The following is a 72,089-nucleotide window of genomic DNA, read 5'->3' on the forward strand; positions in this document are numbered from 1 at the left end:
CCCGTATATAAGGATTCTAGTATCTCCATATCTTCATTAAGACTGCCTTTCATTTTGACTACAATTATTGTAGTGCAGATGAAATGGTATTTCATTGATTTGTTTTCCTGATGGACAATTTCAGATTTCATATTTTGTCCACAATGTTATCTCATATATATATGCCATTTGGACTTCCAAAATCAAAGTTGAATATTTTTTCTTCTAAAATATTTTCTCTACCATGAAAGTCTTAGTTCACTTCATATAATTTACATTTCATAGTTATGTCTTTCACCTGGATTTGTCATGTGGCAATTAAATTATAGTATGTTGCCTTGTTAGTCAAATGAGCAATGTATCATTTTTCTCCCAAAAGACAGTAACTCATAAGGGATAACATCTATGCATCTTGTTTACTCTGAGAGCATATCAAGATCAAATAAAAGGTGGTCACGTGATTTGGGTTCAATAAGAATTTTATTATTGACTGGTTCAGTTAATTTCTGATTTTTACTGGGCAGACTGAAATTAAAAATTAAAAATTAAATAATGACTAATATCTACAAAAAATAAACTTTATTAAATATATTAATAATTGGATTTTACCTAATTAATTTTAATTCTTACATGAACAGATTAAGTAAAATAACATCCCTAAAGCAAGGGAGTGGCAATCACCTGTGGGGTGGTAGGAGCCCTGTGCTGCTGTTTCATGGAGTCACATGGAGAATTCTTCTCATCTCTATAAAAGAATAAATAGATTAATAACCACAGATGTTGCTGGGGATATTTGGAGGCTTACCAAGGAGTATGCGAGCAAAGGTAGTTTAAAGGAAATTAGCTTTTGTTTCACTTTCATTTGTACTCTTTACCCAAATTAATTTGCCTCTGTTTGTGGTTTTCCTTTCCTATCTTTCCTTTCAGAATTGCACCTTTCCCAATTTATGCTAAAGAAATGCAGACGCATCCTGACCCACCACTCTTGCTATAAAAAACCTCCAGAGAAGGAAGTACAAAAAATGGGGGACGTCAAAATCCTGGAGGCAGCTCATTTTCTTCAGCCAAGGCACCATAAACACTATTCCTCTGTCCAATATATTTTAATTTTATGTTTAGTAATTATCCACTAAAATTTGCAAAATATTCATATTTTCTTGATTGATTATGTACCATTATTTTTTCAGATTTATTTTTAATTGACAAATAAAATCTACTACGAATACTTTTAATAGTAATCTCTATTATTTATTATTATACACTCCTAATATTGCAATAATACCTCACTTCAGAAGGGAACCTCTGATTCTTACATGTTTAAGACCACAGGCAATAAAAATTATTTTATAGCCAGGTGTAGTGGTGCACACCTGTAATCCCAGCAGCTTGGGAGACTGAAGCAGGAGGATCACAAGGTCAAAGCCAGCCTCAGCAACTTAATGAGGCCCTAAGCAGCTCAGCCAGATCCTGTCTCAAAAATAAAGAGGGCTGGGGATGTACGTCAGAGGTTAAGCACCCCTGGGTTCAGTTCCTGATAGAAAAAAGAAAGAAGGAAGGAAGGAAGGAAGGAAGGAAGGAAGGAAGGAAGGAAGGAAGGAAGGAAGGAAGGAAGGAAGGAAATAAAGAAATAAAGAAAAAAAAAGAAAAAAATGCAGCGATAACAACATAAAACCAAAAAAACATTTTTTTTCTGAACTCTTTCTGGGTGTATTAAGGGAAAAAAAAAAAAGGGAGGAGGATAATGCGCAAGAGGGAGAGGGAGTAGAAGATTGCTATAGGGTACTTTCCAGCCCCTCAGGCTTCCTGGTCTTCTTTTTCTGTAATTTAGTTTCCTCTCTTATGCTATCCATGGTATTAAATTTGGATTGGATTTTACATGAAAATTTTGCTGGGGAACATTAGGGAGCCGCTAGAACCTGCCGCTGCTCCTAGACTCTGAACACATTATCTTCTGGAAGTCATCCAGGGAGATGCTTCTTGAAGATTCCAGTGAGACATAAACCAAGTCTGCTTTTCAAGATCTTCTTTGAAAGCTCTCGACCTCTTCCAGTGCTACTTTGCTCATTTCTTAATAATGTTTTTGGTCAATATATTAAAAGCATCTTAATAACTTATTTTCAAGTTAAAAGAAAAAAATTATGTCTAAGTTGGAGCAAGTATATTTTCAGAAACGTGGCTGACATTTAGACATTGTGTGTGTTGCAAGTTGGTAAGCATATTGTAATGTTTGTTTTGGCAGCTGAGAAGCAAGCTTAAACTGTGGGTAGGATTTTCATCTTTTCAAGCCAAATATGGTCAGTTTTTAACTCTTAACAATGGCCATCCATATATAGGTTTCTACTTATAGTGCAACTTGAATTTATCACTTGTATAAGTCACTCTACCATGGGACAGAGTCGGGTTTTCTTGCCCTTGACCCTTTCTTGGGCTCAGCGCTTGTCCCTCCCTCTCTGAGACCAGCTCATAACCAGTTAGGCTAATGGATAGGGATCTTTAGTAAGATGGAGAAAGGAGACAGGAAATCTGTGCTCCCAGGGGCCCGGTGGTGTCATTGAGGAGAGTATACCAAGCTACTATTTTCCAGGGTGTGAGATGGGTGAGGGGAAGCACCCACCATAGTGGGGCCATCACTGTCCACAGGCCTGAAGTACAGGGGAAGGGCTGGTGACCAGAACCCAGAAGCTGCCTGACTCTGTCCAGCTACTGTAAGGCCCTGGGAGAATAAAGCCAAGATTCCTTCTCTTTCCATGGACTGATCTAAGGGTGCCTCCAAATGCCAAAGCTATCTAGAAGATGAAGGACAGGGATACCCTAGATGCAGTGAATAATGCCAGCTCTCCGAGGCAAAGAACAGGGTAGGGAAAGATAGAGAATATATTTGAAACACTGCTAGAGAATGCCCAACAGGGTGACTCTTTTGGTTAACTTTTTTGCCATTGTGACCAAAATATCAGAGAAGAACAATTTTAGAGAAGGAAAAGTTTATTTGGTGATCACAGTTCCAGAGTTCTCAGTCCACAGATGGCTGGCTCTATTGTTCTGGGCCCCAGGCGACACAGAACATCAAGGCAGAAGAGCGTGACAGAGCAAAGTCGCTCAGGACGGGAAAATCAGGAAGCAGAGAGAGCATCCTGCACCAGGGACAAAAGGTATACCCCCAAAGCACAGCCCCAGGGATCCACCTTCTCGAGCCACGCCCTACTTATCTACAGTTCCTTCTCAGTTAATCCATTCAAGCGCTTTCAAAACCCTAATCAGTTCACCTCTGTAACTTTCTTGCCTAGCTTTAACTATTAGGCTGTTGGTGGAAGAAGTTATTTTGTTTAAAGCAAAGCTCTCACATGTGAGCTTCTGGGGTCACCTCATATCTAAACATATCTAACAGTGATGACAGCAATACTTATAAGCCATTAAGTATCAAAGAAAATTGTTCTCTTGTTCCTGAATTGTTCTTAAGTTTCTAAGGAGATTAGGGTGTATTTTGGAGTGAATACTTTTATCTCCTCCACATCAGTATATTGAGGCTCCTACCTCCCCTACAATGGCATTAGGAGATGGGGACTTTGGGAGGTAATTAGATTTAGATGAGGTCCTGAGGGTAGAGACCCATGATGGACTAGTCCTCTTCTAAAAATAGGAAGGGACACCAAGAATGTCCTTTCTCTTTGCATACGAAGATGCAGGAGGAAGGTGACCGCATGGAGGACCCACAGGAGGGTCTTCACCAAGAGCCTGAATATGACGAAACACGGATCTTGACTTGCATCCTCTGGAATTGTGAGAAAATGCTCAAGCCCCCTGGTCTGGGGCATCTTGTTGTGGCAGCCTGAACAGATGGAGACAAGGATTTTGGAAGTCTTACGGTAATCTCTGTCTGAGAGCCAGGGCCCTGGGGAAGTTGAAGGGGCAAAAAGAACTTTGAGACAGACAGTGTGGTTTGATGAGGGAACTGACAGAAAAAGAAGTGAACGCTTCATTTTCTCAGGACTCTGCTTCATCACCCAATTCTATCTCATAATGGAATCTTCCTCCCCATCTTTCTAAATAGTACAGGTGTAGCTATAACACACACACACACACACACACACACACACACACACACAAATGCGTTTTCTGAGTATTGATCATTAACTTTATTGAATTTTCACCTACAAGACAAGCTATACTTCAAAGTGTTTAGAAACCGTTCCTCCATCCATATCACTTTGAAGTCTTATGCCATGGTGTCAAGACTATATAATTCAAGACTCCATTTAATTTTTTTGATTCTATTCATGTAATTCTTCAGGTTAAAATTTAATACTGTTTCTTGCAGTGTATGTATTTACAAATAGATGATTTTAGAAGAAATGACAAGCAAGGACATATGATTTCTTGAATAAATACATGACCCTTTATAATGTTTTTCTAGAGAAAAACAGGTTTAATAGAAATGGAATAGAGAAGAAGGGAGAAAGGCATATTTGTGAGGATGTACAAGCAGGACCTCTTGTGCAGTGGAAGGATGTGACTCCGAGGCCAGAGATAGTGGAGTATCAGGAGCTTTGACTATTAGGCTGTTGGTGGAAGAAGTTATTTTGTTTAAAACAAAGTATCTGGAAATTTTCATTCAGGAGAAGAAACGTGTATATATTTGGGGAATAACTATTCAGTTTTATTTTAAACTCATAAAAAACACAGGTGCAAAACCTGGAAGCAGTGGGAGCCGTAAATGCACGTTCTGGAATCATGAAAGCAAAGCCATTGTTTGCTTGGAAAGTATATTACAAGACGGAGAAGCTACATAATGATGAACTGACGAGAAACAGCAAGATGCAAATCATGTTGAAGTGTGAGAGAGAAGCAACCTAAATAAAGAATGTCTCCTGCACATTGAACAATGAGATTAAGCTCACATGGCTGCATTAAAGGAAATAAAAAGAAGGTAACCAAAGACAATGAAAAAAGTGCTAAAAAGACTAGAGGTGAAAGCAAAATGAAACTTGAGAAAATAGGGACAGAATTTTAAAAACAGCAAAGAGCAAGAGTGGTTTAAAGCTGATTTTGGTGCAAGATGATCAAAGAAAGTGAAATCATCTGGTATTTTGATTGGAGAATGGTAGCAAGATAGCCAATGCTAAGAGGAAGCTGACCTGTCAGGTCATATCTGTCAGGGAAGAAAAAAATATGAGGCGATTTAAGCCCTTGACATATGAAGAGGAAGTATAGGGATGAGAGCTAGTGTTTAAAAAACGATTTAGTTTTTGAGCTATAATCACACATAGTAAAGTACACAGATCTCAAGTATAGAGTTTAGTGGATCCCAACTAGGTCTAATCAAGATACAGAACATTGACATTATTCTAGGTTTCCTGTGCCCCTTTCCCATCTCCATACATTCTCCACTGCTAAGGAAATGATGGTTTGCATGGTGACTCTTATCACACACATTAGGTTGGCTGATTCTTGAACCTTGTACGAATGAAATCCTATGGCACATGCTCTTTTTGTCTGGCTTCTTTTGCTTCACACATTTTTGGGAGGTGTGCCTGTGTTGTTTTAAGAAGAGCTGTGTTTGAGTCCCAGCTCAAATACTTAGGTTGTGTGACTGCCACGAAGAATTCAAACTGGCAGGGATTTTTATCTGTTTTGTTCAGTGTCCCTAATTGCCATTCCTAATTGCCTAACTAGAACCTGATACAAAGTAGGTGCTAATTTCTCAATTACAAAATTAAAATAAAAGGAATAATTTATGTACATGCTCAAAGGAATCAGTGAGGCACAAATAAGGGGAACTATCAGGAATGGGGTGTGGATTCAGAGAACAATAGCCAAGTCCCCCTGACCACGTAGGAAATATGAGTAGTGCATTTTCATGGTTGCCCCAGTCCCTTTAGAAGCAGTACTCCAAACTGCATTGCCAACAGGATGAGAAAAACCTAATTTAACCTAGCAGCTGGTCCCAAGAAGTGAGGTAGATGAACAGCGAATCCTAAGGAAGAATGGTAATCTGGATGTGTGGGTTGAGGAGAAGCCAGTCTTCTCGGGTTAAAATAGGGAAATAGGAAATGGCTGGATGAGACTTATGTATGCTTCATATGCTTTGCACTCAGTGAAGCTAATTGAACACTGAATATGCTTAATTATATTGAATTTGAATCTTTTTTTTTTTTTTTTTACAATGTGGCAAAATAACCATACACTTAAAAATGCTTGAATGTGCTGTACTAGAATCTGGAGAAAAGGTGTCAAAGAGAATTAAAAGAAAGAAGATCACAGATCCATTTTAGTGGTGTGAAAAAAGTGCTCCATAGAACCTTGTTGAATAAGAATCCTTAAACATGTAAGGGAACTATTTGTCATTGTCCTCTCTTTTCCTGGTTTTTTTTTTTGTTGTTGTTGTTGTTGTTTAAGTTCTACAGGCATTCACTTATACCCACCTAGCTGCATTTTCATGAAGATTGGTTTATATTTTATGTGTTTTGTTGACATGTTTGTTAACCCCCAAAGAATATGTTGAAACTATCTGCAAATATATATTTGATCATGTACTTTTGGGGGTTATATTTATATACTTTAGGATTGTGATAAATGATCTTACAAGGCAAAGTCACCTGATCATGCCCAGGAACAGAGGGTTTCTTACTATGCTCTTGAACTCCCATTCCTGGGTGAACTTAGAGTGCTTGTGGTGACCATGTTTTTCTTGTCAATTATTTTGGTTTTTAGTATGCTTGTACTATGCTTACTCACATTTGGTGTGGGAGGGAGGCTGCATATGATCAAGTATGATACATGCAAGTATGGAAAAGTCACAGTGAAATTCATTAATCTATGCAATTAAGATGCATTAATTATAATAAAATAAATATAAAGAAACATCATAAATGTCTACTTTATTAAATCCTATGATTTTGATTAAGTCATTTACTTGAAAAAAATGACTGCAGTTGTTTTTTAAAAGGGGCAGTTTCTATTTACCATATCATGAACTGGGCATAGTTGGGACATTCCTGTAATCCTAGCTACTTAAGCTGAGGCAGGTAGATCACAAAAACAAAAACAAAAACAAAAAAAAGTCAAGACTCTCATTAATAGAAGTGTTATTTAAAAAGATTGTTATGGGACCTGCAAGCAGCCTCTGGGATCAGGGCAGGGCAGCCAGAGACCTCTCCAGGCGGCCCTGCCCCCTCCGGCTGCAGGCTCTTTCCACAGGGCGATCCAAGATGGCAGACTAGAGGGTGACTGCATCTCCAGTCACTCCAGAACCCAGGATTCAAGAAGGGGAGGCATTGAGAGACTCGGACTAAAATAGAGCCACAGGGTGAGTCTCCCCCACCTGGTGAAGCTCGGCCTGGGGGCAGGCCCAGATAGGGGGTGCTTATCAGAGTAGGCCAGGGCAGCTACAGTCTTCCCCAGCTACTGAAGGCTGGGAGGTGATACACTGGAAATCTACTATAAGCCAATAGAGGAAATCTGCAATATCTCAGAGTCCCACTGATATCTGACCAATATGAGAAAACAAGGGAAGAAAATGTCCCAAGCAAATCTAGATACTATATCAATAAAACCCAATGACAGCACAGCAGAAGAAATGTCAGAAAGGGAGTTCAGAATGTACATAATTAAAACAATCAGGGAAGAAAACGAGGAGATGAAAGAGCAAATGCAGGCATTGAAGGAGGAGATGAAAGAGCAAATGCAAGCATTAAATGATCACACCAATCAACAGTTAAAAGAGCAAATACGGGAAGCAAGAGATCATTTCAAAAAAGAGTTAGAGATACTGAAAAAAAAAACAAACAAACAGAAATCCTTGAAATGAAGGAAACAATAAACCAAGTTAAAAACTCCATAGAAAACATAACCAATAGGATAGAATACCTGGAAGATAGAATCTCAGACATTGAAGACAAAATATTTAATCTTGAAAACAAGGTTGACCAAACAGAGAAGATGGTAAGAAATCATGAACAGAATCTACAAGAATTATGGGATATCATGAAAAGGCCAAATTTAAGAATTATTGGGACTGAGGAAGGCTTAGAGAAACAAACCAAAGGAATGAACAATCTATTCAATGAAATAATATCAGAAAATTTCCCAAATCTGAAGAATGAAATGGAAAACCAAGTACAAGAGGCTTAAAGGACTCCAAATATACAAAATTACAACAGACCCACACCAAGGCACATTATAATGAAAATACCTAACATACAAAATAGAGACAGAATTTTAAAGGCTACGAGAGAAAAGAATCAAATTACATTCAGGGGGAAACCAATAAGAATATCAGCAGATTTTTCAATCCAGACCCTAAAAGCTAGAAGGGCCTGGAACAACATTTACCAAGCCCTGAAAGAAAACGGATGCCAACCAAGAATCTTAAACCCAGCAAAAGTTACTTTCAGATTTGACGATGAAATAAGATCCTTCCATGATAAACAAAAGCTACAGGAATTTACAAAAAGAAAGCTGGCATTACAGAACATTCTCAGCAAAATATTCCATGAGGAAGAGATGAAAAACAACGATGCAAATCAGTAATGGGAGGAACTAGCCTAAAGGAATAGCCAAATAAAGGAGAAACCAAATCATGTCAAAAAAACAAAAATGAGTCAAATGACTGGGAATACAAATCATATCACAATAATAATCCTGAATGTTAATGGCCTCAACTCATCAATCAAAAGACATAGACTGGCAGATTGGATTAAAAAGAAAAATACAATATGCTGCCTGCAAGAGACTCATCTCATAGAAAGAGATAACCATAGACTAAAGGTGAAAGGATGGGAAAAACCATACCATGCACATGGACACAGCAAAAAAGCTGGAGTATCCATCCTCATTTCAGATAATGTGGACTTCAAGCCAAAACTAGTCAGAAGGGATAAAGAAGGACATTACATACTGCTTAAGGGAAGCATAAATCAGCAAGACATAACAATCATAATCATAAATATCTATGCCCGGAACATTGGCTCATCCATGTACATCAAACAAATCCTTCTCAATTCCAGAAATCAAATAGACCACAACACAATAATACTAGGTGATTTTAACACACCTCTCTCACCTCTGGATAGATTGTCCAAATAAAAATTGAATAAAGAAACCATAGATCTCAATAACACAACAATTTAGACTTAACCGACTTATATAGAATATACCATCCAACAAGAACGAATACACTTTCTTCTCAGCAGCACACGGATCCTTCTCTAAAATACACCATGTCTTATGCCACAAAGCTACTGTTAGCAAATACTAGAAGATAGAGATACTACCTTGTACTCTATCAGATCATAATGGATTGAAATTAGAAATAAATGACAGAATAAAAAACAGAAACTTCTCCAATACCTGGAGATTAAATAATACACTATTATATGATGAATGGATAACAGAAGACATCAGGAGGGAAATTAAAAAATTCTTAGAAGTAAACAAGAACAAAGACACATCATATCAAAATCTCTGGGACACTATGAAAGCAGTACTTAGAGGAAGATATATTTCATGGGGCACATTCAACAAAAAAAGTAGAAATCAACAAATAAACGACTTAACATTACACCTCAAAGCCCTAGAAAAAGAAGAGCAGACCAACACCAAAAGTAGTAGAAGACAGGAAATAGTTAAAATCAGAGCCAAAATCAATGAAATTGAAACAAAAGAAACAATCAGAAAGATTAACAAAATAAATAGCTGGTTCTTTGAAAAATAAACAAAATTGATAAACCCTTAGCCACACTAACAAAGAGAAAGAGGGAGAAAACTCAAATTACTAAAATTCGGAATGAACAAGGAAATATCACAACAGACACGAGTGAAATACAAAACATAATTAGAAGCTATATTGAAAATCTATACTCCAACAAAACAGAAAACCTCGAAGACATCAACAAGTTTCTAGAGACATATGAATTACCTAAACTGAACGAGGAGGACATACACAACTTAAATAAATCAATTTCAAGCAATGAAATAGAAGAGGTCATCAAAAGCCTACCAACAAAGAAAAGTTCGGGACCAGATGGGTTCTCAGCCGAGTTCTACAAAACCTTTAAAGAAGAGTTCATTCCAATACTAGTCAAAGTATTCCATGAAATAGAAGAGGAGGGAACCCTCCCGAACTCATTCTATGAAGCCAATATCACCCTGATACCTAAACCAGACAGAGACACATCGAGGAAAGAAAGTTTCAGACCAATATCCTTAAGGAACATCGACACAAAAATTCTCAACAAAATTTTAGCAAATCACATACAAAAATATATTAAAAAATAGTGTACCACCATCAAGTGGGATTTATCCCAGGGATGCAAGGTTGGTTCAACATCCAGAAATCAATAAATGTCATTCACCATATCAACAGACTGAAAAGTTAAGAATCACAAGATTATTTCAATAGATGTGGAAAAAGCATTTGATAAAATACAGCATCCCTTCATGCTCAAAACACTAGAATAAATTGGGGTAGTGGGAACATTCCTTAACATTGTAAAGGCCATCTACGCTAAGCCCATGGCCAATATCATTCTTAATGGTGAAAAACTGAAAGCATTCCCCCTAAAAACTGGAACAAGGCAGGGATGCCCTCTTTCACCACTTCTATTGAACATCGTCCTTGAGACTCTAGCCAGAGCAATTAGACAAACCAAAGAAATTAAAGGGATACGAATTGGAAAAGAAGAACTCAAACTATCCCTGTTCGCTGATGACATGATTATATAGTTAGAAGAACCTGGAAATGCCACCAGAAAACTCTTAGAACTCATAAGTGAATTTAGTAAAGTAGTAGGTTACAAGATCAATGCTCATAAATCCAATGCATTTTTATACATAAGTGGTGAATCTTCAGAAAGAGAAATTAGGAAAACTACCCCATTCACAATAGCATCGAAAAAATAAAATACTTAGGAATCAATCTCACAAAAGAGGTGAAAGACCTCTACAATGAGAACTACAGAACACTAAAGAAAGAAATTAAGGAAAACCTTAGAAGATGGAAAGATCTCCCATGTTCTTGGATAGGCAGAATTAATATTGTCAAAAGGGCCATACTACCTAAAGTGCTATACAGATTCAATGCAATTCCAATTAAAATCCCAATGATGTACCTTACAGAAATAGAGCAAGCAATTATGAAATTCATCTGGAAAAATAAGAAACCCAGAATAGCTAAAGCAATCCTCAGTAGAAAGAGCGAAGGAGGGGGTATCGCAATACCAGATCTTCAACTCTATTACAAAGCAATAGTAACAAAAATGGCATGGTATTGGTACCAAAATAGACAGGTAGATCAATAGTACAGAATAGAGGACATGGACACAAACCCAAATAAATATAATTTTCTCATACTAGACAAAGGGCCAAAAATATGCAATGGAGAAAAGATAGCCTCTTCAACAAATGGTGCTGGGAAAACTGGAAAACCATATGCAACAGAATGAAATTAAACCCCTATCTCTCACCCTGCACAAAACTGAACTCAGAATGGATCAAGGACCTTGGAATCAGACCAGAGACCCTGCACCTTATAGAAGAAAAAGTAGGTCCAAACCTTCAACTTGTTGGCTTAGGATCAGACTTCCTTAACAGGCCTCCCATAGCCCAAGAAATAAAAGCAAGAATCAACAACTGGGATAGATTCAAACTAAAAAGCTTTCTCTCAGCAAAGGAAACTATCAGTAATGTGAAGAGAGCCTACAGAGTGGGAGAATATCTTTGCCACTCATACTTCAGATAGAGCGCTAATTTCCAGAATCTATAAAGAACTCAAAAAACTCTACACCAAGAATACGAATAATCCAATCAACAAATGGGCTAAGGAAATGAACAGACACTTCACAGAAGAAGATGTACAAGCAATCAACAGATATATGAAAAAATGTTCAACATCTCTAGTAATAAGAGAAATGCAAATCAAAACTACCCTAAGATTTCATCTCACCCCAATTAGAATGGCGATTATTAAGAACACAAGCAACAATAAGTGTTGGCAAGGATGTGGGGAAAAAGGTACACTCCTACATTGCTGGTGGCGTTGCAAATTAGTGCAGCCACTCTGGAAAGCAGTATGGAGATTCCTCAGAAAGCTTGGAATGGAACCACCATTTGACCCAGCTATCCCACTCCTTGGCCTATACCCAAAGGACTTAATATCAGCATAGTACAGAGATTCAGCCACATCAATGTTCATACCTGCTCAATTTACCATAGCCAGATTGTGGAACCAACCTAGATGCCCTACAGTTGATGAATGGATAAAGAAACTGTGGCATATATATATACACAATGGAATATTACTCTGCCACGAAGAATGATAAAATTATGGCATTTGCAGGCAAATGGATGAAATTGGAGAATATCATGCTAAGTGAGATAAGCCAATCTCAAAAAACTAATGGACGAATGATCTCGCTGATAAACGGATGAGGACATATAATGGGGGGTAGGAGGGGTTAGCGTTAGGGTTAGGGTTAGGTTTAGGTTTAGGGATAAGGAGGGTGGTAAGAATGGAGGAAGGAAGGACTGTATAGAGGGAAAAGAGGAGTGGGAGGGGTTGGGGGGAAGGGAAAACAATAACAGAATGAATCAAACAACATTGCCCTATGTAAATTTATGAATACACAAATGATATGCCTTGACTCCATGTATAAATAGAGAAACAACATGTATCTCATTTGTTTAAATTAAAAAAAAAAGATTGTTATGAATTGTAAATATTCTGCAAGTTGTGTAAATGCTTTGCAAAATTGATGTTAAATATTCTTCATTTCTTAATATCATGGTAGAGAATTGTGTTTAGCTGCCTTTATTCCTGGAATTGTAGAATTTATTATATGGTTCTCTATATTTTTTTTGATACATTTTGTTTGATATGTTTTCCACCATTACTTTTTTGCCTTCTAACTTGTGTATGCTATAACCAATTACAATTGCTTACTTAAAAATAACATCTTACTAAGTATATGAACTGCTTACATTAAGTATCTTAAAATGGCAATCATTTTAGGATATTTTAGAATCTGGGGATTTTGAAAATATAAAACAGATTTAAAAGAGAAAAATAGATTAATTATTATGTTATGTGAATGCACAGATATTATTTTGATGGCCTCTGAAATTTCAATGAGTATTTAGTGCCTTATTAAAGGATATTTTTTTCACCATCTGGATTTGGATGTAGGTATTTCTGGAATATGAAACATTCATAACCCTCCTCCCAACTCCTCTTCAAAATATAGAAGTACACACCCACACACACACACCCACACACACACTCACATACACACTTATTCAAGCTTGAGTACACACAAACATTTGCTGGTATGCATGAAGCTTCTGTTTGCTATCAAATTCTGAGTTTCATTGAGGGTAATGTCACAGGAAATGGGCCAAGAAGGAGGATGGAATAGGTGGCATGGCACATTTTCCAATCCAGATTTTTGGATTGGAATTAAGCCTTTAGAGTTGGAAGGGAAAAACTAGATGTTGGAAGGACTGCTTATATGAAAGTCTTTGAAAAGTTGTGGATATGTTGGAGCAAAGCTGTGTCCTATTCTCCAAGCCTCTTCATGGAATCTAGTCCTGCTTTAACATACTGAAATTTGATGGCTTCAAGAGCTTCAGGCTTCGGTATGTATGGAACAGATTTTGGGTTCCCCATCAGTGAGGGCAGTTGCCAGATTATTCAGTAAGGCTCAATGAAATGGGGACAGTGGATGTTGGATGCTATCAGGCAACGATAGCTTATGGATCTTGGCCAAATGGAAACATTGGGAGTATTAGCATTCTCAATAGAGCCAACACAATTTGGATATGTGTCTATGTATGTATACACACTGGTGAAACAAAGTGACAATTTGGTTGTACTATAATATGTTTATGTGCAAGTATGTAATCTAAAAATTGTGAATTTCTTTGGATTAAGACAATTATTGTAAAAAAAGACTTTCAAATTAACTAAATTAATTCCAGATTGTTTCATGTTTGTTGTCTATGGTGTATGAAACTATTGAGCTTGATGTAGTCACAGATGACTGTCTACAACCAATTATAACATGACAGTAAATGCCTGTTGAAAAATTCAAGTTGTAATTACAAACATTGCTTCAGGTAGCAATTTCTGAAAGAAGCTGCCATATAAGCCCCACCTAGTCTAAATCTATACTTAGTATATCGTCCCACTCAGGAGTAAATCCTGTGCCAGAGCTGTGAAAACAAGGTGTCAGAGACCAGCTCTCACCTCCCATAATAAGAAATTAGACAAATGAACAAAATAATAATGTGGTAACAGCTTTCCTGGAACAAAGACGAGTGACCCACTCAGCACCCATGTGAGCATGTGTAACTCTGTCGCAACTCTATAGTACAGAACACCCAATCAGAATTCATGCTACCATATAGGGGAGACAAAGAGGCTAACACATAAAAGGGAAACTAACAAAGGGTATATAAGTCAGTGCCCTGCTGTGCTTGGGGCTCAGCCTTTGGGTGTACATCTGCTGGGTTAGTGCTGGCACTAACACTTCCTAGCTGAAACCCTGATGTCCCATTTCTCTGTGCAAGAATCTGGCATTATTTCTTGGGGGCTCATGTCTGGGATTTGGAGACAGTGATTTCACCTCCCTTGTTGCCAGGGTGTGAGCCCTGGGATGCTGGCAGAGGTAAATTTGTCTGGTGCCAGTGGACCAATTGATCCATAGGGAAATAGCCCTCTTGTTGTGCTGGGGCAAGGACCCCGGGAGCACAGAATCTGGTGGGACCTAGGAACCAGCACATTCCTCACAAAGTACAAATTGGGATCCAGCGGCACCTGGAGAAACTTCTAAAGTATGGAATCCTCTGACCTTGCCACTTGTCCTGGAACACTCCTCTCTTGCCAGTTCGGAAGACAGAAATAGATGATTATTGACTGGTCCAGGATCCATGAGCAGTAAACCAGGCCACCATTACCCTACACCCAGTTGTCCCTAACCTCTCCACGCTCCTGGGTCTCACTCCCCTGAAGCTGCCTTCTTCACATGTTCGAAGCTCAAAGATGCCTTCTGTACTTGCCTGTCCCCTTGGAGTCAACCAATCTTCGCCTTCCAGTGGGAAAATTCTGAGAAAAGAGACACAGTCCAGCTGACACGAGCTAGATTGCCTCAAGGATTTAAGAATTCTCCATTTTCATCACCGCATTAGCTTCTGATTTAAAAACCTTCCCAGGGGACCAACATAGCTGTACGCTGATTCAATATGTGAATGACTTACTGCTGGCTGGACAGACACAGGAGGATTGTATGGAAGGGACATGGCAAATCCTCACCCTCCTATGGGAAGTTGGCTACAAGGCTTCAAGGAAAAATGTCCAAATCTGTCAAGAAAAAGTAAAATACCTCAGTTTTCACCTATCCCAAGGACCACATCAACTCAGTCTGTCTCTTTAATTATGATTCTGTCTTCCTGGTGCCAGTTTGGAAAGTTCCTTGGGGCCATGGGTTTCTGTAGAATCTGAATATGTAACTTGGAAAAACCCCTTTATGAGTCTACAGAAGGGGGAAAGTGAGAACCTTTGTTATGGGATGAGTCCAACAAAAAGCCTTTGAGGGGATTAAGCAGGCCCTCACCAACACATTAGGCTTAGAACTCCCAGACTTGTTGAAGCCTTTCTTCTCGCATGTACAGGAACGTAATGGTGTTGCAGTGGGTCCTGACACAAATTCTGGGGTCACGGCATTGCCCAGTGGCAACCTCTCTAAACAACTTAACCCTGTTGCCAGAGGTTGACCACCTTGCCTATGAGCACACGTAGCCAAGGCCCTTTTAGTGTCAGAGGCTGCCAAACTAAGGCTATGGGCTGACAAACTGACTGGAATGAAGAGTCCAAGTGCCACACTTAGTGCTGACATTAATGGAGTATAAGGGACAATACTGGCTGATGAATGCCTGGATGATCAGATATCAGAGAATGCTGGGTGAAAACCCACGCATCCACCTGGAAATAGTATGACCCTTAAATCCTATGCTCCCATGGCCCGGTCAACCAGATCATGACTGCGTCCAAGTCATGAACCAGGTATTTTCCAACCAACCAGATTTCATAGACCAGCCTCTCAAGGATTCCAATGCTGAGTACTTCGCTGATGGTGGAAGTTTTGTGGAGAGGGAGAACGCCTTGTGGGCTACTCTTTGGTCATGCTAAATTCCACTATGGATGTGAAGGCTGACCTGAGGCCTTCAACTTGGCAGCAGGGATACTTGTCAATATAGACAGAGAATCTAAATATGCCTTCACTACCCCCCATGTGCATGGAGCTTTGTATAAAGAAAAGGGCCTAATCAATTCAGGAGGAAAAGACATAAAATATGGCAAAGAAATCCTTGAACTCTTAGATACTATATGGTCTCCTGAAAAGGTGGCCGTCATGCATTGTCAGGACATCAAAGGGAGAATGCCAAGGTCACTTGGGGAAACCATAAAGTAGATTCAAAGGCAAAGCTTTTGGCCTCCAAGGTTGCAACAGAACCCACAGGTCTGGCTGCTACCCTATTCCATAGCACATTGGCAGAACGGGACCCCAATTACTCACGATGTGAGAATACCTGGTTTAAAACTGAAAATGGGAGATACCTCCCAGGCAGATGGTGGAGATTTGAAGATGGCTGAATAGCAATTCCAGAGGCCCTAGTCCCAGCCATTGTCAAGCAGTTCCATCAGAAGACTCACACTGGCTGGATGGTGCTTGAGGCCACATAGGGTCAACATTTCTACATTCTCCAGCTCTCCAGCTTAGCCTGAGTGGTGTAAGAACAGTGTGAAACATATGTCTGAAATAACCAGCATAAGGGACTTAAGCTCTCCCCTGGGGTGCACAGTGTTGGAGGGGTCCATTTGAAAATATAGCTGTGGATTCACTGAGCTCTGGTGGGTCTGAGGTCATAAGTATTACTAGTCTTTGTGTGTACTTTCTCAGGCTGGATAGAAGCTTTTCCTACTCACTCAGAGAAGGCACATGAAGTAGTCCCATCTCTCCTAAAGGAAATCATTACTCAGTTTGGAATCCCAATCACCATGGGATTGAATAATGGGCTGGCATCTATGGCCAAGGTGGTGCAATTGATGGCAAAGGGGCTGAAGATTATCTGGAAGTTACACACTGCATAATGTCCCCAGAGCTCTGAGAAGGCGAAGCAAATGAACAGAACTTTAAAGTTACAACTAAGTAAACTGTGTCAGGAAACCCACCTACACTGGGACCAGGCATTGCCAATTGCTTTTTTGAGGATTAGGTCTAGCCTTAGTAAACAGGATTCTCCCTTTATGAGATTCTTTATGGATGCCTTCCTTCAATTATAAGGGATATGTAAGATCTCAAAGAATTAGGCAACGTTACACTGAGGCAGCAGATGCAGGCTCTTGCCTCAACTCTGATCATTATACACCATTAGGTTAGGGGACAACTACCTGTGACCAAAAGATGTCCACCTCTTTAAACTAGAAGATGCTGTATGGATAAAAGAATGGATTGTCTAAGCCCCAAAGCCTCTTTGGAGGGGTCCATTCACTGTCATTTTATCCATCCCTACTGCAGTGAAGGTGGCCAAGGTGGTCCCCTGAATTCATCACAGCAAAGTAAAAACAGCTTCTCATGATGGAGTGCATTCCTGAGCCAACTGTACCATGTAAGTTGACCATCTGAAACAAGCGAGCCACCCCTAAGAGACCCCCGAGAACAGTGGCCCTGCTGTAGTCACCCCGGAAGCTGACTAATCTATGCATAGCAGAAGCTTGGGAAATCAACTACCTGTCAGGATCAACAGACTATTCTTGTTTCTGATGTTTGTCTCTACACTGTAGTGCTTTGCCACTGTCAATCCTCACCCTCTCTGTTGCTGCCATTTTAGCTTTAGTTTTCACTGTAGGATTAGCAGAGGCTGCTCTGGCTGACGTGCACTGGTTTGAAAAGTTTCTTATTTTACCTCTTTTTGATAGGATGTTTCATTGCTATTGTCTGTGTCTAACCTGGATCCTATTTATAGACTTAAGTCCTTCATCCTGTGACTCATGCCTTTGTGTGACCCAAAGCATCACCACAACCCTACTTTATCATACCATTTCTCCTGATAAGGAGCAGTTTCAGGGACCTGTAAACATAATAGAACTACCTGTTCTATCTGCCAATAGGGAAATCAATACACACGTTTTGACTCACGGTACTCCGCAAGTGAGGAATGGCTTACAGGTCTGAAGCAGCATCTAGGTTTATTGTTTTTTAGTACTGTGTTTACCCATGGTGTCTCATGCCCAGCATGGCTCAGAGATGGAGCTTATCCATTCATCTGTTGAAGGGCATCTCAGTTGGTACCACAATCTAGCTATTGTGAATTGAGCTGCTATAAACATTGATGTGACTGCATCACTGTGGTATGCTAATTTTAAGTCCTTCGTGTATAAACCGAGGAGTGGGATAACTGGGTCAAAAGGTGGGTCCATTCCAAGTTTTCTGAGGATTCTCTACACTGTTTTCCAGAGGGGCTGCACCAATTTTCAACTCCACCAGCAATGTAAAAGTGTGCCTTTTCCCCCACATCCACGCCAACATCTATTACTGTTTGTGTTCTTGATAATAGCCATTCTAAATGGAGTAAGATGAAATCTCAGAGTTGTTGTTTTAATTTGCATTTCTCTAATTACTGGAGATGTTGAACACTGTTTCATATATTTATTGATCACCTATATGTCTTCTGTAATGTGTCAGTCCAATTCCTTGGCCCATTTATTGATTGAGTTCTTTGTATTTTTGGTGTAAAGTTTTGTAAGTTCTTTTGAAGAATGGAGGAACTTTAGATTATGTAAAGGGAAATGAGAGGGAGGGGGGTATAAAACATGGTGGAATGAGACAGACATTATTACCCTACATACATGTATAATTACATGAATGGTATGAATCTACATCCTGCACAACCATAGAAATGAAAATATGTACCCCATTTGTGTACAATGAATCAAAATGTAGTCTGTAAAAATTTTTAAAAATTAAAAAAAATTAAAATAAAAAAAGATGGAGATTAATAAATGTGAACCAAGTTCGTGCCAAGACTAAAAATATGAGACTAGACATAGAGTTATTATAAACATGATCATTGTAGAATGACAGATTTGGAACCTCTGGAAGGTTATGAGAGCTTCTCTTCTCAAATCCAGAATCTCATGGATCAAATATACATCACTATTAGAACTGCAAATACAAGGACAAAAATTCATCTTTCTGAGAGTGCGTTATTGAGACTTTGGCATTTATTTATATTTAAGCAATTTTTTACTGAGGTTTTACTGCATTATGCTCATGTCCTAGACAAAAAGTCAAACATGTCTTTTGATTTTTCAGTCACTTTAGATCATAGATACTTGATTTTGGTATATTAGTATTTTGTAATGTTCCCTCTCATTGCTTAATTTTGATGAGAGAAAATAGTTTGCTTTTTCTTATTTTTCATTTTGTCTAACAATAACTGTATGAAGTAAATTAAATTGAGTTTTTTCATATGGGCAGAGAAAAATTTTAATGAGCAATTTTAAATATGTTTTGCATGTGGCCAACATATTTAAAATCCTCATTTGCTTTTTACTTTAATCTTGGATGCAAGAAAGACATCATAGAAACAGAATCTTAACAGATGAATGGTCTTCACATGTGGCTTATGAGCACAGATCACTAATACCAACTTGTTTATTATTTCCATCTGTTATGGAAACTTTGATGAATAAAATTAGAACATGAGACAAATGAAGCTTTCCCCCAAATAAGCAATTTATGTTATGGTACAAAAACTAAACATGCAAATATATTTGGGGCATATCACTGTATTGGTCTGGTCTTGAACTCTTTTTTCTACCTACATCAAAATCCTCTGATTAATTCAATTGCTAAAACTAGTGAAATGGAACTTCTAGAAGGTGTTATTTAGATATTTAATCCTGGTAGAATCATGAAAATTAGATAGGCTTTTTATTCAATACCAGTATGAAACTACAAGTTTTAACTAGTAAATTTAGAAAACGGTAATAATTGAAAATTTTTAATTTTGTATTTTTGTTCTGAATGTATTTATTAATTAAAGAATCTTGGACAAGTTCCACATTGTCTATGAGTTTGAATTTTTGCTTGTGAAATGTAAAAATGTCTGTGAAACATAAAAGCATCTTCCATCTTAACCAATCCAGTTATTGTCTCCTTTGTTCTAGGCATTTGGTTGCATAATGGAAGAGAACTGTATCTTCTGAATCACATTATTTCCCTTTTTACCTAATGACATTTGTATTCTCTTCTGTAATAATTGATATCTTTCTAATATGGGGTAAATTAACTCTCTCAGTTTCAGAGTGCTATCCAGGATCCTGACAAGCTATTGACATTTATGTTGCCTTAGGGATTATTATTTCCTTTTGGGACCAAACTGAATAGTGCATAGGGTTATTTGTGTGTGTGTTGGGGGGGGGGCGTGTTTTCTTGATTAACTCAAATTGAAAACAATTGGTCATACAACTCTATGAATCATTGGAACTTTTCTAAATTTTTGGATCTATGAAAACTATTTTTTCTTAAATTAGTAAATACTATTTTTTGAGTCTATCATGTTCTGGAAAATCAAGCTATTTCTGCTGCTTGTAGTTCCAAAAACATGTCCAAGGCAAACTACTCATCATAGAATCATAAAATTATCCAGAGCCTTCCTGTGCAGTAATACTCTGTACCTGGAGGCCTGAAGGGAAGGATTTTAGAGGCCATGTTGAAGTCCACTGCCATCATTTCTACTGCCCAAAGAAAGGAAGAAAGTGAAATAGAATTGCCAGTGGAGACTCACTATATAGTCTTGTCCACACATCTGTTATGAAAAACAATTCATTCTTCCATTACAGACCTTTTAACAGGTTAACCGTTGACCTCCTGCCAGACTTCATTGGACAGAATAGAATCAGACATCACTGTGTCACAATAGTCCTCAACAGGGGCTCTGCTTTACCCTCTCAGGCAGTGTTTTAGAGGTTCTGGACTTCAGGTGAATCTGCCTTACTTCTTCACCTTGAATAGCAAGCTCAAATTGATAACACTGAGCATACAGAGATAGCTGAAGCCTTATATTTTTCTCAGATGCACTTAAAATTCTAATAAACACAGTACATTCCCATGTTCAAAAACACAAACAGAAGAGTTGATAAAATAATCAACACTTTGCCTCCTTTATTTGTATATGTAATTCTGTTCCTCTGGGGCAACAGTTTTTTTTTTTTTTTTTTCTCTTTTAATTTTTCCATCTTAAACTTCTTTGCTAGTTAGTGTGGTCCACCTACATGCTATGTCTAACATGTCACTCTTTCTGATTTTCCACTGAGATGTTATTTACTGACTCTGGTATAATAGTCAAGATTTGGCTGGATCACCCCCTGCAAGCCCTTTCAACCCCCCCTCCACCTGCCAGGTTTGTGACAGCTCTAATTATGACTTCATTGGGTATTTAGTTATTTACTTATTATAGATGGGTTCTCTAGTCTGCTCAGTCCATAAAAGTGCATTATTGTCCCTACTCTTGCTTTAAGTGCTCTTTCCTGTTTCCATCTCCCAAATTACATCATTAACTTCTCAATTATACTTGTCAAGGTTAAAAGCATTTGCATTCTGTTCTGTTCCTGTAATTAACACCTTCCTGATATATTTAGATAGGTGGATTATCTAAATGAACATCTGGCCTGTGACAATTTTTCTGGCCAATTTCACTAATTATCCCACCTCATTCCACTTTTTGTCTCCTGAAAATTTCGTTGAAAACTGTTTCGTTGAAACCTTTGGTTTCTTTTGTTTTTGTGACTTTTTGTTTTCTTCATTTCTTTACTTTTAGCAAGGTCTAGAAGAAGTAAGAGGATAAACGAATGACCTATATCTACGCTCTTGCTCAAGAAGTTTCTTTCTAACTTACATTTTCTTTTGTGGTGCATGTGCAATAAAAGTATTGTATGAGCAATAATTTAGCTAGATCTCTGTGTTTCAAGGAATGTACTATGGGAACCATATTTTACACATATAGTATTGTCTTTCTATTTCCATAGTTAACATTTTTATTACTGCTTTAAATTTAGGCAGGACAACGTTCTAATCCAAAACAGAAACAGCAAATTGGAAAGGCAAACATATAAGTTTAAAGAAGCACATAAAAACTGACCACTGATTTTAATTCAATCTTTCTACCCTGAAACACTTTAAAAATATTGAAACAAAACCATTTTCTCTTAAAGTATTGTCATGATATCTTGATTCTTTAGTCTCCTTTTCCATTACAGTTTATGATACTCCTGGCAGGCAATTGTGGGTTTGATATCTTCATCTGCCTGCAGGATAAGATATTAACATGCTTTCCTCTTGCTTCTGCCTTCTGTAAAGCTTGGTTTGCAGTTTTAATAACTCCTTGGAACAAGTTACTATACAACATAAACATATATTCCTGTTTATTCAGAGTGGCAGATTTGTTATTGTTGTATTATAAAAACAATTGTGATTCTAGATAAAATACATTCATAAATTAAGACTAAGGGGTCAACTTAGCTATAATGTAAGGCCCCAAGAATTGTGCTTATTACAAAATTTATCTAGCCTAAAACAGTTGTCTATAATAAAAGCAACATCAGCTCAATTACCTTTTATAAGTATGTAAAATTATACCTCCCCCTTTTCTTTCTGAACCCTAACAGTACAAATTTCTTGAGTATTCTCATTATAGATTTGGGAGGCCTAAGTCATCCCTCCATGCATCCTCATGCCGTCATGCCACCTGCCTGGGATTGGACTGAAGGTGACCTTCTGAAAAGCTGGTTCCAAAATAAGAGAGGTAGTGCATTTCAGTGTGAAGGAATCTGTCTTGGAGGTGAGGCAAAGAGAGCCAGTCCTGGCTTAGTCCCTCACTGGTTGGGTGAACATTGACCTTGAACACTTGACTTACCTTCTCAAAGTCTGAAATGGGAATAACAAGACAACCAACTTCACAGAGCTGCCAAGAGGCTAAAATAAATCAATGCACACAAAACTGCAAAACACTCACCCTTGTTAAGCATACATTAAGTGTTATTTATTTTTATTCTTACTGACTTGACTTGTTAATGATTCAAAAACCTTAATCCTGTCTAAGCACACAGGAATAATTATGCATGAATTTCTCCTTAAAATTTTGAGTTTAGAAAGCATTTTGAGGATAACTTTTTAATGTGAGAAAGTTTGCCATGTTTTACTTTATAGACATGATTTGTATTTTAGGATTTAGGAATTGTTTACAGATAGAAATGTTAAGTCCAACTTTTTCTTTTCTCTATTAGGCTGTCAAGTTTGTATATAGCTTATTTAGATCTGAGTCCCTGTTTTTGTTACGGTGACTTCGGTAGCTTAACAGAGATTTGTTTCATAAAACCAGAGACTGCAAGTTAAACCTGTTTAACTCAAACTTGACATAGCAAAAAAAAAAAAAAAAAATCCTGAATTTCTAAGAAGGCAGTTTGTGTGACTTTAATTAGGCAAATGAGAGAAGGTAAGTAAGAATTGGGGAAACATTGAAGATGCGATTTTAGTCCTGACTCTTTCACTACCTTTTGTTATGACTTAGGACACTTTATTTATTCATCATTTCATGTGTGTTTATCTATACTATGTTCCAGGAACTAGAGAGAAAAAAATAGAATCTCTTTCCTTAGGAAATAAACAGCACATTTTGGAAAGGCTAACCAACCAAAATCCAGTGTCTGTGGCGATATGTATAAAATATGAAATAGGATGCTCACAGGTCTCCTGGTGAAAGGAATGTTTTACCCATGCATGGGATACCTAGGTAGGGGTGTATCCAAGTTTAGTGGGACCTGAAGTTCAAGCAAATTTTATTTGAGGAGATATGGACTCATTAAGAAAAAAATGTTTAATTAAGTACCTGGCTTTGGAAGGGAACAGTGAAGGTCCTGTTGTTCCAGCTTCATTGACAACATGTAAACCCACCCCTAAGGTCAGGGGGGAAGTGTAGGAAAATGTGCTAGGAGTCAGAGACTTAAGAGGTTGCTTTGTGTCCCAGTTAGGGACACAGGCTGTGAGCGGTGGAGGGAGAAGTCACTGGAGGAAGAGGAGACAGGGATGGTATCATGAAGGGTCCTTTGTATTTAGGACCTAGATGTTCTTTCCCTAGGAGTCTGAATATTATGGGCAATAGCTGAGGTACTTTTTTCCCTTTTAAAAAAATGTTCTGATTAAACTAAAGTGATCATAATAAAGTTTGCCATTTTAGCTGTTTTCAAACTTGCAGTTCAGAAGTGTTAGGTTTATTTACTTTGTTAGGTTTATTTACTTTGTGCACTAATCTCTAGCACTCTTTTTTCATCTTGCAAAACTGAAACTCTATAAATAGCTCCCTGATTGTCTTGTCCCTCCAGCCTCTGTAATTGACATAGTACTTTCTATAAACTTGACTATTGAAGGTCCTCATGTAAGTGGAATCATACAGAACTTGCCCCCTGTGATTGGCTTATTTCACTTTGCACATTAATACTGTACCATGTGTCAGAATTCTTTCTTTCTAAATGTGAATACTATACTGCTGTGTGTGTGCACCACATTGTGTTTATCCATTCATCTTTTGATGGACACTTGGGTTCTTCCACCTTTTGGCTATTGTGAATAATGCTGATATGAGCAGGGATGTACAAACATGTCTTCAAGATCCTGCTTTCACTTCTTTTGGGTATATACCTGGAAGCAGAATTGCTAAATTATATGGTAACTATTTTAAATATTTTGAAGAAGTACCACATTGTTTCTCACCATTTCCATACCATTCTATATTTCCACCAACAGTGCACAAAAGTTCTGATTTCTCTGCATCCTCACCAATATTTGTTAATTTTTTTTAATATTAGTCATCCAAATGTGTGTGAAATGATACAACTGAAAGATTTTAAGTAGTTTAGAGTTCAATAAAATATGTTTTCTTGGGAAGATCATGGAGGCAGCAGTATGGAGAAGGGAGTGGTGGAAATCTAAACTTGAAGCAGGAAGAAGAGCTGGGAAAGGATTTCACCTACTCAGTGTGAAGGAAAAGGAAGGTAGAGAGAGCAGGATGAATTCTTACCTGATCAATCAATCAGGCAGATGAGAGGGTACTGCTTTTGCTGGGAGGCAATAATAAATTAAGGGAGATGGGCATGGTGGAAGGGGATACAGAGTATTGATTCAGAAGATAGATTGGAAGAGGCAGGGAAGGTGAGATGAGGCAGACAGGAGAGTAGGATCATGCGTGAGAGAAGACTGTGCTTGCTTTGAAGACTCAATACAATCAATACCTTTAGGTTTTAAATTAAATGACAACCGTGTGCAAGCTGACTGATCTTAGTGTCCTCCATATGGACATTTTGAAACCTTCCATTACTTGATCTATTCTAAATGTAATTGGCATGAAGGAATGTCTGAGTACCATTGACATCCTTTCTATTTCAAATTTTCATAAGAAAATGTTTATGAGTGTTTAAGAAAAATTGATTTGTTCCTAGAATTTTTCATCTTATGTTCAAGGACTGGCTTTACTTTTGATCTTGTCTGGTGGCTCCTTTGGTATGGATTAATTTGTCAGTGGGATGTATAAGAAAGGCAGCTGGTGAACAAATTTATCCCTTCTAATGTATTTCCAAATTTTGGATTACTCAATGTCCTTGGAAAAAGGTCCTCATGAGTTCATCTAACACAATGCCAAAAGAAGTCCTCATGTTTTTAGTTTGATTCTTCAAAGACACAGCATTTTTTCATTTAGTATGCATCATCTTACATATGATTTTCCCTATTATAAAGAGGGGCACATTATTTTCATATATAAATATGGGCAGAGATAAGAATTATGTAAGTGTGAGAATATGTCTTTCTGGTGTGTGTTTTCTAGTGGTTCATAACATGAAATTATGAACTTAATGAACTTAATCATTAAGTTAAGCCTTTTATAATAACACGAATTTTAACTTTATGCTAAACTTGTCTATTCGTGTGTGTTTTTTATGCCTTAATTTTTTAATGTATGAAGAGGGCTGACTGACTACAGGCCAGATTGCATAATGGAATTCTGGGAAAATTTACTTTCTTTTGGTGTCCTACTCCTCAACTCCCACATTCTTGGTGGCCTTATTCTTTTGCTTCTACCCCAAGCCCAGTCTTTGTACCAGTGCCCCATGCCACACCCCTTGTACCCATGATGGTGCAATGATACTAGGTCTTACTCTTTTAAGAATACTTTCCACCTGGAATTATCTTATATCAGCAACCTGACAAGAGAAAACAGTTTTATTTGAATGTAAAAGACTAAGAGCTGTTAAGTTTGCTCCCGAGATATAACCACATTCTTACATATTAATGCTTGGAAAGAAAATGCTTTCCTCATTCTAGTGAAGAACTTGCTGCCTGAAATGAGGATGTATTTTTAGCTGGAAGCACTTCTACTTATAGCGTTATATAGCCAACATTGAATTGCATGTGTGGGACCGTGTGTGAAGTTTAAAGAAACTTAGTTATATGATATTCGGACAGGGGTACAGAGATTGGTGTTAGCATTGCTAATAGTATGTGCCTGGGATTTACAAGGAATCAGAAAGAGAACATTAAGTTATAAGCACTTCCATGTTTTCTCCTTCTGGCCACACCTGTAACAGAATTCTGTATTTTTAACTTGACTTTCTTACTTTCTGGGATATGCATTGAGTCTACCATCTTGATTCCTGGCCTTTTGTGCCATGGAATCAGAGAATTGGGAAAGGAAGAAGCAAGGCAGGGGCATGGGTAATGGAAGTATTTATTCAAGGGGAACAAAGAAATAATTGAGGAGAGAGAAAAAGAATAATAGAAAGGTGAGGGCTGGATTTTAGTCAGAGTTGAAAAGAGAAGGAGAGACTGAGAAATCAAGACAGAAAGAAACTGGGTATAGAGGACATGGATAAAAAGGGGGCACATGGAATTTGAAGAAGGGTTGCTGTAGGTAATGATTGAACAACTTTTCTATCTTTGAAAAGATAAAAAAAAGTTGAAATTACCTTGTACAAATGCATTATTATTATTATTATTATTTTGTATCTGGTATTTTTCTCATGCTAATCTGGAATCAACCATTCCTCCAAGAATTGACATTTACTCTTAATGAAGAATGGTGTTTCAAAACCGATCTGGGTGCCACATGTGCTTGTGCTATTGTGGTACCTTGTTCCTTGACTCCTTCAGCAGACAGAGCTAGAAGTAGGTCATATACACAGTGCTCCCAACAGGTACCTATATGCACAGTATACCCTACGTCTAATCCTATTTTTATCTATTTATTTATAATTAAAGGCTTGAATTCAACCTGCACCTCTAATTCCAATCCAACACCACGGGGTTTGCTCTAGCACTCTTCCTTGCCAAGTTCAATTTCCCTTTTCCAACAGTGAGAAACATGGCTTCCCTTAGGCTCACAGTTTTTGCTTACTGGATCAATCCCCTTGCAAGTAACTAACCTGACTATGTGTGGGCCAATTTGCTACTCTAGGCCCCACTTCACATTGTGGCTGCACAGGCCCTTGCCTAAACAGAAAACTGAAAGTTTTCAAGTAAAACCAAGCAAAAGTTTCATAGACCCCTTAAAATTATCCATAAGTGTTGCATTTCCTCCAGTGTCAACATTCCAAGACAAAAATATTTATTGCCCAGTTTTTCTTGCTGGTTGAAAATCCCATGATGGACAACTTTCTGTTCTTTCCATTGCAAATGCATGCAATTCAGATAATTATATAGACCTTTGAGCATGGCAGGAACTATATAAAGTACACATAATACTGTTGCATGAAGAAATGCTTTCTAAATTTTATGAAATCATTTGAAACATGACTTTTGGATGCCACCTGTTTGTGTGTGGCCACTTGTTCCTTCTGTACATTTTAAAGTCACGTCCTCCAAGTCAGAATTATTTCTGGAGGATGCCATTTTGTGTGGTGATCACCAGCATATAGGAAAACCAGGAAGTTGTGTGTTTTTCTTCAACCCCAAACACCCCAACCACTTCTGAGTTAACTGTATTAGTTAAAGGAATATAAATCCCTACACTCCATTTAGCAATGAACTGAAAGAAGCTGTATAATGTTAATCTAGGAAATTTTCTGATGTATCTAAAATGGACTCTCTGTAAAATATACCTAGGTGTAAGGGGACTTCCTGAATTTTTAGAATCTTTTTTTTTTTTTTGCAGTGGTGGGGATTGAACCCAGGACCCTGTGCTTGTAAGGCAAGCACTTTACCAACTGAGCTATCTCCCCAGCCCAGAATCTTTATATGTTTGGCAAAAATTTGGGAAATTATCATTCCCTTTACCTCTTCCCTTCTCATATTTTAATTGTATATGTCAATCTATTGATCTATTAATTATCTCTTTCCTTTAGCTACTCTCCCACAGACATTTGAGGTGCTGTTAAATATATAAAATATTTTTGTCTGTTTTTCTTCAGACTAGATAACTTTTTTATTATTTTACCTTGAAGTTCACTGACTTCTTTCATGTCTAATCAGCTCATAAACTAATCCTGTGAAGTTTTATTTTAGCTACGTAGCTTACTGTCATAAAATTTCCATGTGTACTTTTTTATCGTTTCTAGTTCTTTGCTGGAATTCTTACTTTTTTTTTCATTCATCGTGAGCATATTTTACTGTATTAAGGATGGTTATATTACCTGCTTTAAAATTCTTGTCTGCTAACTTCAACATTTGGATCATCTCAGGATCTGTCTGTTTCCACTTTTTTTTTCCCTGTTTTGAGTATGCATTATGTTTTCCTGTTTCTTTTCTGAATCCAGGAGTTCTGAATTGCTTTCTGGATTTATGAATGATATCTTCTAGAGACTCTGGAATTGTCTCATATTCCTTAGATAAGTGTTCATATTTTTATTTTATTTTTTTTTGCAGTGTTGGTATTGAACCCAGGACCTTATACTTGTTAGGCAGACACTCTACCACTGAGCTATATCCCTATATCCAGTCCTATTTTTAGTTTTAGCAGGCAATAAACCTACCTAGACTCAGACTCCAGGCTGGATAACAGCTGAAGTACCTACTCGGTTCTTATAGCCTAAGCGTGTTGTTGGAATCTGTACTTGCACACATAGTTCAGGATTTGGCCAGAGGTAAGGGTCATTTAGAAACAGAATTTGGAGCTCCAGCCCACTTGCTCTTCTTCTTTTCAGAATTTCTCATTCCCTTTTCAGCTGCTGTGGTCACTTGAACTATGTCTTCTGATTCTTTTTTTTTTTTTTTTTAATTTAATTTTTTTTTTTTATTGTAAACAAATGGGATACATGTTGTTTCTCTGTTTGTACATGGCGCAAAGGCATACCATTTGTGTAATCATAAATTTACATAGAGTAATGTTGTTTGATTCATTCTGTTATTTTTTCCCTTCCCCCACCCCTCCCACCCCTCTTTACCCTCTATACAGTACTTCCTTCCTCCATACTTGCCCCCCTCCCTAACCCTAACTCTAACCCTAACACTAACCCTTCCCTCCCCCCCATTATGTGTCATCCTCCACTTATTAGCGATATCATTCATCCTTTGGCTTTTTGAGATTGGCTTATCTCACTTAGCATGATATTCTCCAATTTCATCCATTTGCCTGCAAATGCGATAATTTTATCATTCTTTATGGCTGAGTAATATTCCATTGTATATATATACCACAGTTTCTTTATCCACTCATCAATTGAAGGGCATCTAGGTTGGTTCCACAGTCTGGCTATTGTGAATTGAGCAGCTATGAAAATTGATGTGGCTGTATCTCTGTAGTATGCTGATTTTAAGTCCTTTGGGTATAGGCCAAGGAGTGGGATAGCTGGGTCAAATGGAGGATCCATTCCGAGTTTTCTAAGGAATCTCCACACTGCTTTCCAGAGTGGCTACACTAATTTGCAGCCCCACCAGCAATGTATGAGTGTACCTTTCTCCCCACATCCTCGCCAACACCTGTTGTTGCTCGTATTCTTGATAATCGCCATTCTAATTGGGGTGAGATGGAATCTTAGGGTGGTTTTGATTTGCATTTCTCTTATTACTAGAGATGTTGAACATTTTTCCATATGTTTGTTGATTGCTTGTAGATCTTCTTCTGTGAAGTGTCTATTCATTTCCTTAGCCCATTTGTCCACTGGATTATTTGAATTCTTGGAGTAGAGTTTTTTGAGTTCTTTATAGATTCTGGAGATTAGTGCTCTATCTGAAGTATGATTGGCAAAGATATTCTCCCACTCTGTAGGCTCTTTCTTCGCATTGCTGATAGTTTCCTTTGCTGAGAGAAAGCTTTTTAGTTTGAATCTATCCCAGTGGATGATTCTTGCTTTTATTTCTTGTGCTATGGGAGTCCTGTTAAGGAAGTCTGATCCTAGACCAACAAGGTGAAGATTTGGACCTACTTTTTCTTCTATAATCTGCAGGGTCTCTGGTCTGATTCCGAGGTCCTTAATCCATTTTGAGTTTAGTTTCGTGCATGGTGAGAGATATGGGTGTAGTTTCATTCTGTTGCATATGGATTTCCAATTCTCCCAGCACCATTTGTTGAAGAGGCTATCTTTTCTCCATTGCATATTTTTGGCACCTTTGTCTAGTATGAGAAAATTGTATTTATTTGGGTTTGTGTCCGTGTCCTCTATTCTGTACCATTGATCTACCTTTCTATTTTGGTACCAATACCATGCCATTTTTGTTACTATTGCTTTGTAGTAGAGTTGAAGATCTGGTATTGCAATACCCCCTGTTTCACTCTTCCTGCTAAGGATTGCTTTAGCTATTCTGGGTTTCTTATTCTTCCAGATGAATTTCATAATTGCTTGCTCTATTTCTGTAAGGTACATCATTGGGATTTTAATTGGAATTGCATTGAATTTGTAGAGCACTTTAGGTAGTATGGCCATTTTGACAATATTAATTCTTCCTATCCAAGAACATGGAAGATCTTTCCATCTTCTAAGGTGTTCTTTAATTTCTTTCTTTAGTGTTGTGTAGTTCTCATTGTAGAGGTCTTTCACCTCTTTCGTGAGATTGATTCCCAAGTATTTTATTTTTTTCGAGGCTATTTTGAATGGGGTAGTTTTCCTAATTTCTCTTTCTGAAGATTCATCACTTATGTATAGAAATGCGTTGGATTTATGGGCATTGATCTTGTAACCTGCTACTTTACTGAATTCACTTATGAGTTCTGAGAGTTTTCTGGTGGAATTTCCAGGTTCCTCTAAATTTATAATCATGTCATCAGTGAACAGGGATAGTTTGAGTTCTTCTTTTCCAATTCGTATCCCTTTAATTTCTTTGGTTTGTCTAATTGCTCTGGCCAGAGTCTCAAGAACGATGTTGAATAGAAGTGGTGAAAGAGGGCATCCCTGCCTTGTTCCAGTTTTTAGGGGGAATGCTTTCAGTTTTTCACCATTTAGAATGATATTAGCCATGGGCTTAGCATAAATGGCCTTTACAATGTTAAGGAATGTTCCCACTATCCCTATTTTTTCTAGTGTTTTGAGCATGAAGGGGTGCTGTATTTTATCAAATGCTTTTTCTGCATCTATTGAAATAATCATGTGATTCTTGACTTTAAGTCTATTAATATGGTGAATTACGTTTATTGATTTCCTGATGTTGAACCAACCTTGCATCCCTGGGATGAAGCCCACTTGATCATGGTGCACTATCTTTTTAATATGTTTTTGTATGCGATTTGCTAAAATTTTGTTGAGAATTTTTGCGTCGATGTTCATTAAGGATATTGGTCTGAAATTTTCTTTCCTTGATGAGTCTCTGTCTGGTTTAGGTATCAGTGTGATATTGGCTTCATAGAATGAGTTTGGGAGGGTTCCCTCCTCTTCTATTTTATGGAATACTTTGAGAAGTATTGGAATGAGCTCTTCTTTAAAGGTTTTGTAGAACTCGGCTGAGAACCCATCTGGTCCCGGACTTTTCTTTGTTGGTAGGCTTTTGATGACTTCTTCTATTTCAGTACTTGAAATTGGTCTATTTAAATTGTATATATCCTCCTCGTTCAGTTTAGGCAATTCATATGTCTCTAGAAACCTGTTGATGTCTTCGAAATTTTCTATTTTGTTGGAGTATAGATTTTCAAAATAGCTTCTAATTATGTTTTGTATTTCCATCCTGTCTGTTGTGATATTTCCTTGTTCATTCCGAATTTTAGTGATTTGGATTTTCTCTCGTCTTCTCTTTGTTAGTGTGGCTAAACGTTTATCAATTTTGTTTATTTTTTCGAAGAACCAACTATTTATTTTGTCAATTTTTTGTATTGTTTCTTTTGTTTCAATTTCATTGATTTCAGCTCTGAGTTTAACTATTTCCTGTCTTCTACTACTTTTGGTGCTGTTCTGTTCTTCTTTTTCTAGGGCTTTGAGCTGTAGTGTTAGGTCGTTTATTTGTTGAGTTTTACTTCTTTTATTAAATGTGCTCCATGAAATAAATTTTCCTCTAAGTACTGCTTTCATAGTGTCCCAGAGATTTTGATATGATGTTTCTTTGTTCTCATTTACCTCTAAGAATTTTTTAATTTCCTTCCTAATATCTTCTGTTATCCATTCATCATATAAAAGCATATTGTTTAATCTCCAGATGTTGGAATAGTTTCTGTGTTTTACTCTTTCATTTATTTCTAACTTCAATCCATTATGATCTGATAGAATACATGGTAGTGTCTCTATCTTCTTGTATTTGCTCACATTAGCTTTGTGGCATAATATATGGTCTATTTTAGAGAAGGATCCATGTGCTGCTGAGAAGAAAGTGTATTCGCTCTTGGTTGGATGGTATATTCTATAAATGTCCGTTAAGTCTAAATTATTGATTGTGTTATTGAGATCTATGGTTTCTTTGTTCAATTTTTGTCTGGAAGATCTGTCCAGTGGTGAGAGAGGCGTGTTAAAATCACCTAGTATTATTGTGTTATGGTCTATTTGGTTTCTGAAATTGAGAAGGATTTGTTTGACATACATGGATGAGCCACTGTTTGGGGCATAGATGTTTATGATTGTTATATCTTGCTGATTTATGCTTCCCTTAAGCAGTATGAAATGACCTTCTTTATCCCTTCTGACTAACTTTGGCTTGAAGTCCACATTGTCTGAAATGAGGATGGATACTCCAGCTTTTTTGCTGAGTCCCTGTGCATGGTATATTTTTCCCCATCCTTTCACCTTTAGTCTATGGGTATCTTTTTCTATGAGGTGAGTCTCTTGCAGGCAACATATTGTTGGATCTTTCTTTTTAATCCAATCTGCCAGTCTATGTCTTTTGATTGATGAATTCAGGCCATTAACATTCAGGGTTATTATAGAGATATGATTTGGTTTCCTGGTCATTTGGTTCATTTTTTAAATTTTATTTATTTTTTTGTTTGACACAACTTGTTTCCTCCTTTATTTGACAATTCCTTTAGGATAATTCCTCCCTTTGTTGATTTGCTTCTTTGTTTTTCATCTCTTCCTCATGGAATATTTTGCTGAGAATGTTCTCTAATGCTGGCTTTCTTTTTGTAAATTCTTTTAGCTTTTGTTTATCATGGAAGGATTTTATTTCATCGTCAAATTTGAAGGTAAGTTTTGCTGGGTATAAGATTCTTGGTTGGCATCCATTTTCTTTCAGGGCTTGAAAAATGTTGTTCCAGGCCCTTCTAGCTTTTAGGGTCTGGATTGAAAAGTCTGCTGATATCCGTATTGGTTTCCCCCTGAATGTAATTTGGTTCTTTTCTCTCACAGCCTTTAAAATTCTGTCTTTATTTTGTATGTTAGGTATTTTCATAATAATGTGCCTTGGTGTGGATCTGTTGTAATTTTGTGTATTTGTTGTCCTATAAGCCTCTTGAACTTGATTTTCCATTTCATTCTTCAGATTTGGGAAATTTTCTGATATTATTTCATTGAATAAATTGTTCATTCCTTTGGCTTGTTTCTCTAGGCCTTCCTCAATCCCAATAATTCTTAAATTTGGCTTTTTCATGATATCCCATAGTTCTTGTAGATTCTGTTCATGATTTCTTACCATCTTCTCTGTTTGTTCAACTTTGTTTTCAAGGTTCAATATTTTGTCTTCAATGTCTGAGGTTCTGTCTTCCAGGTGTTCTATCCTATTGGATATGCTTTCTATGGAGTTCTTAATTTGGTTTATTGTTTCCTTCATGTCAAGGATTTCTGTTTGTTTTTTTTTCAATATCTCTAACTCTTTATTGAAATGATCTTTTGCTTCCTGTATTTGCTCTTTTAACTGTCGATTGGTGCGATCATTCAATGCTTGCATTTGCTCTTTCATCTCATCGTTTGCTTCTCTGATCATTTTAATTATGTACATTCTGAACTCCTTTTCTGTCATTTCTTCTGCCATGGTGTCATTGGGTTTTATTGATGTAGCATCTAGATTTGTTTGCAGCATTTTCTTTCCTTGTTTTCTCATATTGTTCAGGTATCAGTGGACCGCTGAGATATTGCAGATTTCCTCTATTGACTTACAATGTCCCTGAAGATTTCTATATATATCCCCCCTTAGCTTTCAGTAGGCTGAAGTCTTGGAGGAAGTTGATAATGCGGTGCTCCACAAGGAAGCTGCCTCTCTAGGAGTGGTGGCCTTCAGGTGGGGTATAATCCCTGCTAGTGGGCAGAGGTGCCTCCACTTGTTGACCAATGGTCATCCAAAGGGGACCTAGGCTGCGGGCTGAGGCAAGGCCTGTTTGGGCCTGAGTCTCTAGTTTTACTGTCCTTGTGGGGAAACCTCACCCGGCAGGGAAGACTCATCCGGTGGGGAGGTCTCGCTGGTCAGTTCCCTCCTAGAGGTTCCCCTCAATTTACAGCTAACGCCTGGGCTGGGCTGCCTTCCTCTGCAAAGTTCCCAGGGGCCCGGCCCTACCTCCTGGGCCTGGGAGCCTCACCCTTCGCAGGTGAATCTCCTTAGGCTGCCCCTAAGGAGATTCTCCTCAGAGAATCTGCCTGCAGGCCTGGAACCTTCGCTCCGCCCTAAGCCTGTCTCTGTGCGGCTCTTCCACCCAGAAGCCTCCTAGATCCTGGGACCCTGCTCTGCACCTAATCGCCTGGCTATGCGACCCCTCCTCTGAGCAGCCACCTGGGGCCCCGTACAATCGCTCTGAGACCCAGAGACCCGCCACACGCCTCTTCCTCCAGACAACCACCCAGTATTCCGGTGCGGTCACTAGGAGTCCAAGAAACTCACTGCGTGCCTCCACCTCCCACCAACCACCCGTAGCCCTGGGCAATCACTCACTCCAAGTCGAAGTGACCCTCCCCATTCCTCCTCCTTCTCCAGATAACCCCCCGGGTGTTCAGGAGCGGTCGCTCTGAGTGGCTCTGAATCCACGTGACCCGCAGCACGGGTCCTCTGGGCAACCGCCCGGAGCTCTGGTGCGGCCACTCAAGATCAAGCGACCCACCACGCTTCTCCTCCAGGCAGCCCCCCTGTGTTCAGGCGCTGTCACTTTAAGTCCAAACAACTCACCACTCGCCTTCTTCTCTGAGCAGCCGCCTGGAGCGCTAATGCAGTCACTGCGAGTCCAAACGACCCGCCACGCTCCTCCTCCTCCTCCTCCTACTCCTCCGGGCAGGCCCCGGTGTTCAGAAGTGGTCTGAGTTCAAACAGCTCGCCACGCAGCCCCTCCTCTGGCAACCGCCTGTAGCTCTGGTGTAGTCACTCCGAATCCACGCGGCCACGTTTCTCCTCCTCCTCCTCAGGGCAGGCCCCGGTGTCCTGAGTCCACACAGCTCTCCTCGCCACTCCTCCCCTGGGCAGCCGCCGGAGCCCCAGTGGTTGCTCTGAGTCCCAGCGCTGTGCCAAGTGGCCTCCTTTTCAGCGCTCCCAGTTGTCCCTCTATATTATACTTTAAAAGGTTTTTTGAATATTATTCTTTCTAGACAAATTCATGATGAAATCAAACTTCTACAACCACATGGATAAATGCTGTCTTAACTAGAAGAAGTCAGGGGAGAACTGCTATTTTTCACCTTCAAGAACTTTTTAAAATCATACTTAATTTAGCTGCTCAAAGCCCTTCTTGGATTAAATCCAAATTCTCACTTTTGATTTAAAACTATAAAATACATAACTTCTGGACAGGTAAGATATGGCTCTTACTAAATCCAAGCCAAGCTTCCTTGTCCCCTTCTGATTCTTTATATCAGAAAGACTGTAGGATTTTATCAGAGTTCTGAGCACCCAGCACTGAGTCAAACTGGGCCTTACTGTCAGGCAAAAAGGCTGTAAAAACTTGGAAACTCACCAAGTGCTAATGCCCTCTGCAGATTCTCCCTCATGTCCAGATTCTGCTTGCTATGGATAGTTCTCCAATATATATATATATATATATATATACTTTTTTTACATTTTGTTCTGGGTCCAGTTGTTACCTGTAGGAGGATTAATCCAATAGCAGTGCCCCAGTACCAGAAAAAGAATCATTGACAGAGTTAGAGGAATTCATTTGCTTCTATAACTAATATTAGATCCTAAAAGGGCAATGACAAATTTTATGTGTTCAATTTATTCATTTAACAAGGAGTTCATCCTTCATGACCAGCAGTTGCTAAAGGTCTAGGAATTGCAGTTATGCTCAGGTTTAGAGTTAGCTGATTTAACATGTTTGCATATTTACTTTGGTTGTTGTAGTATTAAAGGGTGATTCGAGGCACTTAAACTTACCTCCTTTTTAATTTAATTTTATTTTTTGAGCAATGTAACATGTTGAAACAAGAAGTTTGGTTTAATATAGGGTTTTAATATGCTATTGATTTGTATCTCCGTAACAGTGATGTCCAAAATGGTAGCCCTGTCCCATGTAGTTATTTAAATTTAAAATAAAATATCTGTTCCTCAGTTATACTAGCTATATACACAAAATACTCAATAATCACGTGAGGCAAGAAGTCACTCCAAAGGATAGAGAAAAATAAAATATTTCCATCATCAGAGAAAGTTCTCCTGGAAAATACTGCTCAACAGAATGTACTTCATAAAGCAGAGATATGAATTTATTGGAAAACGTGTTGGTTTAGTTTTTCAATGTTTGTTCAGCTACTGTACCAGAAATCCACAAGTATAGAATTCACTACAAGCCACATCTGGATGAACCAGTGTTTACTCTTTTCATCACATTATTTTTTTCCATTCATATGACATACTATGCAGACCACCATTTTGTTCTGCTGTGGTTTTAAAGACAGTTTTAATTTGAATGGCATCCACTTATTGTGGACTTAGGTATATTACAGACCCTGTGATCAAATACTTTATCTCACTTGGTCTTTTTAACAATTCTGTCATAAATGCTATTAGGATCTCCATTTGATGGGGGCAGGGTGGTGGGAACCAAGATGAAAAGACTAGGTAGCTGGTGTGTACTCTCACAAGAGGTGAGGAGCAAAGCCAGGGCTCACTTGCAAATGAGTAAGGGTAGTAAACAAATATGCACTTTTGTAAAAAAATATTCCCTGTGGGAAGCTTTTCAAATAATAAAGATGAAAAAGGCATTGTTTTTCTTTCATGAACAGAAATATAGCACAAAAAGAGTTAAACAGGAATTAGTCACATCTTTTTAGATTCATCAAAAACCAGTTATGTATCATGCCTTAGTCATCTAAATTCCTGATCTAGGAGTGTTTGTGGAAAAATATTCGTACTCCTATCCCTGCTTTACCTCTCTCAGATTCCAAGCTTCCTTTCCAATTATCAGCTTCTACAAAACAGAGTATCTTCCTAACACTGGCCAAGATCTCTTTCCAGACCTAGCCCACCCCATTTTTCATTTGGTCCCCTGCCCAACACCATTTTTTATTCTTGTAACAGTTTGATTTTTTTGTTTTTATTTACTATTTGAAGGTGATTTGCATTATAAGTCAATACAAAACGTGCATATCTATGGCTTAAACTTCTTAATTCTACATGGAAGCATCTCCTAGACACACTTTTTTTTTTTTTTTTTTTTTTTTCATTCTCAAGTTGTCATGCTTTTTCTGAACATGGACTGATTTTACTTTGGACATTGCGTGCTCCTCCATCCTTACACTTCCTTGTTTTCCTTTACGTTTCATGAAAACCTTTTCAATGCTCTTGGAGCTCATCGATTTAACACTGGAGTGAGTGTGTCCTTTTCTAAGGAAGTGACTCATGAGCAAGGAAGTGCAGTGGTCAGGATTCTGACTGGGTGCTGAACCATTTTCTTGCCTTTTTTACCTTTCAAGTGCTCACTTTTTGCTGTTATCACTGGCGTAGGCTTCATCAGCCCTTTCTGGAAACAGAACGGACTGACCACCTACACCTTCAGATCTCTAGAGGGACATATAAGAAGAACATGTTTCACCCAGCGAAGGCCAGCATGACATTATTATTGGGACAGACTTTTTTTTCAGGTGTGAATAGTGTAAAAAAGTTCTAAAAGAACCACAGAGATATTAATAAAGAGAATTCAGTATGATTTTTTTAGTACCTAAGAAATCTGGTAACAGACATACGAGTAGAACAACAAGGACTTTAGAGGGCCCTTTGGCCTCAAGGAAATGAAGTGAACTTGACCCCAAAGTGTCCTTTGCTTATAATATAGTTATCATCTAAGAGAGGAAGAGTGCAGGAGATCCTAAAGGTTTGAATCATTGAACTTCATTTGTATTTTGGGACAATAGCAGGGGTCCTCCTAAGTCCCTCATGAACTAGAAATACAATAGTTCCAGAAACATGCTAATTTCCTTTGATATACAGCTGCAAGGAGCTCTTTGAAAGAATTTTCCAGCCTTACTTATTTTGGAGAGCAGCAGGATGATTATCCACATGTGGCTGAAACAGGAAAGACTCATTTCCGCAGCATCTTCCCAATCTGCTCTTCAAAGGGAGTGTGAAAATATTTTTGTAAAAGGATGGGATTCCCTGGGTTTCCTAATAGCTGAAATTAGTTACTCTACATTAAAGTGTTACATTTTTGTCATCCTGGGTGGGGAGCATCTGTGTTTCTGTAAACTTACTTTTTTTTATTTAAAGGAATTTTTAATATTTACTTACTGACTGAGCGTTTTAATATGTAAAATCGTAATAGATTTTTGTGAGACTGCCAGTAGATGCATTTGTTGCTTCTTGAAAGATTCAGAGGAAAAGGTCACCTGGAACAGAAAAATTGGGATAACCAAATATTATTTCTGTTTAGAAGTGAATTTCTATGTCAAAGAAATTTATACTTTAACTTTGTTAGTAATAAAATTTTGTTATTTGTATGATAAGGAAAAAGAACAAGGAAATCAACACCTACTCCATTTTCCCATGAGACAAGAAAGGAGTTAACAACTGAAGGACTTCAACCTTTCTCCTTCTCGGTGGTGTGTTTTCACCATTGTGAGCACCATCTAGGTCAGCACTGCCAGCAGAACCTTCTTGGTGGTGAAGACTTGCTCCACCTGGGTGGCCCACTACCCCACTAGCCACACCTGGCCATGGGCTGCTGAGCATCTAGCTACAGCGTATCTAGCATGACTAAGGAATCTGATTTTAAAATTTATTTAATTTTAATGAAAATTGGTCTCACAATGTATGATTTGTAGTTTTCTTAGTGGACAATTCAAACCTTGATATGCTATCTTTCAGGATTACACAAGACTGCTTATCTACACATATTCTTTGGATATTTGATTTATCTATACCAGATATGTCTTTCAAATGGAAATTTATACTTGTCAAAAGTAAGGATGTGGGGAAAAAGGCACACTCTTACATTGCTGGTAGAGTTGCAAATTGGTGTAGCCACTCTGGAAAGTAGTATGGAGAATCCTCAGAAAACTTGGAATAGACCCACTTTTTGACCCAGTTATCCCACTCCTCGGTTTATCCCCAAAGGACTTAAAATCAGCATACTACAGAGATACAGCCACATCAATGTTCATAGCTGCTCAATTCACAATAGCTAGATTGTGGATTGATGCTACAATCTAGCATCCTAGATGCTCTTCAACAGATGAATGGATAAAGAAACTCTGGTATACATACACAATGGAATACTATTCAGCCATAAAGAAGAATAATATTATGGCATTTGCAAATAAATGGATGGAATTGGAGAATATCATGCTAAGTGAAATAAGCCAAGCCCAAAAAACTGAAGGACAAATGTTTTCCAATAAGTGGAGAATGATATATAATGGGGGTAAGAGGATGGGGAGTGAGAGAATGGGGGACCTTTAGATTATGTAGAAGGAAATGAGAGGGAGGAGGTATGGAAAATGGTGGAATGAGACAGATATCATTACCCTATGTACATGAATGATTACACAAATGGTATGAATCTACATCGTGTACAACCAGAGAAACAAAATAATGCACCTCATTTGTGTACAATGAATCAAAATGCAGTCTGTAAAACATTAAAAGATAAATAAAAAAAATCTGAAAAAGAAACTGCTATATGATAGACATTAAATTGGTTGCAATTATTACTTTAAAAAAAGTAAATTAGAATTTTTCTACATTACTACTAAAGGAGAAATTAAGAACAATGCAGTTAAATATCATGGGAATTTTAACAATCTATGCCACAAGTCATTGTCCTTGATTCTAACATTTCAGGAAAGTTCAAGTGCATGTCAGACACGTGAGAGCCTTGGCAACAGCAGCTGGTAGGAGATGGGAATCAGCTAAGAGTAAGCAGGTCAGAGACTGGTAACTCCCAGCTGCGGGACCCAACCCTGTATGAGTAGAGAGGGTTTTTGGCAAGATCGACCTTGATTTTAATGGGTGTCATTATGGGAAGGAGTTATAATTAGGAAAGCTATGTGTGACAATTGGAAATAGTAGACATTATTAGGTAGGGAGGTTGGTTGCAGAAGGACATTATAATTTTTATCAGGAGCCCCTAAACCAATGGAAGAGAGTCTGTCTCCTTAGAGAAAGAATCTGGTAAGAACTTCATGACTCTAGCCTTGTCAGGCTGGGTTTTGGGATAGGAAGTGGGTAGTAACCAGAAAATCAGGGTAGGATCCAGTTATATGTACCCAGGAAAGGGTAGGAATGGTTAGAATTAATATCCTCAGGAAGCTTCCCATGGGTACAGCAGATACCAGAACCATAGCAACAAACAGCCCAAGTTTCCTGATTTCCACAGTGTGCTGGTTGGAACTGGCTGATCTACAGATAGAAGAATTCCCAGTCATGTGAGATTGGGAAGACAGCATTCGATGCATAAGGACATTGTGATAGTGACTCTTAAGAAGGAATATTATGATTCTTCTTGTTTGGAGTTCAAATGAATTCTCAAAATAACACAAAAAGACAGCTTTGAAACAAAACTAGTTCTCAACTTTCCCTGTAAGTACTTTCTTCTGACATTTAACCTAAAGAAAATGACAAGTTTGTAACAGACAGAAAGATTCTAAAGCACTGTGGTTACCTATGCAAACAAACAAAACAAAACAAAACATAAACTCCCCCCAAAACAAAAAAGCACCCTAATAAACATTTCCCAATATCCATAAGAAAAATTAAAAAGACACTTCTCCATCGAAGGTAAAGTGATAGAACATAATACTAAGAAAAGAACATTCATTGACCCGAATTTAAAGAAATAAAATCCCAACAGAATTCAGAGCATGTCAGATTCTTCAATAAAAATGACAATAAGAGAGGACCTGTGTTTGTTTAAACAATTGAAACTAATTTCCCAGATTACATTACATGCTATTACACATGCTTTATGTTTCCAGACAGAATAAAATAATGACAATTGGGTACAAAAAGGCATAATAACCAGAGCATTCATATTGCTCATGTTCAAATCTGTCTCCAACTATCCCTGCCATTTAGTAATCTCAGTTATTTAGCCTCTGCATGCCTCAGTTTATTCATTTGTAAAATGGGAACTAAAACAAGTGCTTATTTCATAATGTTTCACAAGGGTTAAAAGAGTTAACATATATCAGCTGCTTAAGAAGTACCTACTATATAGTAAGTACTAGACAGGTAAAAACTAGTATCAAAACAACTGGTCATTCGAATTTATAAATAGGAAATCTCAATCATTGTTTCTGGTAGGCACAAATGTTTTTTTGTAAGTTAAGACACACAGTCAGAGAAAGATAAGGGCTCAACATTAAGGAATAGCAGAGGTCTTGGGGAATAAACTAGGCTATAAATAGAATTCATGCTACTCCCAGAGGCCCACGGACATCATTCCAGAACATATTTTGATATATTTGGCCAGTACAATGATGCATATTTTTTGGTGTGGAGGGAAGGGAGATGGTGGCAGTGGGAGAGAAGGAGCCATCTATATTGCTAACAGCCAGTTCATCAGTGTTTTAAAAATGTAAGTTTCATGAAGAAAGAGATTGTATGCTTGCTTAACTCCTGTATCTCCAGCTCTCACTGCAGCACCATGCACATTGGGTACACTCTGTTAATACCCACTGGGTGAATAAATAAGAAAATTGGTAAAAGAAATTGGGTGTTGTGGAGAGGGTGGTCTCATGGGTTAATCTGAACGTTGTACTAGATGACCTTTCAGGTCTTCCAACTATGAGAGGATGAGATTTCATGTACAAACAACACTTGATAGTTTAGTTTGGGCCAAAACGTCTGGCTATGAAGCTAATATAATTTCCTGGGATTCTACACATAGTTTGCTTTACCCACATAAGAAGTACTGTCCACTCTTTTTAAACATTAACATAAATACGCTAGATGACTTTAATATAGCATCATGTTCTCAGGATCAAGGTGAACTGACAGATTGGTTATGTCATTCCATGTTCCTCTTTATAATCTTTCAAAACCTTCTAAGAAATGAAGTAGATACTTCTAGTGATCTGCATCAGTTAAAAAATTTTAGGCATGGACAGCACTAGGATACATTTCATCTCTTTGTCCTTTTTCCAGTTCAACCTACCTCCCCTGTGGGACCAGCACTAATTTGATAAAATTTCTTCTTATGGCACTTAACACATTAGGTCTGAACTTGCTGACTTTGCTCACTCGACTTATGGAGACTGAGGCACCTTGTATTTCTGAGTCAGTGTGCCAGGCTGTGTCCCACCTCTGTGGCTACACATTTTGTGATCCCATTCCCCTTCATTGACAGCCATGGATTCCCCACTGCCTAATACCAATATGCCTGGCAAATTCCATTTCATCCTGGAACACATCCTTCTCTCTAATCCCTGCTTGCTTCCGTGCCTTGATCTACCACATACTTTGCTGCATGATTGCGCTGATGACAGTGTCCTGCAGTTGTAATTTTTTTCTGAATGAGTCCCCAGGTTTCAATGATTTAACTTAATTATGGAACTCAGAGGACCACTCCAATAAGGATGCCTTGAAGAGAGAGACTGGGTCTCTTTTGTTTATTATAACCTAAAAGCTTAGAATAATATGTGGCTTACTGCAGTTATTATTAAATAAATGTATATATCCAATGTCTTTCATATAAAAGGAATTTAATATGGGCTGAATGACTAAATGATTCAGAAGTTCTAGGTTCAGGGACAGAGGATGCCACTCAGTGGTGGACCACTTGCTTAACATGCATAAGGCCCCGGATTCAATCCCTAGCATCAATCAAGCACACACACGCTGCTTTAGGTGCAGTCCTGGATCTACTGGAAGTCCATGTTTCATCTGAGGAGTTAATCTGGCTATAAAGTTCACAGTGAATTTGCAAATGGAAACACTATCACATATGTTTTTGATAATATAAATATAAATAATTGAATAACAAGATTCTTTAGGTGTAGAATGAAAGAGGAGTTTTTACAATGTGCTAGGCACTGTTTTAAACAACTGCTACATATTAATTCATTTTATTAATTCATTATTACCAGCTCATACCATTGTGAAGTAACCATTATTGTCAGTCCCCATTTTGTAGATGACAAAACTGAGTCACGACGGGTCTCAATGACTTCTTAAAGTCAAACAACTAAGGGGTGCAGATCCGATTGTCAGTCTAGGTAGTGTGGTTCCAAAGTTCCTTTTAAAAATCTAGATATTAACTACTCCTTTCTGTACTTTAGTCATTTTCTCTCTTAACTACTTCTACCTGTGGTGATGGTTTCAGTTGTAAGTTACAGAAAGCCCATTTCAAAATCACTTAAACTATGTAACCAAAATGTCCAGAGAAAGCTCAGACTCTAGGGATAGCTTGACCTGGCCTCTGATTTGGTTCCTTGTGATTCTCACAGCTCTGCTTTTCTCAAGATGTCTGCCTCACCCTCCAGTCGATGGGTGACCTGGTGGGAAAGTGGGCTATAGTTTTTCCAAGTACTACCATCTAGTGGAAGAATGGTGTCTTCAGTTGTTCCTTGGAGGAGAAAACTTCTTTCACAGAAGCCCCTGAAAATACCTCCCTGGTGTCACAGATGGAAATTAGGTCTTCTTCCCTCTAGTACTAATGGCCATTGGACAGACTCATGCAGGTGAATTTAGACCTGTCCTACCTCCTGCTCCCATGATTCAATCAGTTTTCCCTGAAGGATGCAAACGCCTTGAAGGACACATGGACAAGCAAACTGAGGTGGTTGTCACTATGAGGTAGTGGAATGGGTGCTAGACAGGGAGCTCTCTGCACCTCTCCTTTAGAGGCTGTGGGCCCTCAGAGATAAGGTAACATCACAATGCTGCCTAGAAACCCATTTTTTTTTTTTTTTAAAGTTCTATACTTCTAAATGAAATTCTAACAACCACGTAGAGGAACCTTTTAAAATCTTATCTTGCCAGGCTCAGTGGCACACACGCCCATAATCCCAGTGTCTAAGGAGGCTTGAGGCAGGAAGATTGTGAGTTCAAAACCAGCCTCAGAAAAAGTGAGGTGCTAAGCAACTCAGTGAGACCCTGTCTCTAAATAAAATACAAAATAGAGCTGGGGATGTGGCTCATGGTCAAGTATCCCTGAGTTCAATCCCTGGTACTACCGCCCCCCCCACCTCCCACCACCCAAATAGTCTTTATCTTATTGGAACTCTTCAGGAGAATTATCATTTTTTTCTAAAGAAGACTTTACAAAATACGAAATAAGACTACTAAGAAATTGGAATATTGTGGTTTATTGTGAAAGAAAACAGTTTGGAGATAGAACTGAAAGCTATCTAATTCTCCATGTATATTTAATTATATTTTATAAATAAACAGTATAAAATATTACTGTTTTATGTAATACAATTTGCAACATGGCTACTTTAGATTTTATTTTTATTTTCACTCTGAGTCCACATGCAACTAAGTTTCTGTGAAAAATAAGTGGTTGGGACATACAGCAGAAAGTCCTTTAATTAGTTCATTGCAATCTCAATCCTCTGTTTTACTAAAATTGTGCGTTCCTTCTTTAGCACTGATCTGAGGGTTAACTCCAATAGACATTTACTCATGTGCTTATTCATTCTATATTATTGAGGGTCAAGGTATAGAATGCACTAGGGTATAGAATGGTGGGTACTTACCAGTTCTTGCTGTATGTGAATTTTCTGTGGATTCTTAGGATTTCTTTCCTGAGAGTTTTTCTTCTAATTCTGTTCCTCCTTCTCTGACTGAGCCTTCTTACTCCTTGCCAGTAGGACAAACTTTATAAATCTCAAGTTCAATTATATTTTATTTCTGCTTACATAACTTTAGTAACTCACCCCAACTAGAATAGCAATTATCAAGAATACAAACAACAATAGATATTGACGAGGATGTGGGGAAAAAGGTACACTCACACATTGCTGGTGGGGTTGCAAATTGGTGCAGCCACTCTGGAAAGCAGTGTGGAGATTCCTTAGAAAACTTGGAATGGAACCACCATTTGACCCAGCTATCCCACTCCTTGGCCTATACCCAAAGGACTTAAAATCAGCATACTACAGTGATGCAGCCACATCAATGTTCATTGCTGCTCAATTCACAATAAACAGATTGTGGAACCAACCTAGATGCCCCTCAATTGATGAATGGCTAAAGAAACTGTGGTATATATATACAATGGAATATTACTCAGCCATAAAGAATAATAAAATTATGGCATTTGCAGGCAAATGGATGAAATTGGAGAACATCATGCTAAATGAGATAAGCCAATCTCAAAAAACCAAAGAACGAAATGATCTCGCTGATAAGCAGATGATGACACATAATGGGGGGGGTGGGAGGGGGGCAAGAATGGAAGAAGGAGGGACTGTATAGAGGGAAAAGAGGTGTGGGAGGGGTGGGGGGGAAGGAAAAAAATAACAGAATGAATCAAACACTGTTACCCTATGTAAATGTATGATTACACAAATGGTACGCCTCTACTTCATGTACAAACAGAGAAACTAGTTGTACCCCATTTGTTTACAATTTAAAAAAAGATGAAAAAAAAAACCTTCCTGAGATCTATAGAAAAATATTCAATATCCTAAAAATGGCTGAAAAATGCTTTCACCAGATGAGTTCCTAGCTTGTCTCAGGTCTCACATGGTCACCTCTACACCTGCCCTATTGAGCTCTACTGAGCTTAGATGGAGAATTTTTCTCAATTCCTTGCCTCTGTACACATGGCCCTTCTTTCTGGGATATCCTTTCTGTTTTCTGTACCTTGCTCATGCCTCAAGAACCAGCTCAGACATTATTCATTTTGTAGCTACTTCTGAAAAACCTCTAGAAAGATCTACTCATCCTTTATTATGGGACTCTAATAACCTACTAAATACATCTCACTGTAATTTTTTTAAGATTTTTTTTTTTTTTTTCTCTTGTGGTATAGGGATTGAACTCCGGGCTTATTCATGTGAGACATGGGCTCTGCCACTGAGTCACATGCCTTCACTGTGATTTTTTTACATGCCTCGCTCATGAAAAAAGAGATAAAACTTACCTTTGTGACCCATGGGCCTGGGCACATGCTATCCAATAAATACTTTGAGTTATCACTTATCAATGTACCAACCTGACCAATATATTGACCAATAAATGTTTTCTTTCATTGTTTAAAAAATAAATAGTTATTTCTCTGGGCCAGGCACTGAGTTTATATTCAGCCCTGAAATGTAACACAAGGGAGTTCACTTATTCTTAATAATTCAGGTGCTTTTTGGGTAGTTGGTGTTTATTTTGGCTTTGGAGACCTTCTATGGCACATCAAAGTAAGAATGGTCATTGCCAGAAGCTGATTGTGTGCTATTAATTTTTCCTGTTTATAGAAATTTCTTGATAGGGCAAGATGATTTGATATTCTTCCAATATTGCTTTTTGAGATTTTGGCAATACAGTGCTAAAATATTTGACATTTCCTTCTTCTCCTTCCAGATAATTCTTATAACTCATGCAGTTGAATATAATAAAATTTTAATTTTTTCGTGTTTTTCTACGCAGATAATTGACTGTAAAAGTCGTAAGATAAAAAAAAATCTTCATTTTGAATTACTTGACCTTCAGATTATAACATCTTATTAGAAGCCTCATATAATTACCCCAAAGTTCTCTGACATGCAAATATCAAAAATTCTTTTCTCAAAAGAAAACTCATGGTGCACTTAGTGTTTTTTTTTTAAGTTTCATTGGGATACTAAGTCCTAATTCTGAATCCATCAACGCATGATGCCTTTATTCATTAATATTCTTATTTTAAATATGCATGGAAAATGAAAAGGTTTTGTTATTCTCCCTTCATAAAAATAATTCCCTATAAACGTTACAGGGAAATATTGTTTGGTGACATTTTGAAGGCGACTCAATCATTTTTTAGTTCCTATGAAATGTATTCCTCTTCCTTCTAATTAATAATTTTGGAAGCAGAATTGGACTTGCTTCACAAATTTCCATGCTGTATTTCATTGTAATAGTTTTCTTTCAAAAAGAATCTTGAAACTTCCTTCTTTACAATTACTGGTTCCACTGAAACATAAAGAAATGCTCTCATAACAAAATTATTATGATGTTATCAAGTAAAATTAGGACAGCACATAGCATGCTTTTGGAAAAGTCGGAATTTTTAAAACAACCAAAAGGTAGGGTAATGCTGAGTAGTCATTTCACCCCAGAATATAATTATCCCCTGTTCATCAATAGGAGGTCAAAGGCAGGTGGTCTGAAAGATATTCCAGGTTAAGAAGAGAGATTAACTTCCACTTCCTTTATGAACAGATTTGAAATTCAGTGCCGGTTGGATTTTGTGTTTGCTAGTTCTAAATGTTGAACATCTAGAGTGTGACCCTTTGGTGCTCTTCTCTGCCAAACCCAAAGGAATGTGGTTCTGCAGTATGAAGTGAAGAATGAGACAGTGAAGAACAGGGTGTGACCGACATGATTGCTTTCCATTGTCAGTGGCCTTGGTGACAGGCCTTAGCCTGCACCTGTGTCTCTAAGAATTGGACTGACGATCTTAACATTTCATCCATCAACTTCAGCACAGGCCGTGTGAACCTCTCGTGAACTGACCAACTGGCCTACAGAAAGGACCCGCTTTGCTGTTCTGACAGTTGACAAACTAGCAAATCTCACAGATCCAAGTTTATGATTCCAATTGCTTCAGATTCTGAGTAAAGACACATTCTCACTCAAGTCTCATTGCAGAGACAAGAACCATATGGTAAGATGGCATAAGAAGTATTAATTCATGGGGAGGAACAGTTCAAAACACTATCTTCCTTGTCCCGTGCACTGCCACCCTCTCCCTGGGAGGAAGTTAAGGAAGGGAGTACCCTCTGAAGAGACCACACAGGTGAGAGAAAAAAATATCTTCTTAGCTTCTATAGCCAAAAGACACCTTGGGGTGAAACCCTAAACATATGATGTAGGACCACTGCCAGAGAGATAGGTGTATCTTTCTGCCCTTCAGAATTTCACAGGAAGTGGAGGGTATAGGAAATAAGTAAGTAAAAATACCGTGGGAACAAGTGTTCTACTCCTTCATGTCAGGAGTCTGGAGTGTGTGTGTGTTTGTTTAGTGGGAGGGCAATCACTAAGTAGGAATATGAGAATCAGTCTCATGCCCCATTACTCAGCTGGAATTTTGGAAGTCCACAAGGCAGCTTCCTAGTGGGGCACACACTCCTACAACACAAGGACCCTGGGAGGGTGTGTACACATAGGAGAAGTGGCAGCTTGGTCAGGAGGTCTAGGGCCTGGGAAGCCAGTAAACAGAGATTTTAGCGTATCTTGTCAGCGAAGGATGCAAAGGACTGGCAGTGCTCAAATCAGGTGAGTGTCAAAAGAGAGCCCACCCACTGGTAACTGCCCTGTTAAGGTAGTATATGCTTCACACATACTGTTGGGTCCCACAAGAGTCAAGTCACATTATTACCCAGCATGCCCCCATAAGACAGTGCGAGGGAGCCTGGAGACTCCATCTACCCACCCTCTCTATTCCATGAGTGTGAGTTAGGGATGACCCAGGAGTGTATGTACCTTGAATGCAAATGAGCAAAACATTGGGATTGGTGAACAGGAATTACTGGACTGAACTGAAGAAAATGGAAATGGACTAAATTTGAAAGTATCATGCAGAAAAGGGAGCTCATAATAAATTGTTAGAAAAAACAGTTATCCTTTTGCACTACTGAGTATTTTGTGGAATGAAAGGCTCAAGCACATAGAGAATGATAATTGGCAGAGAGCAAGAAGGCTCTCTTGGATCTTGAATGTGTGTGTGTGTGTATGTATACATATGTGTGTGTACTAATATATATACACACATATGTGTCTCCTGTGTGTGTTTATTCTAGAATAATTAGATCTGGGAAGCAAGGGTTTTGTGAAATACATGAATTTATGACAGGAAAGCTGTCAGGATCTGATTAAATCAAGAACATTTTTTGTAAAAATATGTGGAAAACTGTATTTACTATAACTGAGCCAGATATTCCCCTTTCCTTTCCAGGGCTTCTGCTGAAACATGACAGGGGGTTTAGTAGTGTTTTCTTCCCATGACGTAGGCTATTGAGTATATGTGTTGGACTTACTGACACACAGACACACACAGTGAGACAGACAGACTGACTGACACAGAGAGAGATGAGAAACAAAGAGAGGGACAGAGACAGAGAGGTCCTAGGAGCAGCAGAAGCACCCCAACCCCAGAGATCAGCCAACGACATTCTGTATTCTGCACCCTGGTTGCATGCGCCACCATTTTTACATGATGACAGATTGAAATGTCCTGTGCCTATAAACACAGAGAAGCATAATAGAAAAAAAGTTTTTCAAACATCTCAGGAGTCACCTAATAACTAAGAAAAGGCAAACAGAAGAAATGAAACTAAGAGAAAACGCAAAACTTTAAAATATCATTAATATCTTCATAGAGATAGTATTGACACCAAAATAGACAGGCAGACCAATGGTACAGAATAGAAGACACAGAGGCAAACCCACATAAATACAGTTACTTCATACTAGTCAGAGGAGCCAAAAACATACAATGGAGAAAAGATAGCCTGTTCAACAAATGATGCTGTCAAAACTGGAAATCCAAATGCAGTAAAATGAAATTAAACCTTTATTTCTCACCCTGCACAAAACTCAACTCAAAATGGATCAAGGACTTCGGAATTAGACCAGAGACCCTGCACCAAATAGAAGACAAAGTAGGCCTGAATGTTCATCATGTTGTCTTAGGATCAAGTTCCTTAACAAGACTACCAAAGCATAAGAAGTCAAAGAATCAATAAGTGGGATGGACTCAAACTAAAAAGCTTTTTCTCAGCAAAGGATATAATCAATAATGTGAAAAGAGAGCCTACAAAGTGGGAATCTTTTCCATACGCACTTCAGATAGAGCACTTATCTCCAAAATTTATAAAGAACTCACAAAATTTTACACCAAAAATACAAAGAACCCAATCAATAAATGGACCAAGGAACTGGACAGACACTTTACAGAAGAAGACATACAGGTGATTAATAAATATATGAAAAAGTGTTCAGCATCGCTAGTAATTAGAGAAATGCAAATTAAAACAACTCTAAGATTTCTTCTTACTCCAATTAGAATGCCTATTATCAGGAATGAGATCTTTAAAAATCACCTTACATTAAAAATCATTAGGAAATAAATGTAATTCTGGGGTTTCAAACATGGTTTCTTCTCTGCAGAATTTACATGGAAACCAAAAGTCACTGTCATATCAATAGGATATATTAAGCACAGGATTATATTCTCCATATCATTTTTCTATAGACGTGGGTTTGAATAATGGATTAAATATGAGATTTTTGTAGGGAAAAAGTACCTAAAATGTAGTCTAATTCAAAATTCAAGGTCAAAAGTGGCAAGTACGACTGGGGAGATAGCTCAGTTGGCAGAGTGCTTGCCTGGCAAGCACAAGGTCCTAGGTTCAATCCCCAGCACTGCCAAAAACAAAACAAAACAAAACAAAAATAGTGGCAAGTACAGGAGGTCCAGAAAGCGGTAGGGGACCAGGGCATTTCCCCTAAAGGGAGGATTTGTCCCTGGACAGGTCTTGAAGAATCTTGGAGGTGGTGGTCAGGACAACACTTCCCAAAGGCTGCTACTTCTATGGTGGAGACTCCTTACCTTTCTTCTTATTTCTTTAGCTATTTCTGACAGCTCCACTTTTTAATGTTTGTTCTTTAGGTCCTACATCTTTTTGTCTCATTTACTCCTTGGCTTCATTTATTGGGCCCCTATCTAGGCACTTTCCAGGCAGCACGGTAACTTCATGCCATTTTTCCAGTTCAATGCCTCATCCATATTTATTCATTTTACAGTGTTAGCTACCTCCTGGAATGCTATTTTAAATTTATCTTTATGATTATATTACTGAGTCATACAACTCACAGCTACAGAGTCTCTTAAGGTTATGGTGACATTGGCTTTAAGCCCAGCTAGGGGGAAAAAAAATGCCTTGACTTCCAGTGAGCGGAATTTCTGAGTCACACATCCTTGCCCTGCTTCTCAAAATGCAGATGCATCCTCAGATGACGAGAGTCACTCTGAAGAGGCATTTCCCTGTTTTGGTCAAGTATCTGCAAAACAATTAATTAATTATTTAATTTACTCAAAAGGTGTTTTTGTCTTCATGTGGTGTTATAAGCGGCCCATTCTGGGAGGGCTTGACACATTTATCACATAGTATTCTAATGAAAGTTGGAAATACTTGTAAAACTTTTTAAACAACTATTATCCGGGTTTTAGCTTTCTGTTCTCTAAGGAGCAAAGTACTATCAATATACTTAAGGGAGAATCCTCTTGAAGTTGACTGCATGATGCTTTAATTGTGACAGTGCTCTGGCTTTTCTTGAAAGCCAAAACTCTTCAGTGAAATTACATTATGGACACAAAGAAACTATGACTGGAAGACACATTAACCAGTGGAAGCAGGCAATTTTTTTGTAATCTAGGCAAAATTTGAATTTAGAATATACCACATACTACCAAAAATAGGCATCTAATAGCAAATTTGTAGCTTCCTGTTCTATTGGTACATATTTAGATCTTCATACGTATCCCAGAACTTTATGATGAATAGCCCCAGCCCCCCTCACATGAAAGCCCTCAGACTCTGGCATTTCTGTTCACTCAGCCTAGACCTACCAATGTCTGCTGTGCATCAATCATGGTGCTAGGCACTCTGGGTGCAAAGATGAATTGAATGCACCCCTGTCACCAAAAGCTCATATTCTAGACAGAGAAAAACTCACAAAGAAAGAACAAACAGATAATTAGGTTATTGCTGTTATGGAAATATTCTTTTGGGAATATGAAAGTACTAAGATAAAAAGCTTCATCTGACTTGGGGTTTTAATGAAAATTTTTTTGTTGTTCAAAATAAAGGAGGTGAACTAATTAGGTGAAGAGTCGGAGGGGGCCGTTCTGGAGGCTGTGGACTGCATGCATCAATCCACGGAGACAAGACAGTATAGTGTGTGGGGGAATTGCAAAGGGGGTCAGTGCAATAAGGGAAGGTGGGGAGCATTTAGTGATGAACCTGGAAGGATGGAGGGACATCTGTGCAATATTAGCTTTAACCTTTTCCTGGGAGGTGGGTGATTAACATATTCATATTCTATTTCATATTTTCCCCATCTGTATGAATATAGAGCATGAGTTGAAGCCTGTCTCTGAAGCCAGGAAATATCTTAAAGATGTTTTATTGGGAGGCTGTGGTTATGGTTCAGTGGTAGAGTCTTTGCCTAGCACATGTGAGGCACTGGGTTCAATTTTCAGCACCACACATAAATAAATGAATAAAATAAAGGTCTATCAACATCTAAAAATATTTAAAACAAAAAAAATGTTATATTGGCAGGACTCGGCATTTATACTTGGATGTAATGCAAAATGTGGAGTCAGTCAAGAATGACTGAGATTTTAGGTCTGGGTGACTGGTAGATAGTAGGTATTTGAATATGGGGGTTTTGAAGAGAAGTATGAAATGATATATTAGTTTATGTTTCATATATATATTATTTATTTATTTGTTTATTTAATTTTGTAATGGGGATTGAATCCAGGGGCACATAACCACTGAGCTACATCCCCAGTCCCTTTTATTTTTTATTTTGAGACAGGGTCTCACTTAGTTGCCTAGGGCCTTGCTGAGTTTCTAAGGCTAACTTTGAATTTGCAATTCTCCTGCCTCAGCCTCCCAAGTCCCTAGGATTACAGGTGTGTGCCACCATGCCTGGTTGCATGTATGTTTCAATAGACTTCATCACAAAGAAATTGGACACTTCTACCCTGTGTTCTGATATAATTTCTAGATGATGATCACTTTGTTCTTGATGATCATGATTTGAGGAAAACAAAGTTATTCTTATACCCAACTCTCATACACTTTTGGTGTAAATGTACAATGATTCAACCACTTTGGAAAACAATTTGGCAGTTCTTTTACCATATGGCCTACTCATTCTACTCTTAGATATATCAAAGTGAAATGAAAACACAAATCTAGACAAAACGTATATACTTATGTTTATAGAAGATTTACAGGAGACAGCCTGAATGTTCATCAACTGATGGATGGATGAACAAACGGTTGTCTCCAAACAATAGAATACTACACAACAATAAAAGTGAACTATTTATACATACCACAACATAGAGGAATCTTCAATAATTAGGCTGAATGAAAGAAGCCAGTTATAAAAGAATATGTACTACATGACTTAATTTATGTGTGTGTATGAAAAGATAACTAATACATAGCAACAGAAATCAGATCACCAGTTGCTTTGGAGGAAGAAGGAAGAGAGTGCAAGATAACAAAAACACATAGGCAAACTTTTGTAAGCATAGAAATATTTATCATTTTGCTTGGGTGATAGCTTCACAGATGTTTACAGATGTCGAAAATTTCCAAACCTTACATTTTAAATATATGTAATTTATTGTGTATCAATTATGCATCAATTAGACTACTGAAAAAGAAAGAAAAACCCTACCTGGTTTCTAATCAATAACTACTTTAAAAGATACTGTATTATAGGAATGAGAGTATGTGAGTTATGTTCCCTACATGATTACTTATAAAACCTTGGTCGAAGTAGAAAAACATTACTTTTTGAGAAGAACACAGGCTTTGCTAACAATTTTTTTTAAAGTGAAAATTGTCTTAGGTGTTACAATGAATTTAAGAAAAGCATATTATACTAGTACATTAGTCACTTTCTAATAAATTATAAGTAAGGATCCTTTCCATGTGGGCTGTGGCAGGAGGGTGGCAGGATGACAGCAGGTGTCCTTTGCTTTTACTTTCTCTTTCTTCTCAATTTTCAAAAGAAAATTTGGACCAATGACATTTTCTTAAAGGACCCCGGTTGTGGTTGGAGTGGTGGACGGTGTGGGTTTTAGAGTGTGTCTCTTAGAACTCACATCCCAGCTCTTTGATTCACTCACCTCTGGCAAGTGAATTGAACTCCACAACCTTCAGTTTCCTCACCTGGCAATAATGGTAGCCTGTGTCTCATTGCTATGGACCACAGAAGATAATGCATAAAAAGCACTCGATATAGTGCCAGGCAGAACACATGAAATGTCAACCATCATTCAAAAATCCTTGACAAGTTCCCACTGACAGAGGGAAACCTGGAATTGAGCAACCTGAAATGGCAGGGGGCAAAGAAGGGGGTTAGCAAAGACCATTGTAAAATTATACTTTGGCGCATTTCCTTTATTTAGAGAAACAGTACCACACTGCTGGTGTAAACTCAGAGAAACAAACATGGAGAGAAGGAACAATGTGAGAAATAATAAAGAGACTAGCTAACACTCTACAAATAAATAAAACATTCAGAAAAAGACGTTGGAAACACCATTATCTGTGACACCAATGAACTCCTTACAATGAAGAGGACTCGCTTGGGGATTACAGTTTGAAAATAGACGCGATAGAAAGAGAAAGAAGAGGGTACAGAAGGTGGGCAATTCTTGTTGAGCTCCTGATTCTACCCTCGCCTACTCATTCAATAACAGCCCAAGTAGAATCTGGAAGAAACAAGCAGCCTGTGTCGCAGGCCAATCATTTATGGTGATTCTCCCCGCTTCCTTTACTCAGTTACCTTTGAATTTGATTTACCATCTGTACACTCTTGAGTTAAAATAGATGTCCCATATTAATACAAGTATTTTCTTCATGAAGCTGTTTCTCAGAAAAACTTTAAAAGGTGAGGCTGAATTCCTTGCATTTCTTTTGTCTACACCCTGATTTCTTTGGCGTAACATCAGTTCTTAGGTTCTGGACACTAAAACATATGCTAATAATCATTGATTAGACAAATCTGGTGCACATTCCAAAAACTGGCTTACTTCTCTACAAAGAAATGATAAAGAGCAAATATGAAAATGTTGATCACCTTATTTATATTATGAAATGAAATATATTTGGATAATTGCTCTAATCTTTCTCAGTGACAGAACACTATTTTGGTTTGATATTTCAATTCTTATTATTTCATATTTATATTTTTAAATGCATAAGTTGATTTAAATTTGAGATTTCATTTTGGAAAGTTTTGGGACCCTCTTTAGATCCTTCCCTCTTTGGGTGACATTGATCCCTATTGATGGTATTTTTCTTATCTGCCTATGTTATAGTTAAATGTGGATGGTCCAGGTGGAGTTCTTGCTTCAACACAGGAATTATTTCCTTTGTGAGCACCTGTGATGGACTAGTAGCTACTGTGTGAGTTGTGTTTTGTTTTGAATTCTCTCTTTAAATGTCAATATCTTTTCTATGAGCTTGTCTGTTGCATCTGCTTTGGAGGAAATTTTAGAAGATGGATAGGTGCTTCCAGGAATGATGGTTTTTCTAGTTCATTCTGCCCAAATTCCCGGGGATGATAAACTTGGCAGTCCTGTTGTACTCATCTGAAGAAAGAGTTTTTTGGGAAAAAAATAACCCAATTAATAAATAAGCAAACAAATTATACACTTTTCCAAAGAAGAAATATAAATAGCTGACAAATATATTCAAAAATGTTCAACATCATTAGCAATTAGAGGAATGCAAATCAAAGTACACTTGGGATTTCATTTCACACCAGGTAGAATGACTGTCATCAAGAATACAAACAATAATAAATAATGGAGAGAATGTGGAGAGAAAGGAACATTTTTACACTGTTGGGATTGTAAATTAGTATAATCACTATGGAAATCAGTATGGAGTTTCCTTAAAAGACTCAGAATGGAACCACCATATGACCCAGCTATACCACTCCTCAGTATTTATCATTTATCCTAAAGAATTAAGTCAACATACTATAGTGATACATGTGTGCCCACGTTTATAGCAACACAGTTCATAGTAGCCAAACAATGGAACCAGCCTCGGTATCTATCAGCAAATGAATAAAGAAAATGTGGTATAAATACACAATGGAATCTTATTCAGTCAAAAATAAAAATGAAATTATGTCAATTGCAGGAATTGGGGCTTGAGATTATTAAGAAAAATAAACTAAACTCAGAAGGTCAAGGGTTATATGTTTTCTCTCATATGTGGAAGCTGGAGAGGTAAAAGGGAAAGAAAGATAGGGCATTACGGCATGAAAGAAACGGAGATCAGTAGAATAGAAGAAAGGGATGGGAGCAGGAGGAGTAGAGGGAGGTAGCAGGGAAATGCTGGGGAGTGATATTGACCAAATTGTATTGTTATATTGTGTGCATGTATGAATATGCATAAACAAATCCCATCATTATGTACAACTACAATGCACCAATAGAAAATGTGAAAAAAAAAAAAAAAAGATGGTTTCGGAAAAGAAGCATGAAAAAATTTGGCACCAAAATCATCAGTAGAATGTGTAAAAATTAATTTTCTTTCCCATGTATTGAGGTTTGAGTTATAATTACGGTCTTTACTCAGGGCACCTTGGAAGACAAAATGATGCCCCAAATTTGTACTAAATATATTCGTAAGTGCATACATAATTTAATTTGTTCAGTTGATTTACGTTTGAGCTAAAGATGCACATTTCCTGGAGAGTAAGGCATGATTTTCTTCTCCACTCTCATTCCCCTTCATTTGGTAGGATGGAATATAAACTTTTTGCATAATATAATAACAATTTGAAATTATGCTATAAGGCAGCAATGTTTAGAAGAGAAAAATCTGTTTCTTGTACATGTTACCATGAAGATCACAGGTTCCTAAGGACTCGTGCAAGAAAGTGCAGGGCCTGCAGAATATGATTCTAGACAGACCAAGGAACCAGCGGGGAGAGCACAGGAGTTATACAGGCACTGGGACTACTCACAGGATGACTATTATGCATGTAAATGTGTATTTCATGTGTTTCTTACTTCCATTTGTATATAAATTATGCTAACAAAGAATTTTACTCTTTAATCTGTCTTACTGAAGATCAAGGGTAGGATTGGTGTTGGGCAGATAAGAGAAAACCAAGTCTTGTACATAATTAATTGTACATAAAAACATTTATCCCAAAAGATTTTTTTAAATGCTCTAAAATTTAAAAAATGTATTAATGTCATATTTTAACTGTGCAACTCATTCAAGTAGTATCCTTATTTGTAAATAGATCTTATACAGAATGATATGTGGTTCAAATAGGTACAGATGCTCTAGGTTACTTTACCCGGAGTGCACCCCACTCCTTCACAGTCACCCCTTTGAGGAGTGTTTTGTTTGTTGACCTAAATTCAATAAGATAAGATTAATTTCTTTTCTAATACAAGATGCTGGAATTGTTTGCTCTGAACACAAACATCAAGCAGGCAGAACAAACATTTGCAGACACTTTAAAAGGATTGCATGGTTCCAAGCCTCTCTGACTTGAAAGAAAAGCTATTTTGTTATTGTAAATATTGACAATAATTAAGTTGTTTGGCATTTGGTAGGTGGTTCTAAATCTGATGACTCTATAGACGAATCCTTAAGTAAATGAAAAGTTAAGGCGCAGACCAAATCAAAAAAGGATTTTCTCTCTGCGTAAGCACGCCTGCGAAAGGAACATGAGCTATGTTGCTGATCTATATCCTTTGAAAATGTTTTTCAGCTCAAGTTGCTGCAAAAATGATTTTTTCCTTCCCACTGCTCCACTCCATTACACTTTTAATTAAAATTACCTGAAGGTCAATTGATCAACATATTTGAAACCAATGAATGAGGGAAATAATGCACCAACTACAGCAAACCCCTCCCAAGTAATACTTGCTGGATACCACGAGAGCTCTGTCTCTGGAATAAGTCACTTCTACTTTCTTTTGAACCCTTAGCCTTTGCCCAGCACACTTGCCTCCAAATGGTTCAGTGAATGTGGAGAATACATGTGTCCCCCTGTCCCACAGTCAGCAGGACCGCTCTCTTGTTCTTTGCCCACCATGCAACATATGGTTCCTGCAAAGCATCCATTTCTACTCTTTGGGCATCTAACCACATGAGCCCTCAGCCCCAGGTGTGCATTTGTAGGTGTATAGAGCGAGTTCTTGAAGTTTAGGTGTTTGTAAAAAAGTCCCTGAATTAGAAATCAGGAAACTGTTTACAACCTTGTCTCTGCCCTTCAGTGGGTCATTCAGCTTCTGTGGCTTCTGGATCCTCATCTGTAAAATGAATTTAATGTGAGGTGAGTCTTAAAGTCACTTCTGGATCTAATATTCTTTGTTACATAAAACAGTTATTTCAAGGAAGAGAAACATAATTGAAAATTTTTGATGCCAGGATTATGGAACACTAAATTGCATTCATTTTGCATAAATACTATGAAAATCCTTTTGTATGAAAAATAAGCTCTTGTTAAGTAGTACTGATGCCTTGTTTTTAAAAAAAACTTTAAATGTTTTTAAAAGAACTCTTTTAATAGACAAAATTGTGCTTTTTATCTTTCCCTAATAAATTCTAATATATTTACTGAAAGTAAAGGGGCTTACGAACTTCATATAATTAATAAATTATTCTAAATTAATGAAAATCTTCCTCAATATAAATTAGCAGAAATGAATGTGCTAATTTATTTTGTTCCAGACTGAAGACTGAAGGCTGAGGAATACATAAATAAGCAAGCAAAATAGAGGCCATTGGAAAAAGCACATCTGTCCACCATCATCACACAAAAAGGCACTTTGTGTGGTCCTGAGAAAGATTACACAGCATCTGAAGGAGGAGGAAGTTCTGAGAGAAAATCAGAGAGAAAGAGATGAATAAATAGGGAAGGAAGGCTTCTGTGAAAAAAAAATCAAAGACTGGGTGGGTCCAGCTGGAACTAGAGGAAGAATTTAGGCAAGAAGAAAAACCATGGACAAATAGGGTTTTTAACTGGATGTTCAGACTTCTAGACACCATCTGAAATTGCAGAAGGAAAACATAAAGTGATCATGGGATGTGATCAGGGTGGTGATATTGTGTATGTTGAAGAAATTATGATGAAGAAATGAACACGATGACTTAGGAAGTAATCATTTTTTCATTCATTTTTTTTAAAACTATGATTTAACATTTGAATTCTAATTATATGACTATAACTTCTAGTAGCTGGATTATAGCAACAAGAGTGGCTGGACAGTCTATTCATAAAAAGTCACCTAGGAATAAAACTGTTGGCCCACAAAACACAGCATGCTCAAATTCTATGAAGTAGGGAAGAACTCCCAGTTTCTAAGTGGACACTAATACTAGAATTTGGAAGGCTAATAAAATGCATGTGTTTTTCAACAGCTATGACATTTTTCCTGGGTAAAAAAAAAATTAAAGCAAATGGATAAATTTGAGTATGAGATTCCTTTTGTAGCAGATGGTTGCCTTGCCCAACACTTAATCTAGTCTTTTCTTTTTTTCCAACTCTAGTTAAAGAGATTGCAAAGTGAAGTAATCATTTTCTAGCTTTGTTTAGAACTGAGGAAAGATATGAAACTAAGGAGAAGTAAATAGATGTCTGGCTCTTTCTCTCTTCTCTAGTGGGGACATGTGCCCTAGAGTTGTGGTGGCTACCTTATGACCATGGGGGAAAGGATAAATTGACTTGACAGTAGTCATTACGTTGCTGAGCCACTGAACCAGTCTTCAAACTTTGACTATGTAATAAAAAGAATTCTCCATTTGCTTAAATTTCTGCTAATCATCATTCTTCTAGAAAGTAGATGATGCAGCTCAATACACCCTCCAGAGAAGCAGATTCTGTTCTACATTTCTACATTAGGCATGAGATCACTCTGTGCGAGATGAGACTTGTTTTGCTTCAGTCTTCTTGTCCTGCTTCCTGTGAATGAATACAATCTCCTCCCAGGGCATCTTGGGAGATGGATACATGGGGTTGCTGAACTCACTCTGCCAATCTGTGCAATGGAAGGAGGAAGGGTAAAAGCTGGTTTCAGAAACCTAAGCTCTTTGCTCTGAGCTATAGACTAGGATTATAGAACTTGACTTCTGTGTCTTCCTCCTCTTCTCCCTCATTTGGTAGGACAAGCAGAAAAACAAATAACTCAGTGCTTCTCTCTACCTGAGGACCCCTGCTCTGTATGTGTGTGTGTGTTCATCTCTGTACTTTCTTCCCTCTCATGACATAGAAAGGCAGGAAAGGTGGGAATGGAGCATCATAATTGGAAGGAAGGAAAGTTCTTGGGAGGTCTGCAGTAGGAAGGGACTCCAAGTTTGCTGCAAACTGAAATAGTAAAGAAAAAGGCTCTGTGTAGAAATAAATGCATAGCAGCCTAATGTCCTGGGGAAGCACATACGATGTTGAGAAAATTAACACGGGACAATCATTCTGGGTAGGAAAATGGGAGTTTTCCCAAGAAAAGAGAGAAGAAAGTGTGGAAGTTTTTCTGATGGGTTCATTCTCTCCTCTAGTCACTCAGATTATGTTAGCCACAAAAGTAACTGGGCATGAAATGAAATACGTACACCTCAGATTGTTAATAAGCTCACTACAACAACCTTTTACTCTCTAAAGCAACTTGTGACCTCATATGTATCTTAAATACACACAATTTATTTTAAGAATGAAGGTACAATATACAAAATATCTAATTACCAAAAGAAAGAAAGAAATGTGTACATTAAGGATATGTCAACTTGCTCACTTAATAACTTTTTAAAAATAACCTATAAAATCTGTATAAATAACCCCGTAAAATCATATTATATATCCTCAATATACACAATACAATTTAACTATTTATTTTTGTAGTGCTGGGATTAGAACTCAGGGTCTTGTGCATGCTAAGTAGATGGTCTACCACTGAGCTATTCTACGGTTCAAGAATTTATTTATTTATTTATTTTTAAATATTTTATAATTTGTTTACATAAGTACTAGGATATCATAGGCATTAATAAATTTTAATATATTATAAAATGTAAAAGAATAAGACAATAACAAATTTCTCTAAAGAATGACAAGCCCCATAAAAAATTAAACTGACATTATAGATGACTCAGATTTGCATTATTCTGTTATGCATAACTAATTAAAACAAATTAAAAAATTTTTAAAGAATTTTTTTGATAAAAGTAAGTGTAATATAAAAACTAGCTAATTAAAAAAAAAAAAGAAAGAAAGAAAAGGAAAGGAGGAAATGTGTGAATGGAACATCATGTAGCTATTCATTCCATGGAGCTAGACATTCTATGAAAGGCAGATTATTGATTCTATACAAGGAATTGAAATTATTAATGGAAAATAGTTGGCTTACTAGTCCATCCCACAAAAGGGAGAATAAGTTATAATGGAAGTGGATATCCATCTTCTGTAATGACTGTGAAGCCTTAGCAGGGGTGTCTACATTGCCACTGTCTTCTGAGGTATTGTTCAATACACATTATGAAATCTGTGACAGAGACTGTGGTGGCATAGCACAGAGATTTAAGTACGAAGCGATAGAGAATTAGTAATATAAACGTTATTAATAATTACATTGTGACCTTATGTCTTACTTCTGCTGAGACCAAGTGGCATTGAATTATATTAATATAAAACAACTGACTTATTTCACTTAACTCCAGAACACACTGAAGGAGGCCTTCCTTACTCATGAAGGCAATGTCATTTCTGTTGCAAAGAGTTAAGTCCCGAAGATCTGAATTGGATATCATAATTCCTCTATTAATTTTGAAATTTGAAACTACCTAATCCATATAGTCTAGAGAATGGAAACAATTTCTAATTTGAATTTTGGGTTTTTGTCATTGAAATGTAGCCTCAATGATATTTTGGAAATTATTTATAATTAATTTATTAACTATCAATATCTTTTTTATTTATTTTTTGGTACAGAGGATTGAACCCTGAAGTGCGTAACCACTGAGTTACAATCCAAGCCCCTCTCCTTTTTCAAATTTTTAAATTTTTTTGAGACAAGTTGCTTAGGGTCTCATTAAGTTGCTGAGGTTGGCTTTGAACTTATAGCCTCTTGCCTCAGTCTTCCAAGCAGCTGGGATCACAGGTATGCACCACCACGCCCAGCTGCCAATATCCTTTTAAGAGAAGATTATGTGGATTATTGTATTAATTTATATTAGGAGTTAGAGTGAGGCACTCCCTGTTTACACATTGGTTATCTGTCATCTTTAATAGTTCTTCTTGGCTATCATTGATTGCAGAGGGAGAGGAGCTTTAAAAAAAAATAACCCACAACTTGAAGAACTCTGCTATCAGGATAGCATACGTATTTTCCCAGAATGCAGAATTGAGAAAGGGAAATACAAAGCTTGGTTAGTATTCTGTGCAGTTCCATTTAGTGTGATCTAATTGATGGATTTTCCATGGACTCCCTGGAGACTGAAAAAGGTTTGACTCTCAGGAAACTTTTCTTGTGTGTTTTTTTTTTTCTTTCAATTTTCCTTTTCATACTTTCCAATCATCATTCCCTATTAACATCCTCTATGGGACACCTTAAGTGATTCCTGGTTTTATTTTTTTTTTATAAGTTTTAATAGTAAACTTTTCTAAAAAAACAATTTTAAGTTCACTGAAAAATAGCACAGAGAATTCCTCATTCTAATGGCATTTATAATCTTTATACTTCCTCAGTAGTTGCTATCCTGCCAAATTACACATTTTCTTAATCTTTACTCATAATTTAATTTTACATTTTAATTCTCATGAAGCACTTTTTAAAAAATATGTCTCTGTCTTTAAAATACTAGATCTGAATGTGTAGTGTCGTTAGAATTATCTAGAGCTCAATTTTACAGATATTGTGTTACCATGATAAAATCATGTGACATTTCACAATTATATTTAACCATGGGTTTGTATTTAAGGTCATCAACATTTGTTCTTACATAATTTGCTTCAGTAGAATTCCTCTTGAACCAAGTACTTTGTCTTTATATTCTTTAAAATAACTAGTTTTCCCTGAAGAAAGTCGGAATTATTCATTTAACCTTGTGCGATGTGTGTCCTCTGTATCCAAAACAGGCAAGTTCACACACCCTGAACCCTCAACATTCTTGACATATTTCATACTGCTGCAGGCACATTATTTCTGGGAATTCCCCCCTGACGTATGCAGGGACAATCCTGGGATGTACTTCGAGGAGTGTTTGTTATTCTTCTTTACAGATGACTGCAAGAATCTTGTACACAAGAAAAAACTCTGCTTAAGGAAGATTTGAAGATTTGGACTGTTTGCGCTAGTGGTAATTTATCTGAGAAAATATGAGGCTTTTAAAGTATCCAGAAGGGAATCAGAACTTGTATCAGCAGAATCAGGACTTGTTTTTTAAAGGATTGTGGTATGTGCAAGGGGCTTGAATAAAATATACAACTATTCATGGTCTTTGATCTTCTTATTCTAGTTGGAATAATATTGGTCTTATACTTCAGTGTTCTAGGTTGACAGCCATGAGATTTGGGAAGGAAAAAAAAATTGGATAAAATGGATTACCCCTTTTCAGGAAATGATCAGTGAGTTTTCTTGGTGGGTATTTGTTCCCTCTTCTCCTTAACCCACCAGTGCCATAAAGGAGCCTGTGCCCAGGACCTGCCTCTAGACCTTTGGTAGTAGCTACCAAATGTGAAGGGTTTAAGAGGCCCCTTTGAAGATGTCACCATGGCCTCTTGATCTGAGGCATCTTTTATGATCCCTTTTGAGATATTAATTCATTTGGCTTACATATGGTGAAAGAAGAGTATATGTTTAAAGCAGATAACCCTAAATAACATAACTCCAGAATTCATCAGGAAAAATAAAGTAGCAGAGATCTTAAGAGTCAGACACATGGTTTTAGTGGACTATATCCTTTCATCTGAGATGCTGTAATTTAGAGCTTAAATGTTCTCCAAAGGCCCACGTGTTAAAGGTCTGGTGCCAACTTATGGTACTATTTGGGGGGTGGGTGGAAAATTCAAGAGGTGGGGCTTTATGTCATTGGGGATGTGCCCCTAAAGGGGATAGTAAGATACTTGTCCCTTGCTCTTCCCCTCTTTCACTTCCCAGTCAAGAAGTGCTGCCTCATCACAGGCCCAAAAGCAGTAGAACCAACTGATAATGGATGGGGACCTCCAAAACTGTGAACTAAAATAAACCTTTTCTGTCTTATAAGTTGACAATGTCAGGTATTTGTTATAATGAAGAAAGCAAACACATGAGAGTTCCACAGAATTAAGCTTTATTATAAAATGTATAAGCATAAATTAATATGCATAATATAAATATATAATGTAAATATAAATACATATATAATATACCTACACACATTATATACATACTGGATAATAAGCCTCATGGAAAGCTTCCTTTGGGCTCTAAGCATTTTAAAAATCTAGTCTCTGTGTAAAATATCACTTGCTTATTCATTGTGTGTTTCCCAAAATGACTACTGTCATCTCCCAGTGGTCATTAATATCCTTCTCCAAAGGTACCATTTGTCAGAAATGGTGAACTGTGACCCAGTATAAATGGGATGAAGTATTTTCATTGGTTCCTGTGGTCTACCATGGCATGTGCTGCTCCCAAGGGGAGGCAGACGTCTGTTCAACAGAGTTAGAAAGTTTCTAGGCTCCAAGTGTTAGACCAGGAGCAGAGACACAGCAGTTTCCAAAGGAAAACTAAACAAACCGCTGATACATCAATCTCCTTTTCTCTTCTGGTACATATTCTACCATGTCCTTATTTAAATCACACTCTCTCACCTTTGTTTGAACTGAAGCCTGCATTCATTTTGAGCCAATAAAAACTACAAGAAGGAAACATCTGTATTGTTAAGTAAGTAAAACAACCATGATAGTCCGGCAAAGTGACAATCCAAGTTAAGATTATATGAGCAAGGTTTTGTCTGTTAATATTTTCAAGGCAGAATAAAATTTGTTTCTATAACTATTAGTGTTGTTCCTAATTTGTATCTGTACTGCCTTTTATCTTATGACATTTTAAGTACATAATATTCCATGAAATTTGATCTTTGTAGCAAATTGATGGGTAGACATGCTACATATATTTGGTTTAAAACATAAATAATTAGTAGAAGAATTGATACAGGATCCTAGCAAATTTCTTATAAAAGTTATTTGCTTGTGCTAGAAAATATTGTTAAATTCTGATGAAGTATGTTATTTGGGAAGTTCTTACTGACTTGCTGGTAGGGGTTTTAACTGATACACAAGCTTCCTGGAAATAATAAATACCTAATAAGTCATTAGGTATTTGTACAAAGACCAAGCTACAAAGAGCTTCTCTGAAGCATTGCTGTTACTTAAATAATAATAGAACTAGCATCTGTAACAAAGAAATCCAAAAGGTTTCTGACTCTACACAAAGAAAAGTATTTCTTATTCACACAATTTCCCAAATGAAGTCCATGATGAAAGTGTTTTCATGTTATTATTCAGAGACTGAAAGGCTTTTCATCTCATGATTCCTTTGCTTTCTGAGTCCTCAAAGTCCTCTGAAGAAGAACCTCTGCCTTTGGTTGACCTACATGGAAGAGGAAACAGGGAGGGCATATGCAAGATGTTTTATGCTGTGTCCTTGTAAGTACACAGCTCACTTCTCATGTTCCATTGATCAAACATGATCATGAGAAGTTGGGAAATGCACTCCAGCTATGCTCTTAGGCAACAGAGAAGGTAGCATTTGATGAACACAAAATAATCTCTCTACAACTATAATTATGAATAAATTTAAAAATGAATTATAAAATGTCTATGTGATAGAATACTGAGCAATTATGAAAAAATATTATGATGTGATATAATGAAAAGGTATGCTTGAGATACTGAGGAGAATACTTTACAAACTGCTCTTGGCACATGCTTCTTGTTCATAGTCTGCACGGTCATGACTTGTGGTGGCCCTTAAGTAACTGAACCCGACAGAGCAGAACTTAGGAAACACCATCATCTCAGTGAGGTCTACCTCCTGTGCGTCCAAACTTCCTTTCTTTTGTGCTTCCCTCCTATGTGCTTAGTAAAGGGACCATGTTATATAGAAAGATTTTACACTCAAAAATATATTAGATTTAGGTCTGAATATTGATTTTGTCATTCATTAACTGGATTAACTGGACACGATTAATAAATTTATGTTTCTTTTATTTTTATATGGTAGTAATAGTGGTAGTAGTAGTAGAAGTTGTAGTAGTAATAATAATAATCTATTTTATAAGGTCATTGTGAAAAACAAATGAAATTATTTATGTAATAGACTTAGCAAAGTGTTTGACACAGCAGCTATGTTTTAAAAATCTTTCAAATAATACAGTGATATTGTTAATTTTATGATAACATGCAGCAAATCAGGTTACTCCAAGGTATATAGCAATTTGTTAAAAACATATTCAACTGGATTATAATTTTCACTGCTTTTTCCTTAGCCTCCAATAGTTCAGTATATTTCTTCTGAAAGTTTCTTTGTCTTAAAAGTCACCATATTCTCTCTCTCTCTCTCTCTCTCTCTCTTTCTGGCGCTAGGGATTGAACTCAGGGCCTCACACATGCTAGACAAGTTCTTTACCACTGAGCCATTCCCCAGTTCCAAAGCCACCAGATTCTTACAAACCTTTCAAAGTATATATTATGAGCTAGGAATATTTATTCCTAGATTTGAATAAATATTTAATTTTAATTTTAATTCTATCCAACACTGGGCAGTTCTTCTATTCTCGACTGAATTCTGTGAACTGCCTTCTAGAATTGTACATTTTGGCAGGCACCATGGGTTGCCTACAACACAGCCATCCTCTCTGACTCTTCAACATTGGCAAGGCTTGCTTCCTAGTATGGAACCTGGAGATGTCAGACTCTGGCTGCTGCAGTCTTTCTTGCAGCCTGCAGCAGGGACATGTGATTCAATTTCGTCCAGTGGACTAAGGGAAAAGCCAGTGGGGTAATCTCAGAAAGGTCTCCCTCCTGGTGGTGAATTGACTATGGTCTCAGTTGGCTAAATTCCTCACATCCAAACCCTTTACAGAGTGGCATTGTGATTTTTCTTGTCTGGAGGTAAAGTCTACTTTCCCATTTCTTGATTTTAGGCTGATCTCATGTTCTAATTTGAGCAACAGAATGTAGCAGACATGATGGACACTGTTCTGAAGTCTTTTATTTATTTATTTTTTATTTTTTTTATTTTCTTTCTTCTTTTTTTTATTAAAAATCACAAATTTACATAGGGCAATGTTGTTTGATTCATTTGTTATTTTTTTCCCTTCCCCCCCACCCCTCCCACCCCTGTTTTCCCTCTATACAGTCCTTCCTTCCTCCATTCTTACCACCCTCCTTATCCCTAACCCTAAACCTAACCCTAACCCTAATGCTAACCCCTCCTACCCCCCATTATATGTCCTCATCCGTTTATCAGCGAGATCATTCGTCCTTTAGTTTTTTGAGATTGGCTTATCTCACCTAGCATGATATTCTCCAATTTCATCCATTTGACTGCAAATGCCATAATTTTATCATTCTTCATGGCAGAGTAATATTCCATTGTATATATATGTCACAGTTTCTTTATCCATTCATCAATTGAAGGGCATCTAGGTTGGTTCCATAATGTGGCTACTGTGAATTGAGCAGCTATGAACATTGATGTGGCTGTATCTCTGTAGTGTGTTGATTTTAAGTCCTTTGGGTATAGGCCAAGGAGTGTGATAGCTGTGTCAAATGATGGTTCCATTCCAAGCTTTCCGAGGAATCTCCGTACTGCTTTCCAGAGTGGGTGCACTAATTTGCAACCCCACCAGCAATGTATGAGTGTACATTTCTCCCCACATCCTCGCCAACACAAATTGTTGCTTGTGTTCTTGATAATCGCCATTCTAATTGGGGTGAGATGAAATCTTAGGGTAGTTTTGATTTGCATTTCTCTTATTACTAGAGATGTTGAACATTTTTTCATATATCTGTTGATTGCACATTTTCTTCTGTGAAGTGTCTATTCATTTCCTTAGCCCATTTGTTGATTGGATTATTGTATTCTTGGTGTAGAGTTTTTTGAGTTCTTTATAGATTCTGGAAATTAGCGCTCTATCTGAAATATGAGTGGCAAAGATATTCTCCCACTCTGTAGGCTCTCTCTTCACATTACTGATAGTTTCCTTTGCTGAGAGAAAGCTTTTTAGTTTGAATCTATCCCAGTTGTTGATTCTTGCTTTTATTTCTTGGGCTATGGGAGTCCTGTTAAGGAAGTCTGATCCTAAGCCAACAAGTTGAAGGCTTGGACCTACTTTTTCTTCTATAATCTGCAGGGTCTCTGGTCTGATTCCGAGGTCCTTGATCCATTTTGAGTTCAGTTTTGTGCAGGGTGAGAGATAGGGGTTTCATTTCATTCTGTTGCATATGGTTTTCCAGTTTTCCCAGCACCATTTGTTGAACAGGCTATCTTTTCTCCATTGCATATTTTTGGCCCTTTGTCTAGTATGAGAAAATTATATTTATTTGGGTTTGTGTCCATGTCCTCTATTCTGTACTATTGATCTACCTGTCTATTTTGGTACCAATACCATGCCATTTTTGTTACTATTGCTTTGTAATAGAGTTGAAGATCTGGTATTGGGATACCCCCTCCTTCGCTCTTTCTACTGAGGATTGCTTTAGCTATTCTGGGTTTCTTATTCTTCCAGATGAATTTCATAATTGCTTGCTCTATATCTGTAAGGTACATCATTGGGATTTTAATTGGAATTGCATTGAATCTGTATAGCACTTTAGGTAGTATGGCCCTTTTGACAATATTAATTCTGCCTATCCAAGAACATGGGAGATCTTTCCATCTTCTAAGGTTTTCCTTAATTTCTTTCTTTAGTGTTCTGTAGTTCTCATTGTAGAGGTCTTTCACCTCTTTTGTGAGATTGATTCCTAAGTATTTTATTTTTTCGATGCTATTGTGAATGGGGTAGTTTTCCTAATTTCTCTTTCTGAAGATTCACCACTTATGTATAAAAATGCATTGGATTTATGAGCATTGATCTTGTAACCTGCTACTTTACTGAATTCACTTATGAGTTCTAAGAGTTTTCTGGTGGAATTTCCAGGTTCTTCTAACTATATAATCATGTCATCAGCGAACAGGGATAGTTTGAGTTCTTCTTTTCCAATTCGTATCCCTTTAATTTCTTTGGTCTGTCTAATTGCTCTGGCCAGAGTCTCAAGGACGATGTTGAATAGAAGTGGTAAAAGAGGGCATCCCTGCCTTGTTCCAGTTTTTAGGGGGAATGCTTTCAGTTTTTCACCATTAAGAATGATATTGGCCATGGGCTTAGGGTAGATGGCCTTTACAATGTTAAGGAATGTTCCCACTACCCCAATTTTTTCTAGTGTATTGAGCATGAAGGGATGCTGTATTTTATCGAATGCTTTTTCCGCATCTATTGAAATAATCATGTGATTCTTAACTTTTTAGTCTGTTGATATGGTGAATGACATTTATTGATTTCCGGATGTTGAACCAATCTTGCATCCCTGGGATAATCCCACTTGATCGTGGTACACTATTTTTTAATATATTTTTGTATGTGATTTGCTAAAATTTTGCTGAGAATTTTTGCATCGATGTTCCTTAAGGATATTGGTCTGAAATTTTCTTTCCTTGATGTGTCTCTGTCTGGTTTAGGTATCAGGGTGATATTGGCTTCATAGAATGAGTTTGGGAGGGTTCCCTCCTCTTCTATTTTATGGAATACTTTGACTAGTATTGGAATGAACTCTTCTTTAAAGGTTTTGTAGAACTCGGCTGAGAACCCATCTGGTCCCGGACTTTTTTCTTTGTTGGTAGGCTTTTGATGACCTCTTCTATTTCATTGCTTGAAATTGATTTATTTAAGTTGTGTATGTCCTCCTCATTCAGTTTAGGTAATTCATATGTCTCTAGAAACTTGTTGATGTCTTCGAGGTTTTCTGTTTTGTTGGAGTATAGATTTTCAAAATAGCCTCTAATTATGTTTTGTATTTCACTCGTGTCTGTTGTGATATTTCCTTGTTCATTCCGAATTTTAGTAATTTGAGTTTTCTCCCTCTTTCTCTTTGTTAGTGTGGCTAAGGGTTTATCAATTTTGTTTATTTTTTCAAAGAACCAACTATTTATTTTGTTAACTTTTTCGATTGTTTCTTTTGTTTCAATTTCGTTGATTTCGGCTCTGATTTTAACTATTTCCTGTCTTCTACTACTTTTGGTGTTGGTCTGCTCTTCTTTTTCTAGGGCTTTGAGCTGTAGTGTTAAGTCGTTTATTTGTTGATTTCTACTTCTTTTGTTGAATGCGCCCCATGAAATAAATCTTCCTCTAAGTACTGCTTTCATAGTGTCCCAGAGATTTTGATATGATGTGTCTTTGTTCTCGTTTATTTCTAAGAATTTTTTTTTATTTCTCTCCTGATGTCTTCTGTTATCCATTCATCATATAATTAGTGTATTATTTAATCTCCAAGTATTGGAGAAGTTTCTGTTTTTTATTCTGTCATTTATTTCTAATTTCAATCCATTATGATCTGATAGAGTACAAGGTAGTATCTCTATCTTCTTGTATTTGCTAACTGTAGCTTTGTGGCATAAAACATGGTCTATTTTAGAGAAGGATCCATGTGCTCCTGAGAAGAAAGTGTATTCGTTCTTGTTGGATGGTATATTCTATATAAGTCGGTTAAGTCTAAATTGTTGATTGTATTATTGAGATCTATGGTTTCTTTATTCAATTTTTGTTTGAACGATCTATCCAGCAGTGAGAGAGGTGTGTTAAAATCACCTAGTATTATTGTGTTGTGGTCTATTTGATTTCTGGAATTGAGAAGGATTTGTTTGACGTACATGGATGAGCCAATGTTCAGGGCATAGATATTTATGATTGTTATGTCTTGTTGATTTATGCTTCCCTTAAGCAGTATGTAATGTCCTTCTTTATCCCTTCTGACTAGTTTTGGCTTGAAGTCCACATTATCTGAAATGAGGATGGATACTCCAGCTTTTTTGCTGTGTCTGTGTGCATGGTATGTTTTTCCCCATCCTTTCACCTTTAGTCTATGGTTATCTCTTTCTATGAGATGAGCCTCTTGCAGGCAGCAAATTGTTGGATTTTTCTTTTTAATCCAATGTGCCAGTCTATGTCTTTTGATTGATGAGTTCAGGCCATTAACATTCAGGGTTATTATTGTGATATGATTTGTATTCCCAGTCATTTGACTCATTTTTGTTTTTTGACATGATTTGGTTTCTCCTTTATTTGGTTATTCCTTTAGGCTAGTTCCTCC

This window comes from Sciurus vulgaris, assembly GCF_902686455.1.
Source record: "Sciurus vulgaris genome assembly, chromosome: 8".
Taxonomy (NCBI): domain Eukaryota; kingdom Metazoa; phylum Chordata; class Mammalia; order Rodentia; family Sciuridae; genus Sciurus; species Sciurus vulgaris.